The sequence below is a fragment of the Schistocerca gregaria genome, chromosome X (assembly GCF_023897955.1).
Source record: "Schistocerca gregaria isolate iqSchGreg1 chromosome X, iqSchGreg1.2, whole genome shotgun sequence".
NCBI classification, from domain to species: Eukaryota; Metazoa; Arthropoda; class Insecta; order Orthoptera; family Acrididae; genus Schistocerca; species Schistocerca gregaria.
The window spans coordinates 712,753,384-712,825,472 of record NC_064931.1 but is presented as its reverse complement, the minus strand read 5'-3'; positions in this window follow the sequence as shown (position 1 = coordinate 712,825,472).

Here is a 72,089-nt window from a genome sequence, read left to right as displayed (position 1 = left end):
AATTACTTCTGCTTCTCTGTTGAAAACGTGCCTTGCTTCTTGTAAGCATATACTCTAATTCGGTACCAAACGAATTTAAAAACTACACATTCCTGTGCCACACAGATTCTACTCCAAACTGCGCTCCTGTGAGATACTGATTCCTAGTTCTTGACAACGAATTCCAATAACAGCATCCTTGTCTATGCTCACAAAAGGAAATCTCAATCTAACCTAACAAATCAGCACAACGCTGTATGCCGTCAGAAACAAACAATCAAGTGACACAGAAGTCACAACCAAAACATGAAAATACACATATATAATATTTTAATATGAGTACTACGTCTAGGCGCCAGCAACACCAATCCACTCTACCTAGTGCACCACATTAAACATATTAACCAGAAACTTCACTAGGCAACATTATCAATGATCTGATGTCCCAGAAGGTGCCATCAATCCGAGATCCAGGCAGGGGACGCCACAATGTAAGTTATCCTGGCATAGGACGTTCGAATGAAAGTTAATCAGTGGTGCTGACTATATAAAATGTAGTAGTACTTCCTAACAACATTTATTTTTTAAAAGCGAAAACAGACATAAATTATAGTTACTGATTGAATATTGTAAACAACTAACAGTTGGGTTAAGAGAACAGTGGAGAAGGATCCTGGGTGACAGAAGTGAGTCAAGTAGTCTGGTCCTAAAAATGTGGATAACGCAATCTGAATTGATCTGACGCTGAGCAGTCTTTGACTGATAATCCACAAAGTTTCTCAATATAGGTGCAGCTGAGAGCAAGTGGCGATTGAGATCTGTACGCCCAGACAAGGCCGGAGCAGTAGTATGTTACCCTGTTTCCTTCCCGCGCCGGTGTAAATTGCAGTTAGCGAGAAGCGTGCAGCGTGCAGCGGTGGCGAGACATGAGGCGGCACCTGTGAATCGACCGCAGCCACGAAAGAAATGCAAAACTCTCACGGTATAACGACCAGGCAGACGGATCGCAATTCACTGTCTACCAGTGCTAGAAATCATGGTAGTTTTCAGTGTGTGACACACTCGTTTGCTGATCGTACCAAGGACCAATGTGGCTCACTTATACGACAGAGCACACAAGGATACGAAATGCCGAGACTGGTAAATAAAAACGAAGAAGTTTTCCCCTGGCAAACAAATAGCCTGAGGCATTTGAAATCACACTGTCGGTCCAGTAAGAACTTCACCCCAGGCACTCCAGTCTAACTACTTGGAAGTGAATCCAGTCGCAGGACAGATTCCAGGCACCAACCACTCATGCCAGAGCTTCGATCAGAAGATGCTTCCAGACCAAACTCCAGACCCCAGTGCCTCGCACCTCTCCAGATAAAAAAAAAATCTGTTTTCCTGCAAAGTGCACAAACGACGCTACCTTCAACCCGTCTTGAGCCAATCACAGGGCATTAGAGGTGCTAAATCTCCCCTCATACACAACAGCACAAACTAATGTGAAACCGGCGCAAGAGGTAAGAAACCTGCATCTCTGAAAAAAAAAAAGAAACCGCCACTTACTGGCTTTTTTAAGTTTTCGCAGAGGGAGAAGATGTTTTTCTCTGAAATCATGTCGCTTCTCGTGCCAACAAGCAAGCAGATACAATCTTAAATATCTTTGTCTAAATCACCTGTGCCTTGGAACTTGGGAGTCCTATCTATGAAGTGTAACACAGATTCTGTCTCTCAACGTTTATCAGACACCGGAGTTTCTTATACAACCGAGGAGGCCGTTGGAAGTGAGTCACAGGTCTATTCGCAGTATCGGCGATCACGAAAAGTTTAGAATTTTTATTATGTGTGGCCCTACACACACTGCCCTGCTTACGACTCCACTGTGTACATGCATCCCTTCAGTCTGTCGCCCCCCGTGTAGCCTTCCACTGGCGCCGCAGCAGGTAGCTGGAGACCTGTCTTTACTAGGGACTACTCCGTGTGCCCTGTATGGCTGTGCACCTTTCCGGCAAGATTTACTGAGGGATGTGCTCGCAGCCAATTACTTTCAACTTCCAACATGCCGTTTCTGTGAGCTAAGAACCATTAAAATACCTCATACTTTTAGCACCCTACCAGGCGGCATCGTCTGCCCCCGGTAACTAAGTGGTCAGTGCGACAGAATGTCAGTCCTAAGGGCCTGATTCCCAGCTAGGTCTGAGATTTTATCCTCTGAGGGACTGGGTGTTGTGTTGTCCTAATCATCATCATTTCATCCCCATTGACACGCAAGTCGCGGAAGTGGTTTCAGATCGAAAGACTTGCACCCAGTGAACGGTCTACCCGATGGGTGGCTCTAGTCACACTATATTTATTTACCAGGCTCCATCAACACCTACTCAGGCCATTAACTTCATGAAGTCTCGCACAAGGTGCATACGGTTGTAACAAAATCTTTAATAATTTTCTGTATACGAAAAATATGTGAGATAGCAACTTGTCCTCTCTCATATTTTACTAGTTTGTAAAAAAGTTTGACAAAAATTAAAATTTTCTGACACAATAGGCAAGGGTGATCTTAGAACTAGCAGTTCGGAAATAAACTGTACATATTTTAGTCTTTTAGTTTCTTTTTGGAAAATGATTAGATTTTGGAAACTATTTGCGATGTTGTTTGATTAAAGAACTTTTTTTATAAAAATTTTGTTTAATCATAGGGTATGTTAGGTGCAGCACCTTGTATCGCACCCACAAAAGATGGATGACAGTACACAGGTAGCTTCACACAGGAGTCATGGCCCCAGCATGACAGATGTGCTTTTATGATGTAGCAGTTACCAATAGTTACAGCTGTTTCTGATAGGTCTCAACATCTTACAGGCTGTAAATCATTTGAAGCCAAAGCAGTATATTTTGGAAGCAAAACTGTATCATCTGTGAATATTATGGCTTCTATTAATTATTGCTTACAATTTATTATGTTCAGTTTTTAGTGAGATGGAAGGTCTACATTCAAAGTGATAAGATAATTGAATAGTGTCATACACTGTCGAAAATATTTCCTCAACGCCAAGAAGTAGTAGCGCCACATAAATGAAAACTGGTAGCCGTGTTTCTACATCTCAAAGATGATACCTATTCAAATTTCGCGGCAGTCTCATAATGTGGTGCTAGTAGCACCACTGTGAGGATTCAAGTCAGGTTTTCTTTAAATACACCCTCTAAGGATCGTGAGCATTAATTTGAGATTGAACATGTTGAGCTGATATTAGTGAAGAGCGCTATTAAGTCGATAAAGACGCCATTATCAACACCTTCATGATTTTGAAAAATGTCGTGTAATAGGGCCATGAGAGGTTCGATTTTCCATCTGCGACATTGTAGTTAAGGATTTGGGCGGATGTAGCCACTGTACATGACTGCTGGCAGTGGTGATGAAGGGAAGGTCTGATCGCAATAATACTGTGCTCCTGGCGACCATTTGGCACTGCTGAGAGTGAAGACCATCATGTTCGGTGTATGGCTTTGGCATATCACGACTTTCTGCGGCTCGTGGTCTTGCGGTAGCGTTCTCGCTTCCTGCGCACGGGGTCCAAGGTTCGATTTCCGGCGGGGTCAGGGATTTTCTCTGCCTCGAGATGACTGGGTGTTGTGTGTCTTTCATCATCATTTCACCCTCATTCACTCGCAAGTCGCCGTAGTGGCTGCATCTGCAGAAAGAGTTTGAGCCGCTGTTAGCGCCACAGAAACACAACGAACTGTTGCAAATAGGTTACGTCAAGTACAGCTCCGAGCCAGACCCTCTGTAGTGCGCATTATGCTTACCCCAAACCACCGCCATTTGCGACTTCAATGATGTCAAGCGAGAGCTTGACAGAGGGCAGAGTGGAGGTTTGTTGTACTTTCTGATGAAAGCTGGTTCTGCCCCTGTGCCAGTGATGATGATGTTGGTTTGTGGGGCGCTCAACATCGTGGTCATCAGCGCCTATACAAGTTCCACCTTTTCCACTTCCAGCCTCTCCATTAGATAATTATGCTGAGATGATGAGGACAACACAAACACTCAGTCCCCAGGTGGAGAAAATCCCAGATCCGGCAGGGAATCGAACCTGGGACCACGTGATCCAGAGGCAGCAACGCTACCCACTAGACCACGAGTTCCGGACTGGTGCCAGTGATGACGACCTTGTGTTGGTTAGAAAGAGCACGGTTGAGGGCCTGTAACCGAACTGTCTGCATGCTAGACACACTGGACCGATACCTGGAGTTATGGTCTGGAGTGCAATTTCGTGTGAAAACTGGAGGACCCTTGTGGTTATCCCACACATAGTGAGTGTCAATTTGTATGTCAGTCTGGTGATGCGACATGTTGTGCTGTCATTCAAGAACAGCATTCCAGGGAGTGTATTCCAACATGTTAGCTCTCGCCCACATACCGCTGTTGTAACCCAGGATGCTCTATAGTGTGCCGACATGTTGCCTTGCTCTGCTCGGTCACCGGATCTGTTTCCAATATGGGCCATCATTGCATGACAACTCCAGTGTCATCCATAACCAGCATTAACCGTCTATGTATTCACTGACCAAGTGCAACAGGCATGGAACTCCATCTCACAAACTGACATCCAGCACCTGAGCAACACAATGCATGCACATTTGCATGCTTGTACTCCACCAGATATTAATTTACCAGCATTTCACATTATCCCGAGCTTACGTTAACCTGTGCTCTTACAATGTTAATCACTTAAATATGTTACCTAGACAAAAGAGTTCGCGAAATTTTATTACTCTACATTAACCATCATTCAGTGTTGCTATTTTTCGTCATTGTATATTGTCATGGCTACTTACTAAGTACACGGTAGTGTGAGAACTGTGACTGTGCACAAACTGTGAGTCACACTCTCAAGAGAAATTTATAAAATATAACTCGCCAGTTTATGGTATTTGGCAAACCTGAAACATTGTACGCTGATTCAGTTATTTATAGAGGGAGTTATTTTGATGTTTGTGGATTTTATATTTTGTTTCTTTTAATATATCACTATGATAAGCTATTACGTACGATGTGAATGGTTCTTACTAAAAGACGCGTGACTGCACGTATTAATACTGTTATTGTATTGGCTATGATGCTTGTCAGCCAGTCACAGGACAGTACGTTCGCCCTTTTTTTTTTTGTATATGTCAACTCAGTAACAGCTCTGCACAACTCACCCAACATCCTTCCCCTAATGAAAGCTAGTCCTTCAGCATCTGCGAAGTTTGGGAGCTGTGTAGAGTGGCTAGTGACAATCTGAAACTTTATGTCGGCTCCTTACAATAGCCACAATTATGAATGAGTTGTAAAGTTTGTGTTGGACAGATGCTTTACCGTATGTTGCGAATCTGCATTCAGCGAAATGTAAAAACACTGAAAATGTCAGAAAGTTGACATAGCTATCCCATTTCCGGTCACTAACGTATTATGGCACCATATTTTGGGTCAACCTTTCATTGAGGAAGAACGTTTTCGTTGCACAGAAGCATATAATAAAAATAATATGTGTCGTATTCTCTACAACCTGTTGTTGACAACACTTTAAATGGTGGACATGCTGACAAAAGCTTTACATTAGATTAACCCCCACATGAAGTTTGCTTCCAAACGAACAATCGCAGTCCAAAAATGACAGTAACATTCATAATTATAAACCCAGATTGCTAGTAATAGTGTTCCATAGATTTCGTGTTTGTTTTGAATACAGTCAGAGAAAGTCCCTTTAGTCAGCCATAGTGCCAGTAGTGCTAGTGTTTGTTTTGAATACAGCCCCGAGACAGGTAGTGCTATTTTCATTGTTTTCTACAAGAAATGTCTAATAACCACAGTTTAGTCAACTATCAGTCGACTTTAGTGAATTAGAAGTCTTGTTAAAGGTTTATTAACTCTGTACAGTAAATTGATTTCTTAGGATGGATAGGATGTGTGACTGCTGTGTACGGACGCAGGAGAAGCTGGCTACTGTTCGCGAACAGCTGAACATGTTGATGACCGCCGTCAGCTGTCTTCAGGCTGCTGCCTCGGAGTGTAGCGGTAGTGGGGAGTCTGGTGCGTCGCATGGTACACCAGAGGTGTTACATGCTTCACCCACTGTCCCTGCTGTCGAGACATTTCCGCGGGTACCGCCCCCCCCCCCCCCGCCCCCCTCCACCAAAATGGCAATAGGATGAGACCTTGGGGGAACTGCTCCAAGCCTGGCTTTTAATCTCATGGCGCTCAGCAGTCCCCTCTGTTGATCTGTGCAACCACAGCTAGTAATACACTAGCATATGTCGCCTAGCAGCGGCTCACCTTGTTGTTGACTGCCAGCTCTGGCACACCTGCACACTTAAGTGCCGCCGATCATTTGAAACATAGACAGAGAACGAAATGCTTCCAGTCTCTCTTACAAAAGCCTGAATGCATATTTCCCAGAACGAAACGGGTGGCGGCTCTAGTGTGTCGAAGTGTTTAGCGGGTAGAAAAAAGACATTCCATCCTTACAGGAAGGGCTGGTGAACAACAGGCATGCTTAACTGACGTCAATCACCTGAAACACCGACAAAAGAATGATGTGTTTCCTGTCTGTTGTGGTTGGCAGGAGAGCCCACACCGTGTTACTAGAGGAGGCCGAAAGTCACGCGATTTAGCTCACGCAGGCTGGCGTGAGGTCTGGAACAGGACAAGGAAATTAGAATTTAGAAACAACGGACGTAGCTGGTGGAATACTTAACTTTGATCCATTAATGACGAACGTCGGTTTTCACGGCACATGATTTACAATATCAATAGTAACTGATAACGGCGCCTTGCTAGGTCGTAGCAAATGACGTAGCTTAAGGCTATGATAACTAACGTCTCGGCAAATGAGAGCGTATTTATTCAGTGAACCATCGCTAGCAAAGTCGGCTGTACAACTGCGGCGAGTGTTAGGAAGTCTCTCTAGACCTACCGTGTGGCGGCAGTCGGTCTGCAATCACTGATTGTGGCGACACACGGGTCCGACATATACTACCGGACCGCGGCCGATTTAAAGGCTACCACCTACCAAGTGTGGTGTCTGGCGGTGACACCACACTGTCTCCGCCAGCGCGCTCGTGCACACGCACACGCACACGCACGCAAGTGGGTGTTCCAAAGACGTTTTTGATATAGCTACAAAACTAGGTTTGCTGTGCCTTCAGCTATCTACTTTTCCATGTGTTCCAACTACTCACGTCTCGTATATACAGATCACTGTAAACAGGAGGACCATAAGGATAAGATACCATAAATTAGGGCAGATATTTTATATTCCACAATGGTAGCCGTATTTCGCCACGTACTGTATTGAAAGTAGTATGTAAGCCTTGTTGCACACTTGTAATAGCTTCTCCTTTTTCTAATTGCAGTTTATATTCATACTTTATGACAGTTATCTTCGCCATGTACTAGAGGTTTGGTTTTTTGGCTTCATTGTCTTCCATTACCAGTTCACTTTCTTGTACACAAAACAGTAATGGCACTTAGGGGAGCGGCTTCTTTAATGGGAAATTGCTTAAGGCTTTGTAGGGCATTTACTCTTTTTCTAAGGACTTGTGGAATAGCATTGCTTGTGGGTTCCAGGCATAAGTCGGTGATATCTATATCCGACTGTACTGTGGAGAACAATGTCCTAGAGTGAGGAAAATAAGTTTCTCCTGCTTTAATATAGCACTTATATCGTCTTTGTTGGAGTCAGAATCTCTACGTAGTTTATGAGTACATAATTAAAACTGTATGCAGAGAGAGCATACATAACGTATGAGCATTTCTCGATCATGAGTGTCTGGCAGACTTACTTGCACACAAATTCATTTTTGTTAATTATTATTAACCCGACATAAAAACTGCACAACGTTGTTAAACACCACACAGCAGCTGTTCTGTGAGTTATTACTTAGCTTACATCACATGGATGTGATTGACACAGCGTACAGTGGAGTTCATTCTGAATACTGTTTTTAGAGTCTAATACTCTTAAATAGTCTTGCACAGGGTCGAACACACGATCCATTCTGTAGTTGTATATTGTAGCCAGCAGCCTGGTAATATCTTGCTCCTTAGCAAAAAAGATGTAAACATTTCATGTAGTCGCACGTCTGGACAATTAAACAAATCTGGACTTGTGATTTGACACAGTGATTTGTTATATATCTTTTCTCTACATTTGGAGGTCGTGCACATTAAACAGTCAACTCCAACAGTCTTATCTTTGTCCACAATCACATTGATGTTTCCCTGGTAGTCTCCTTTCATGTAAAATTTGTGTTTTGATACTGGATAGTCGCACGTCTGTGTTTTGTTATATGTCCTGGTAAAATCCTAGGTTATGTCCAAATACAAATTCCATAGTCAGTTGCACATAACTGCTGCAATATTCCAGGCAGCTCTTCCATTAAAACACACATTTTAACATCATATAAGTTCACTTTGTACTATCTAGCCACGGTTTTTTTATATTTCTTTGAAGTGGTTTCCTGTGCCATCTTGCCAATTTACCCAATATTCCCCTTGCTGTCACCATGTAGTTCCCGTGTAGGAGAAATGGTAGTTTAGCCTTAACACCATGTCTTGCAGTGGCAAACTTGTAGGGTTTGCTACATAGATAATAGTTAAATGAGCGACACATCTTCTTTTCTGACATTGCAGATCGTCCCCTCTAGCTGATCCTCACAGTCCACTTCACCTGATTTTAACTACCACAATGTTATCACAAGACTGTCCTGTAATAGGAGCACATTTAAATTGTTCTTGTTAAGATGCATGCCATTTTCGATGTAATTTACGTTGCCAGAGCCAGAAACAAGACTGTCCACGTTCTCCAGTAATAACCATAAATCAAAGCGGTCGTCAGTTATGCTCATCGTCTTCCATAATAGCTGAGGGATATTAAGCACATTGGAGGAATCAATATTGACACTTCCATCGAACACTTTTTACTAATTCACATACTAGGACAGATCAGTTGCGGCTGTCAAGTCTCGTTTTGTACTTCTAAGATAACGGCACGTCCAGTCACGCTATCTTTCTGCAATACATTTTCAATTTGGTTCTTCTTGCAATCCAGTTGTAAGCTCCTAGCCCGAGTGCGCTACTTTGTATAGAAGGTATCTGTGCGAGGGAGGGAGACTGCCTCTCGTGAATATCTCCCTAACGTATACGACAGAACGAACACATTAGCAGGAGTGTATAGCACAGCACTTTACTGAGACATGTTTTACGACAGGATAGTACAGCGCAATATCGACACGATATGGCATGGGGCAGTCTTCTACAACATGTACACATCCTGCTAAAAATATAAGATGTATTAGAACATCAGGAGTAATAATCAGAAAAGACGTCACAATCAATTCAATCAGTGCTATTACTACTCACCTCCTGTAGACAAATTGCAGAACGGTCGTGTGTATACATATTCGGTAATTGTAATTGACAAACAGTGTCTGAAATATTTATCAAGCAGGCATAAGTTATTATATTCTGCAACTAAGCCGACCCTGCGGAGTAGATGTATAGTCGCCCTTTGCATTCTCCGATTTACTCTAACTATAATTTACATACTAATTATCTTACAACGAACAGACAGTCATGTGGATGTGAAGCATGGAATACTACGTGTATAACGCATTATTGTATAAGTAACGATCCTTTTGAGCACCTCTGTGCCAAGTGCCATCGCAGCCTTAACTGTTTTGTGTGTTGTTTTCATTCTGATCAGGCGGAGAGCCAATTCCAAGAGGGAACCAAGTTTAGTCCAAGTCCCAGAGGATTGGATACCGAGGGCGTGAGACGAGTAGGTAAGGGGTTGATCGAGCAGCTGTCGTCCAGTAAGGAATTTTTACGAAACTTCCTGCCAGATTAAAACTATGTGCCCGACCGAGACTCGAACTCGGGACCACTGCCCTTCGCGGGCAAGTGCTCTACCATCTGAGCTACCGAAGCATGACTCACGCCCGGTCCTCATACCTTTACTTCTGCCAGTATCTCGTCTCCTACTTTCCAAATTTTACAGAAGCTCTCCTGCGAACCTTGCAGAACTAGCACTCCTGAAATGAAGGAGCACTTGCCCGCGAAAGGCAAAGGTCCCGAGTTCGAGTGTCGATTGGGCATACAGTTTCAATCTGCCAGGAAGTTTCATATCAGCGCACACTCCGCTGCACAGTGAAAATCAAATTCTGGAAGGAATTTTTACGTTTTGTTTCATGTCATGTGTTTTAAGGGGCACTAGACTACATTTAAGTTTTCTAAAAGTAAGGAAGTATGTCATAGGTGCCAACCAAAACAAGTCAAGAGTTAGTTAAAGGTCGGTCCAGGGACAGGGGCTTTCCGAATGGGGGAATAATGTAGCGGCACTACCATTTGGGATAGGAAAAGTCAGTTCTGATGCAATATTTGTGAGCACGCAAGCTACAGCCAAACGTGGGCCTGTTTACAGTGAGTTAGTTCACCAGCGGTTGCGAAATAAAATAGAGGCCACAGGGGTGTAGAACCGCTGGAAAAACTACATGCAGCGGTTTGCATGGCGCAAGTCACAGACAGAAGGGGCCCACTGGCCAACATAAGTGTTATGAGTACGTGACGTAGAGTGGCCTGTTTAGCAAAACAGAGGCGCCGATTCACTAACAAAGCATTCAAGTCTAGCAGGTCTCTTGGATGGTGGGGCGTGTCACACCACTGGCTACGCACAGCAGCAGATGGTGCGCCAACGTTCCAGGCTCGCTACTGCAGGTAGTCGTCTTGGCTCCCAACATGCACCGGAGACATCCACGGTGAGGGCTGCAGATTCAGCTGCTTGATCGCGGGTGCTTGTTGTCGCCACGTTCTTAGCCATTCCGGAGAGGAAGCACAGCACTGGGCCACCTTGCAGCTTCCCGGAGAGCGGTGCTCAGGCAAGTGGGGTCGGAGACCGCTGAGTCAGCTCCTGGTGCATCCTGACATCGTCACAAATCCGCGACAGTACAAGGCCAACACACCACAGGGCGTTGCATGGGTTGCTGACGCAGCCATATCGTGCCAAGCCATTTCTCAGACAGCGAAGTGGTGTCCTCAGCATTGCGGGACCCGGTGATGCAGACCGAGAGGACTGGTGGCACTGTAGTTGGAAACAATAAATCACTTGGAAAGCTCAGACGAGTCTTAATACGGTGACTTATACCTCTTCCCGCTACATTTGGTGATGCTGCTACATTCAGTATCAGAAGTTAGCACTACATTTGATGACAGAAGTTGCCGATACAAATTCACCAATCTCATGCCTGTTTTGTACCTTACTTGCACTTGGATTGTGTGCGTCTTCAGTACTCAAGACTAGTATTTACAATTTACATAATTTTCCTGTTTGTGTTCCTGCTCGCGCATCATGAGATAACAGCTGTTATGGAACTTTAGTCAGTAGTTCCACGCAATATGTGATTGCATTTTACACATGAAGATATTGTTTTTTACTTTTGGTGTCTGGTCGTAATGTCTGTTTTTTGGGTTGTTTTAGGTCCCTTTCCCTTTTTTAACACAGTATCTTTGGTTCCATGACAACCATGGGATGAGGATGACCTTAAATGATAAGTGTTTTTATTTGTAAGTAATGTCCTGCCTTCCTTCCCTTTTTATTTTAATTTATTTTAATTTAAAAATTTTAGCGACATAGTTGTCATCTGATATTTCACATTTGTGGATCCCTCCCTTTTGCTTGTAACAGAATATTTTCAGAGTTGCATTTTACACCAGATGATAGAACTGTAACTATTCTGAAACCAGTTGTGTACTCAACAGTCCTGCATTGGATTAAGCAACTGTCCTACACTGTTCAACATTTTTCAAAATGGACTTTACAGATGCAGCTGTCCCATAAGAAGATATCTTTTCATAATGTATGGATTTCATTTGCTATATGTGGGGTGTATGTTTATAATGTGCAGATGCAGTTAAGGGAATTCTGAAGTGCTGTGTTTCACGATGCAATATGTTTGGATCCGCGGCTGTGCATGTAGATGTTTATTATTTTTTATGATCTGTAGGTGGAGTTTAGGCGAAGTTTTTAGCTGTGTTGCACTACCATTTTCTACAGTATTTCCTGAACCCTTACATGATCTGTAAGAGTAGTTTAGCAGTGTCCAGGTGAGGCTTTTTATAATCGATAGCTGTGTTGGATTACGGCTTTCTGATGTATTTCACGATCTTGATGGTGTGTATTGGATCTTTATATGATCAACAGTTATGCACATAGACGTTTATGATTTTAACTGACCTAGATTGACGATGTTTAGCAGTGTAATTACGTAATTATGACATGTAGTTATAGGATATCTTCGAACAGGGTTTTACTTGCACCATCCTGAAATTTTTCCACTAATTTATATGTGAGGAAGGGGATTTTGCTTTTACCAGTGCGCTTGGTGTCGGTATTAGGAATTTGGCCTCACACTAAATTGAACACACACACAGAGGAAAATTTTATGAAGCATTTTCCAACAGGATAACGCCTGTACACCCCAAAAAAGATGACTTGAGATGTGTAGCAGTGTAGTGAAATAATTAGGATATGTAGTTGTTGAACTGTATGATACTTGCACCTTCCCACCAATTTAGAACAGGGTGACACCAAAATAAAGAAACCAAAGTATGACCTTATGCACCACCATCTCAGCACAGACTAAACGATTTTTGGGGGTGGTAAGGGGAGGGGGGAGACGGGAAGGGGGGGGGGGGGGAAGAGTGGGTTGAACGATCTCAGGAGTGGCTTGGGAGCAATTACTTGATCAGTTTAATGAATTTATTTGATAACATCAGTGTAACATAGCCACATCCACCGCAGGGGACATGAGGAGGGATGGAGCGAGGGTCCGCCATCTTGTATAAATTGAAAAGGGCGTCGTTCTCTCTTTATTCCACTACTCTTGTAATATTACGATTTCAAAATAATTTAGTTTGTAAGGGGGAACAAACTGATGCATTCCCTCGATACTTGGCGTCGTATGTGTACGTGGTAAGCAGGATTTGCTCGGGTTGATTCCAGATACATGTTGCAAAAACGAAAGTGCAAATATCTGGAAAACACCAGAGAAAATGAGACTGAGGACTAGAAGGAAAGACACGTGATATATATAGAGTTGTTGTTTTATCTGTAGGTCTCTTTCAGAAGGATATTGGACATATCTGGGTATTACAATTTGAGAACAACAAAAAGGAAGTAATTCCCATATACAGACAGTTACAAACTTACTGGTCTAGAATAACAAGGTTGGCACAGGCAGTCGGCAGCTGCCTTATAGTAGGAACCATCCTGTCATTTGCCTGAAATAATTTTAGGGTATCATGGAAAATCCAAATCAGGAAGTCAGGATGGAGACTGGAGCGTCCAACCTCTCGAATGCAACGTCACTGTTTGAAACAGTGCTACCTCGTTCGGCTTATCCCTGGTGTGCAATACGTTACAGACACATTGTTTTATAACACCATGCACACTATCACCTGGCGTTAGGACCATTTTGTGGACAGCAACTTCCTATTTACTAGTCCGAAAAATTTAATCAGTTCCTCTCTATAACGTGTGAGACGTTGAGCTCCGAAAGAGGAGAAGGTTCAAATGGCTCTGAGCACTATGGAACTTAACATCTGAGGTCATCAGTCCCCTAGAACTTAGAACTACTTAAACCTAACTAACCTAAGGACATCACACACATCCATGCCGAGGCAGAATTCGAACCTGCAACTGTAGGCTGAAGCGCGTAGAACCGCTCGGCCACCGCGGCCAGCGAAAGAGGAGAAGATGTTAGTGTTATACATTGCATAGCTTTGGGACTAAGAAAAAGAAAAAAAAGGGAAAACTGTAGTCTGAAGGTGATATGTGTAATATTAGATGTTTTATGATCGCTATTTTTAATTGTATCACATTTTCAACCATCTTCTACACTTATAATATGTAAGCAGGGGTTAAATATATTGTATGTTTGTGTTAACACGTACTCCTTAACTGCCTTTTTAAATAGGTTTGGTTTACCAATTTCTTTAGTGTCCTATGTACGTTATTGTACATTAAATGTAATTTCAGTCTCGATCCTGTTCCATGATCATGGACAGAGGTGTTTGTGCAGTAATTATGGATTTTTTTAATTTTCAGATGTTTAATAAATGCTTCCACACAGTACAGTTAAAAATCACGTGTTTTCAACAGATTTTTACAATGAGCTCTACTAATATGATGTTCAAATTTAGTGTATTTGACCCCCAGAAAAAATGCCATACCTAAGAATTGACTCTACATATCAATAATATGCAAGCAAAAGACACTGGCTGTTATATACTGGTGACAGGACTCTAAGGGCATAACATGCCATGACATTCCGCTTGCAAGTATCTTTGTGTCGATACCATTTCAACTGAGAATCAAAATTCATTCCTAGAAATTTTGCATTTGTTACACTGTCCATAGAGGCGCCACATATATTTAATTTAATAGTGTCATTTTACCTCTTTAAACTGAAATTCATAGCATTTTCTTTCTTTATGTTTAATGTCATTTTATTGCTTATCGACCAATTGTAAACTTCATTGAGGGCTTCATTTGCTTCCTCTGCAAGGTGTTCTCTTGTTTCCTCAGTGACTACCGTATTGCTGTTATCACCAAATAGAAATTTTTCACCATAACTTACAGTACGGAGGAAGTCATTGATGTATATCAGGAACAGCATTGGTCCAAAAATATTAGCCTGACAAACTTTTATATAAATGTATTTTTGTTGTGATTAGGGTTATACTAAAACTTTAGACTTTTTTGAGATATGAGTTATCGCAAATTCTTTCTACCATATTTGCTAGCTAGACTGGAACCAGTTATTAGCTACCCTTCTTATTCTCAATGCCTCCAGCTCCTGCAGTAAAATCGTATGGTCAATAGTATCGACAGTCTTAGAAAGATTTAAAAATAAGCTTGAGACACACACATATGTGTGAAGAACATTAAATATCACTTTTATGATCTCTATTACGACTGATTCTGTACTCCCACCATTTTCGTAACCAAACTGTGAGTCACTTAAAAGGTTGTATTTATTCAGATAACTCATTGATATGTCTTTCGTAACTGATTGTATTGTTTTTGGGAGGGGTGACAGCAGAGAAATGGGCTGATAACTTTCTATGTTTTCTGCATTACCTTTCTTTAGCAGATGCACTACAGTTAACTGTTTTAAATTCTTTCGAAGTATCCTTGATGTGAAGGTTACTTTCATTAAGTTTGTTAAGAGAACTTGAATACTTTATGTATTGTTTCAGTACACACGTTTGTACTTCATCTAAGGTTAACGACTTTTCAATTTTTAGCTTTTGTACAGTTTTACTGACTCGTTGCTCTGTTTTTGGTAGCCACATCATTGTGCTTAGTACATAATTATTTACAGGTGATTTATCAGTTTTTGGCAATTTTTGCCGTACGCTTTTGGTAAATTTTGCCATCTGAAAAATGCTCATTCACATAGTTTGCTAGGTGGTGTGGATCAATTATAATTTTATCCCACTACTTTGTCAGTATGATGCTATGCCTTTGTTTGTTCTTCCCTGTTCACTGTTTTGTGATGTCCCAGATCACTTTGCTTTTATTCTGCGCATTTTATAATATTTTTTCATGAAATGACGATTTGTGGTAATCAACACCTTCTTATAAATCTTTTTGTACCTTAGTGAACTCGAAAAATTAAATGAATCGCACACAAGGGGTACAAAATTGAGGGGTTTATGTATGTATGTAAAAGATTACTTATATGATCAAAACATGAAAGAAATATATTTATTTTCGTGCTGTTTACACAAACCAAAACAAAACTATAAATCTAAGGGACGATTTGACTGGGCGCGCTGGCCGGTGTGGCGGAGCGGTTCTGGAACCGCGCGATCGCTACGGTCGCAGGTTCGAATCCTGCCTCGGGCATGGATGTGTGTGATGTCCTTAGGTTAGTCAGGTTTAGGTAGTCCTAAGTTCTAGGGGACTGATGACCTCAGATATTAAGTCCCATAGTGCTCAGAGTCATTTGAACAGTTTTTGACATAGCGCAGACACGACTCACTTACTAACGGGAAGGAGAAGGGAGCGAGTCATCTCACCATTCTTCGTTATCGATCGTCGTCTACTGGTGCCGGCGGCAGGCGCTGCGTCGCGTCGCGTCGGAGCTGTGCTGCGCGGGTTGGCTGCCCTCATTAGCAATCGCGGCGTTGCGGCGGGTCCCAGGTACGATCTCCGTATTGTCTGCTATTCGTCGGTTCTGTGGCCGAAGCTGTGCTGTCACGGCGTCGGAAGGCGGATGTTGGCGATGGGTGGAAGACGTCCATGTCCTCTCGCTTCCGCGGTGTCTCCACAAGTCCCCTTTTCGGTTCTTCTCCATCACTCATCTCAACTCCTTTTCGAAATATGCTTCCTTTTGGCGTTGTCATTGTCAGACGAAATTTTCAATGCAGCCCGATGACAGATCGCCGTTTCATGGCCATGCCTCTCTGTGTGGGGTGGAAATGTTCTATCTGGCGTGGGCTGCCGTGTCGCTCGTGAACGGCATCTTTCTCACTATTTCACATTCTTAAGATGTTTTCCTGCATTCCAAGTCTGTTGGAAGAGCAGCTACATGACATTTCTTTATAACCGCTCTCTCTACGTGAGCCCTGGACAGACTCATGTTTGGGCTCCAACTGCTGGCGTCCGTCATTAACAAGATATGTCCTCACCGTGGAAGAAAATATCTTCTTAAGAGTACTGGTTTCTTTCCCACGCCTCCCTGCGCCAATTCCCCGCGCTTTTTGCACAGTGCTCCCTGTGCCCGTGAGGTGCTGGAATTGTAGGCACATCCCTGCTTCCTAAGGCACGTAAAATGACTGCCACCAGCCCAAAAGAGCCCAGATGCTTTCACGCGTATATTCTTGGCTTTTCGTCTCGTCGGTTCGGCATCTCGCTGTGTGCACAAGTCGGAAGTGTACCTCTTCTCTCTTCAGGGAGTCCTGCCGCTTCCTAACTAACCTAAATACATCACACACATCCATGACCGAGGCAGGAGTCGAACCTGCGTCCGTAGCGGTCGCGCGGTTCCAGACTGTAGCGCCTAGAACCGCTCGGCCACCCCGGCAGGCACTACATAAACACTTTTTATACTCTCACTAATATGGAAATGTGTCAGATTTCTTTAGAAAGTGTCATATTCCGTTTATCTTTCTTATAACAGAAAAGAATATAGTAGGGACTCATAAACTGAAAATGTCTTTACAGGCAAATTCTGTGACTATTTCAGTAACAAATTGCAATTTGCCAATATTGATTTCTAACATCAGTTGAAACAATTTATATGTTCATACTTTAAATCAAGTAATTGAAATATTAAGTCCAAATAACTTCAGAAAATAGTTCATAGTTATAATCGAAGCAAAATTACTTCCGTATGAGTTCAATTTGTGTGCCTTAATCACTACCTATGAAACAGATAATTTAACTAGCAACATTTATACAATTTGGCACTGAACTTTGGCACATTTAATGCAGACACAAATCAGTAGTTATTCATAAACACGATGCTCGGTCTTCTGCACGTTTAGGATGGGACCCTACATTGGTTTCATGATCTGCATAATTTTAAGGTTCAAACGGCTCTGAGCACTATGGGACTTACCATCTGAGGTCATCAGTCCCCTAGTACTTAGAACTACTTAATCCTAACTAACCGAAGGACATCATACACATCCATGCCCGAGGCAGGATTCGAACCTGCGACCGTAGCAGTCGCACGGTTCCGGACTGAAGCGCCTAGAACCGCTCGGCCACCGCGGCCGGCTTTTAAGGTTTACACACACGTTTATATCGCCGGCTGGAGTGGCCGAGCGGTTCTAGGCGCTACAGTCAGGGACCGCGCTACCGCTACGCTTGCAGATTCGAATCCTGCCTCGGGCATGGATGTGTTTGATGTTATAGGGTAGTTAGGTGTAAGTAGTTCTAAGTTCTAGGGGACTGATGTCCTCAGAAGTTAAGTCCCATAGTGCTCATAGCCATTTTTGTTTATATCAATTGAATTATTATTGAAAAGTACTCATACAAACATCTGGTCCATACTGTGACACATATCTGAGTTCCAGGAGGAGGCGGAACAGTGGCGCAATAGTGGTGGCAAGCACGTGGCGGCTATCTGGTCTCACACTCCCGCTGTTGAATGCTCTTTATAAATTCTTCTTAGCGACGTATTATCCTCGTTTTAGAGCAATTTCATAACAACAAGAGCACCATACGACAGCCGAAACCACGTCCGAGGCAATTTCAATATAAATGGGCTTTAAAATGCCTCACTTGGCACCTTCGATATTAACCGTACAATGGCTAGCCACTGACTGCGTAGGGTGCTCCCCTAGTAGCCGCCCAGATCGACCGCCAAATCCACCTTTTAGCGCGTGCCAGACCACTTCCGTAGTGGAGGAGGTTTCCTACACAATTTTTTACTATACAATACAAGATCCCTAAGCATTAAACAGTTTTTAAATAGGCATTTCTCTCTCATAGCATTCATATTTTATAAAGTTTCATTACTTTTAAACATTATTAATTTTTTACAATAAGTACATTACAAACTTCAACTTCCCTCTGACAGTTCAAAGATCTTACGTCGTAAAGAACAACCACTTCATAGTCACATACACGTAATTACACTGTATAAACGACTTACAATCCATATTGGTGTTACACCTTCAATTCTGACAGCCAAATAATCCTAACATGCTTCGATTAACGTTTAATGCACTACTTTGCAAAGGTAAAATGGCTTCTCTTCCAACTGCAAGGTAATAGAATAAAACATGGATTCACCACACTGCATAACACTTAAATACATACAGCACATAAAGAAACATAAACTGAATGACACGAAAATGGCATTTTTTCTTTATTAAAATAATGATATAAGCACATAAGCACAAAAACAAAAGAAGGAAGTGCTGGAACTGTTTCAACACGAATTGTATCCTACAATAGACTGAAGAACACATTTAAATATAGTGCCATATAGTGCCATTTGTAAGCTTACAAAACAGAACAAAAATATTAAACTGACAATAACATCTTCAGTCCAGACAGAGACATACAACCAAAACTCAAACATATTAAAGAGAAAGGCTCAGGCAACATAATTTAATGCAAACGTCAAATGAAGTTAATAACACCATTGAGAAGTTGGGAGCAGTCCTAGGAACAGGAGTAACCTGTTATTCGTTGTGTATTTTGTTCGATACATAATCTTGCATGTGATTTGTGTCCTTAACAGCGTCGAGAATTAACCTACGCCTTGTTTTTCAAAAATTATGCCTAACATGTTACCAAACATCGTCCTGAAATTTGGGGAACGTTTCATCTTTAAACGTGCCGTTCTCATATAAGCCTCGAAACTATTGAGATTATCTTCAGTATTGTGGATGATGATACATGTCACAAACTGCCATGACAGTCACATCGCGGTGTTGTTCTTGGTAGCGGGAAAATGTTTCGTGTCCGACCAGAGCAGGATGTCAGTGCAGTGGCTGGCTCGGGTGCCTCTGCTGCACCCATTTCCACTTAATGAGATGACCGCCACAAGTGAAGCGATGGCGTAAAGTGTCGACTAGAACACAGCGGACGCATTTATCACTGTCACATAAGCCGATTATATGCAACCTTTCATTAGTGGGTATAACATCGCTTACCACTTTATACCATGTGGAAGCCACCTCAGCAGTGTGAACGGTTAAACTTATGTTGTCCCAAACTGCCTTCCAATGAAAACTCGGGTATTTAAGTACAATGGGATTCCGAACTATTAGAGATGTCGATCTTTTTAATAACATGTGCGTCGTTGGTAAATCCTGCGTGAAATAATGTCCGTCAGTATAGCTTACTTCAAGAAAAGACTGCTTGACAAATCGTAGTTTGTAGTGCATTTTACCTACATCAATGGATGGCTGCATATCGGTGGGTTGTAAGGTTCGGAAGAGCCAACTGGTTACTCTGAGAGGTTCCTCGTCCAACAAGTGGGTGATTCGTTTAATATATAAACTCTCGGTTTATGTCAGGCATGTTGAGTCCGCCGGCCTACCTGGAAGACGTCAGCGTGGTGTATTTCACTCTGAACAGATGTCCTTGCCAGATAAATCTATTAGAGAGTTTCGTCACGTGTTTGGCCTGCATCATGGGGAATGGAAATATTTGGGCCGTATAGTTCGCTTTACGGAATATATAGCTGCTGAGGAGTCGTATGAGTTGGAGAATGTCAATGGACCGCCAATTGTTTTCATAGATGCCACCTAGCATTTTATTGGTGACGTGCTTCCAATTTTTTGCATTCATTCTTAGCGGCCATTTATGGATAATCATCCCCAGAGTGGTGTGGGCTTCGATACTCTTCGCCCAAGGTACAATAACTGCGTCGAATCCTGGAATGTTAACAAAGGTACATTTATCGGCGTTGATTTTAGCACCGGACACACGACAGTACTCATCTACCGCGGTCTTGAGGGTTGATACGTCTCCGTCGTTGCGCAGTAACACTCCGACGTCGTCGGCGTAAGCACGAACCACGAAGGACGTCCCGGCAATCGAAAGGCCAGCAAGTTTGTCATGAATAGAGCGTAAGAGCGGCTCGAGTGATAAAACAAATAACATAATGGAGAGAGGGCTCCCCTGCGGCACTCCTCTTTGAACCTCGATGGGTTGAGTAAGCTGTCCATTTACGCTGACTCTAGTTGTAATGCCCGTGACGAAATGTGGCACGACATTAATAACCCGTTGATCAAAACCACGCCGGTGCAGTAGCTGTTGGAGGTACTCGTGGCTGACGCGATCAAATGCCTTGCAAAAGTCGATAAACAGCAATGCGAGATTCACGTTAGTGACTGACGCTATGGCTATTACATCTCTATATTCCGAAAGGGACGTCATAATAGTGCGACCAGGGAAGCATGATTGATGGTTGTGAATCACTTGCTTCATTAATGGAGACAATCTGCTATTCAGTGGTCTGGCAAAGGTTTTGTAATCAAAACTGAGTAAAGTAATCAGTCGGAAATTATCTAAGGTTTTCCGGTGTTTGCTTTTTGGTATCAATACAATTCGACCTACCTTCGTTTCGGCAAGCACGTCACTCCCTCGCATGATTTCATTGAGAACATCTGTAAATGCGTGTCCGATTATGGGCCAGAAACTAACATAAAATTCCCGTGGCAAACCATCAGGGCCAGGGGATTTATTCGATGGCGAGCCAGAAATCAGTTGAAGGACTTCGTCTGGAGCAAAATCGTGTACGACCGCAGAGTTATCCGCAGGCGTGACTACGGTGGGCAGAGCACTCACGATATCGCCGCCAGCATCACCATATGTATCGCATTGCGAGTACAGTTCTGTGAAGTACCGGTAAAATGCAGTAAGAATATCACTCTGTCGGGTCAAACGGAGTCCATCATCTGTGTCCAGCTCCCCGATAAAAGCTCGCTTGCGATGGGCACGATATTTTATGAGGTGATACAGCGATGCAAGTTCGTCCTCATGAAGCGATTTTGCTTTCGATCTGATCGTCAATCTTTCAAACTGCGTTCGTTTTATGCGTATGAGCTTCGCCTTTATTTGTTTGATGGTCGTCAACTGCGTGTGGGTTGGTGACGTGGTCGCATAGAACTCTCGCAGAACTGTCAGGTAAAAATTAATCGTGCGTTTGATATCTTGCGCCCGTTGCCAACTGTAGCATTTTCCATTTGACCACAACATTCCACCAGGCTATCTTGTCCGGATATCTGCAGCATTGCTTGAGACAATCCGCCTATGTCTTGGAGATGACATCCTGTAGCGCGACATCGGCGAGAACGGAAACATTAAGGCTCCACGGAATCCTATGCCATTTAGAGGCTTTTTGGCCAGATTTATCGTGACACAGAGGGCGCAGTGGTCGGAGAAACTAGCCAGAATGACATCGGCGTCGAGAACATGTTGGCAAATGTTCTCAGAGATGTACAAACCGTCTAGACGGCTACATGCGGTGGCAGTCAGGTACACGTACTTTACCAGGGTAGGAAATCTTAGTTCCCACACATCTTTCAGCTGCAGGTGACGCACCAGATCATGTAGTTCCCTACAATAATTAAAGTTTGGCGATTGATCTTTCCTGTGGATCACACAGTTCAAATCACCACTAATTAACAACTGAGTTGGGTTGCGGCGTAACAAGTAGATGATGTCTTGAAACTTCCTGGCAGATTAAAACTGTGTGCCAGACCGAGACTCGAACTCGAACCCGAGTTCGAGTCTCGGTCGGGCACACAGTTTTAATCTGCCAGGAAGTTTCATATCAGCTCACACTCCGCTGCAGAGTGAAAATCTCATTCTGGAAACATCCCCCAGGCTGTGGCTAAGCCATGTCTCCTCAATATCCTTTCTTTCAGGAGTGCTAGTTCTGCAAGGTTCGCAGGAGAGCTTCTGTAAAGTTTGGAAGGTAGGAGACGGATACTGGCAGAAGTAAAGCTGTGAGTAGCGGGCGTGAGTCGTGCTTCGGTAGCTCAGATGGTAGAGCACTTGCCCGCGAAAGACAAAGGTCCCGAGTTCGAGTCTCGGTCGGGCACACAGTTTTAATCTGCCAGGAAGTTTCATATCAGCGCACACTCCGCTGCAGGGTGAAAATCTCATTCTAGATGATGTCTTGTTTAAAGGAGTTAGCTCTTTCTGATTTTATGGTCGTTCCAGGTGGAGCATAGATATTGACGAGGGTGACGTCAAAAATTTGGCAAGCTATGCCTCTACCGGAGTCCAACATTTCGATATTGCTAACTGGGATTCCGTCTCGTGATAGAATGGCCGTACCTGTACCCCCGCCCGCCGCGGTGTTTACGATTATTGCAAATCCCGATACATGAAAACTTAAGATAGACACTTCCTGTAACAGAACAATATCAGCTTGAGTGAGCTGCATTTTAATCCAGCGCTATGGGCAATATCATTCTGTCAAATGCGAGCGGCCCCTCTCAGCTTTGTGCTGCGCGTCGCGACGGCGCACGGAACACAGGCACACACACACATGCAACCGTCATATCCTCTCTGCACATTCACATCAATTGTTCCACAGTACAGACACACTCAAAAATGACTAACCACAGAAACTGCGTATTAATTATTACAACAGGAAGTCTATTTACAAGATACAGCGTGCTGTCAACAGATACCTGCTATTTTCTACACCACTGTACAATACTCTATTGAGTCACGTACGCTCTCAGGCTGCAGGAGTTAAAAATTCCAACCTCGCACTCGCCATCATAAATAGCAAAAGAAACTGTTGTTGTCTGCAGTCTCCCCTGCTGCCGATTGGGAAGTCTGTTTTTCTCGCCACTTGGAAGCATGGAAACATCTGCAGCCCTCCGAAAACCGCCTGACGTTTGCAAAACTTTCGACCGTGTACGAAACAATATCCTCTATTACTGCTGGCAAGTGTGCATTAGTACTTCTGTGGCGCACATCACAGAACTTTTCTGCCAGTCTGCATTTTACACTCCACGTGAGCTTCTCTTTTGCTGTAGGTTCTTCACCTTCAACCTTTTTTATTTCCTCGGGGCATCATCGTCACGAAATTTCACTGTGGTCTCGTTCTGCATATTATCATGTTTCCTTTTGAGCTTATCATCAGTACTCGCAAGGGCGGCTTGGAGTATCACGGTGTCGCACTCATTAACGACCTCTGGTCCTTTAAACCCTAATGGAACATGTGCAAGGGTATCTAACCCACGACCAGTCGCATTATGTCCGTCAGATTCACTTTCATCGGCTGTGTTCGTGGAATTCTCATCACGGCTTGCGGACGGCAAACTGACTACATTTGGAACCCCTGTTCCCTCTAATAATTCGCCGTTTATCTCCCGTGGCCTATCTTTTCTCGTTATACCTTTATTTTACCGAATTAACTTTGCCCTTTGTGCCCTGTGCACCCCATGCGATCGGATTTTCGAACAAACTGACCACGGTTTTAGTGGTCCAATAAATGATCACCGCTCTGCTGGAGAGTATATCATTCCCGATTATAAAATCGAGCGACAACCCACAGATGACAACTGCGTTCACCTAGAAGGTACTTCCTCCGTCGCTGAACGACAACAAGACCTGTTTCTCTACATTCTTTCTTTTCCCCCCAAAGGCGGGAATTACATTTTTTTACGGGTATCTCAGCTAATTTACTAGCACTTTCCACCAGCTTTGGGTAAAAAGACGGTGAAAGTACTGTCACTTCCGACCCAGAATCGAAACATGCTCTCGTCTCAATTCCTTTCACAGTTATTTCAGTGAGGGGACACTGATTGTCCGCTTTTTCTGGCAACTCTGGGTCATCACAGCAGTGATCAATGTCATCTTGTGCTTGTGATTGCCAGTACCGCACGTTACGTATGTAATGTTCCTTCCCTGCAATATCTCATTTTCTCTGATCATTCATTTGTGTAATCTCACGGTCCTCTTCCTGAGGTGGGGTCACGGGTGGTGGCGTTCCTGCCTTATGCTCCGTGGTTTGGACCATGACGTCTGTCTCGCTTCTCCTCTTCTCTCATTCGTTCATTATTGTACCGATTCTGTCTGTCATTGCGGTGTCCGATTTTCTGTCCTAATTGCGTTTCCATTTGCCGTCGTTTGCTTCTCCTGCTCTTCGATTTAGTACAAGGACCATAAAATATCGAGGAACTGTTCTCTCGTCGGTGTCCCGACGAGTGGACGTTGTGCATGAGCAAGAAAATGTGAGCGCATCGCGCTGAACTGTTCCTCATCTAACATTTTGTGATCCAAGTATCCCACCAGAACGACAAAGTGAGCAGCGGAGGTTGCCATGGATTGGCGTGACTGTGGCGCATACTGTCCCCGATATATACTCATCTTTGTACTCGCCTGTACGGCCAGGTTCCAGTACGTAGCCAGAAACGTAGTGCAGAAATCTTTGTAACTACTGTTCTCGCACATTGTAACGACAAACTAGGCAGCCTCCTCCTGAAAGAGTGTCTGGCGTGCAACGAGTAAATCATTCCACAACGCCACTCCTTTCAGAAGCAGATTCGCGTCTAAATTCTTTAGGTATGCCTTCGGGTGAGTGCTGCGCATTCGGCCGAAATTGGGCAGTGGTATATCCACCCCATGCATCGGTAGAGCAGCCTGCAAATTCGTTGGCTTGACATGCTTTACAAGGACATTAACTCGTCGCATTGCAGACACTTGAGGACTGACACTCGTGTTTGTGTTTCCTTGGATGATTTACTTTCCTCATCTAGGCGCACAGAGATATTAGTCATCTTTGCGTTCACTCGCGTTTCTAAGCTGCCAACCATCGTTTCACACTCTTTTTGATCTCGTTTAGGTTGTTTGTGACCTCCGTCCGTGTCTTTGCGGTTTCGGTCTCCAATTCGTGCCTAGTTCAGCAGTTCTGATAGCAAAGTTTTATTTCATTTTCCAATCTTCCAAATCGTGTTTTACTCTCATTCCTTATGGCTGTTAAGTGTGATGCGTGGATTTCTAATGTAACGAGAATTCGATCTAGTGGACCCCGACTTTCCGCATCGCCCATGAACGTGCCCTGTGTGTCCTCCCACGCCCCCGAACTTACCTCAACTGGCTTCACTGTTTCCATATTTATCATTCTCCCAGACTTCAGCTGCATAGAGAAACTAAACTAAAAACATGAAAGCACTCCACAGACCGAACAGAACCAGTACAACGCTGATGACAACGCTGGTAATAGCGAACAGAACAATGGAAACAGTGGAACAAAATATTCACAACAACAGACTACACATTCTAAAACTACATTAAAAAAGACGAGGGAGTTGTGGGAACCAAAACTAACTACCCTAGCTACCGCTATATCTACACTAGTGACCATTAAAATTGCTACACCGAGAAGAAATGCAGATGACAAACGGGTATACATTGGACACGTATATTATACTAGAACTGACATGTGATTACATTTTCACGCAATTTGGGCGCATAGATTCTGAGAAATGAGTACCCAGAACAATCACCTCTGGCCGTAATAACGGCCTTGATACGCCTGGCCATTGAGTCAAACAGAGCTTGGATTGCGTGTACAGGTACAGCTGCCCATGCAGCTTCAACACAATTCCACAGTTCATCAGGAGTAGTGACTGGTTTATTGTGACTAGCCCGTTGCTCGGCCACCATTGACAAGACGTTTTCAATTGGTGAGAGATCTGGAGAATGTGCTGGCCAGGGCAGCAGTCGAACATTTTCTGTATCCAGAAAGGCCCGTACAGGACCTGCAACATGCGGTCGTGCATTATCCTGTTGAAATGTAGGGTTTCGAAGGGATCGAATGAAGGGTAGAGCCACGGGTCTTCACACGGGTCTGATCTGTTGACTAAGTTGTTTTCATCCGTTTCTGTTGCTTCTCTACGCCAGGGATGCGTATTACTATGTCCGCCACATGGCAGTCCGTGCGAGGGTAAAACGACTGTATGTTTGTATAATCCTCCCGTGGGAATAATTTCTTAATCGCAAACTTTAGAGATGAGCTTTCCTTTTGCTTTCTTCTATTGCCAAACCAGACTAGTCAACGAGTGGAAGGATAGAAGCCCTCGACTTGGTTAGCAGATTCTTCTCGGGTTCTCGGCAAGACGTTTTGCAAAGGTATGGCGGTGGAAGTTGTAGTATGCTGCGCGTATTGATCTTTTTTCACCGGCGCTAAAATTTCTACTAATTGTTGCCAGTCATCATTGAAGAATGGTATGATACTATTTTTACAGTACCTGTCCATTGTAAAATAAATAAATAATGTTTAAAATTCTCGGAAATGTGGGACATGTAATGCAACTAAACGAAGTGCTGTTTGTATTGTGCCATGCGCATTCTGCTTCCTTCCACTTGAGTACGACCTTCAGAGACCACTGAACGATTGACGGAAAACATAAAAAATACTCGAAATTATTTTAACGTTTTCCATCTGTACTATGAAGGCATAGTCATTTGCCTTTATTACATCCAGAATCACTTCCAAAATTATGTCTTGTGCACGTGGTGCTCTGCAGTCTGCAGATATTGAAAATATGTGACGTTAGTATATACACAGATTTACGCTGTCCTATGCAGTATAAATTTTAGTATTTCATTTAGTGCTAGACAGTATTACCTATCTTCAGAGGCATGTGTCTTTAGCACAGTCCAATGCTTTTGCTGCTATCATTTGCTACTGTTCGCAAAAACAGACATAATATCTGACAGGATAGCCGCAATCAGTGATTTTACAAAGTTACTTGTAATCCGGGTTGATTGGACAATGTTTATTCATATGACCGGTTTCGGTTCATGTAGAACCATCTTCAGATCTGTAACAATAATAATACTAATTTACTATTTCACGAATGCAAACCTTTTCCATCCTATCTAATGAACATCAAATGTACCAGAACGTACATGATATTTCGGTTACAAGAGTAATCCGTCTAAATACTGCAACTTTCCCATGCTGCGTCACATAAAACTGGCAGATTGCACGTCATTTATATTAATTATAACACTATTACTGACAGGTGGCGTCTGGTACATTTGTTACATTACATATATAAAAATATATTCAGTAGATTTTTGCGATTAACTTTTATCTCCTAAATACTTATTTTATTTTATTCAGTAGAAAAAAGTTAGGAAGACAGAGAGGAAGGAGAAGAGAGAAAGAGTGAAGAGGAAAGAAAGGAAGGTTGATTTTTTAAATATATTTACCACCCGTGGTGTTACCAAGAACATAAAATGAAGGTCCGTAAATCTTTCAGATCAGCTTAGCCCTATACTGTTAGATGCTGTTAAAGAGAGATTTAATTCATTCTAGATTATGCAGTACTGTGAGATTAGTCCTCCTCTATGACAAAAAGAGTAAAATCATGTAGAAATAGGTAATAAAAATAGTTTATGCCTGTTGTATTGGAATCACGGTGTTGCTTGTCCGTAATATTTTCAGGCCATGGAGGAAAACAAGTCTACACCAGCGCCATAGATACAGAAATCGCCCTATGTTTTTAGATCGTATAAAATTGATAATTTTACTGTGTTTTTCAATTTTGATAAGTACAGGTTTTAACCTTGACATCTACAGATTTTAATTAAGTATTTTGGAGATAAAAGTTAATCACAAAAATCTACTGAATACATTATGCACGGTACATATGTAATGTAACAAATGTACCATACGCCACCTGTGGGTAATAGTGTTATAATTAATGTAAATGACGTGCATTCTGCGAACCAATTTTATGTGACGCAGCATGTGAAACTTGCTGTATTTGGACGGGTTAGTCCTTTAACCGAAATATCAGGTACGTTCTGGTATATTTGATGTTGATTAAATAGAATGAAAAAGGATTGCATTCGTGAAATAGTAAATTAGTATCATTATCGTTACAGATCTGAAGATGGTTCTAGATGAACCGAAACCGGTCATATAAATAAACATTTTGCAATCAAGACGGATTATAAGTAACATTTACTATAGTCTTCGAGGGCGAGTGCAGCAGGAAACTGTGTCATCAGGACTGTCACAGTGAAGTGTGAGAGGACCGCTGTTGTTCTATACGTACATAAATGACTTGGCGGGTAGGGTGCGCAGCGATCTTCAGTTGTTTGCTGATTATGTTGTGGCGTAAGATAAGCTGTCGAATTCGAGTGACTGTAGGAGGACGCAAGATGATTTCGGTAGCTGGTGTGATGAATGGTAGCTAGCCCAAAAAGTAGAGGAGGAGGAGGAGATTAGTGTTTAACGTCCCGTCGACAACGAGGTCATTAGAGACGGAGCGCAAGCTCGGGTGAGGGAAGGATGGGGAAGGAAATCGGCCGTGCCCTTTCAAAGGAACCATCCCGGCATTTGCCTGAAGCGATTTAGGGAAATCACGGAAAACCTAAATCAGGATGGCCGGAGATGGGATTGAACCGTCGTCCTCCCGAATGCAAGTCCAGTGTGCTAACCACTGCGCCACCTCGCTCGGTCAAAAAGTAGAAAAAGGCAAGTTAATGCGGGTGAGTAGGGAAAAACAAACCCGTAATGTTCGGATACTGCATTAGTAGTGTCCTGCTTGACACAGTCGCGTCGTTTAAATATCTGGGCGTAACGCTGAAACGAGATATGAAATGGAAAGAGCATGTGAGAACTGTGGTAGGAAAGACAAAATGTCGACTTCTGTTTATTGGGACAATTTTCGGAAACAGTGGTTGGCTTGTAAAGAAGACCGCATGTAGTACGCTGGTGCGACCTATTCCTGATTTCTGATCGAGTGCTTGTGACCCGTACCAGATCGTATTGAAGGAAGACATCGAAGCAGTTCACAGACAGGTTGCTAAATTTGTTACTGGCAGGTTCTAACATCTTGAAAGTGATTGTTTGAGAACACAAAAGGGAATCCCCGGAGGGAAGGAGACATTCTTTTCGAGGAACATTATTGACAAAATGTAGAGAAACATCATTTGGAGCTGATTCCAGAACGATTCTACTGGTGCCATCATACATTGCGCGTAAGTACCACGAAGATAAGATACGAGAAATTAGGGCTCGTACGCAGGCGCATAGATGGCAGTTTTCTCCTCGCTCTCTTTGTGAGTGGAACGGAAGTGAAAACCACGCATAGTGATGCACAGTGCCTTCCGCCAACGCCGTACGGTGGTTAGTGGACCATCTACTGGATGTAGATGTACACTACAGGCCATTAAAATTGGTACACCACGAAGATGACGTGCTACAGACACGAAATTTAACCGACAGGAAGACGTTGCTGTTATATGAAAATGATTAGCTTTTCAGAGCATTCACACAAAGTTGGCGCCGGTGGCGACACCTACAACGTGCTGACATGAGGAAAGTTTCCGACCGATTTCTCATACACAAACAGCAGTTGACCGGCGTTGCCTGGTGAAACGTTGTTGTGATGCCTCGTGTAAGGAGGAGAAGTGTGTACCATCACGTTTCCGACTTTCATAAAGGTCGGATTGTAGAATATCGCGATTGCGGTTTATCGTATCGCGACATTGCTGCTCGCGGTGGCCGAGATCCAATAACTATTAGCAGAATATGGAATCAGTGGGTTCAGGAGGGTAGTACGGAACGCCGTGCTGGATCCCAACGGCCTCGTATCACTAGCAGTCGAGATGACAGGCATTTCATCCGCATGGCTGTAACGGATCGTGCACCCACATCTCTATCCCCAGTCAACAGATGGGGACGTTCGCAAGACGACAACCATCTGCACGAACAGTTCGACGACGTTTGCAGCAGCATCGACTATCAGCTCGGAGACCATGGCTGCGGTTACATTAGACGCTGCATCGCAGACAGGAGCGCCTGCGATGGTGTGCTCAACGACGAACCTGGGTTCACAAATGGCAAAACGTCATTTTTTCGGATGAATCCAGGTTCTAATTAAAGCATCATGATGGTCGCATCCGTGTTTGGCGACATCGCGGTGAACGCACATTGGAAGCGTGTATTCGTCGTCGCCATACTGGCGTATTACCCGGCGTGATAGTATGGGCAGCCATTGATTACACGTCTCAGTCACCTCTTGTTCGCATTGACGGCACTTTGAACAGTGGATGTTACATTTCAGATGTGTTACAACCCTGGGGACGTTTGCAAGACGACAACCATCTGCACGAACAGTTCGACGACGTTTGCAGCAGCATGGACTATCAGCTCGGAGACCATGGCTGCGGTTACATTAGACGCTGCATCGCAGACAGGAGCGCCTGCGATGGTGTGCTCAACGACGAATCTGGGTTCACAAATGGCAAAACGTCATTTTTTCGGATGAATCCAGGTTCTAATTAAAGCATCATGATGGTCGCATTCGTGTTTGGCGACATCGCGGTGAACGCACATTGGAAGCGTGTATTCGTCGTCGCCATACTGGCGTATCACCCGGCGTGATAGTATGGGCAGCCATCGATTACACGTCTCGGTCACCTCTTGTTCGCATTGACGGCACTTTGAACAGTGGATGTTACATTTCAGATGTGTTACAACCCGTGGCTCTACCCTTCATTCGATACCTGCGAAACCCTACTCTTCAGTAGGATAATGCACGACCGCACGTTGCAGGTACTGTATGGGCCTTCCTGGATACAGAAAATGTTCGACTGCTGTCCTGGTCATCACATTCTCCAGCTCTCTCACCAATTGAAAACGTCTGGTCAAAGGAGGCCGAGCAACTGGCTCCTCACAATACGCCAGTCACTACTCTTGATTAACTGTGGTATCGTGTTGAAGCTGCATGGACAGCTGTACCTGTACACGCCATCGAAGCTCTGTTTCACTCAATGCCCAGGCGTATCAAGGCCGTTATTACGGCCAGAGGTGTTTGTTCTGAGTACTGATTTCTTAGGATCTATGCACCCAAATTGGTGAAAATGTAATCACATGTCAGTTCTAGTATAATATATTTGTCCAATGAATACCCGTTTATCATCTGCATTTCTTCTTGGTGCAGCAATTTTAATGGCCAGTAGTGTAGATTGAAGAAATTATTTATTATATGACCGAGGAAACATTCAAATAAATGTTAGTGTTGTGCACTTGGTAAGATCGAGATGCTTTACATAAGAAATTTTACTCCGATGAGCAACGTTATGTAACGGAAAGCTAACATCAATCTCTCTTTCCAACAATTTATCTCGACTGGCCGGATCTGCTGTTATGGTTAACCCTAAATGGCGTGTTAATTTTAAGGGGTGGTCGGATTCCCTTCCTGTCGCCATACGGCTAACATCAGTGTTAGGAGCTAATGGTTTTGGCAGCTTCCACAAAAGCAATATACATAAGACAACACGAAAGATGGGCATGTCCCCGCTACCAGTCCGGCAATAATAAATAAATAGAAAGATGTAAACGCTATTTAGCAGCTAAATAGTGTATTTATTAGAATGACGCCTTTTCAGAAAATTATATGTTTCGGATATGATCAAAATTATGATAGGCTTCAGTGGTTAAAAACTAAGGCCCGCCCGATCAGGCCATAATGGCCCAACGGTACCGATCGGCCGCGGTGTCATCAGACCACAGATGTCAATGGATGCGTATACTGAGGGGCATGTGATGACCACACCGCTCATTCGGCCATGTGTCAAGTTACGAGACCGGAGCCGCTACTTCTCAGTCAAGTAGCTCCTCAGTTTGCCTCACAAGGGCTGAGTGCACTCCGCTTGCCAACAGCTCTCGGCAGACCGGACGGTCACCCACACAAGTGCTCACCCAGCCCGACGGTGATTGTCTTCCGTGATCTGACTGTAGCCGGTGTTACCACTGCGGCAAGGCCGTTGGCTTCTTCAGTGGTTAGCAGCCGGATTTTCACGTCCAGTTGGCACAACACTTCGGCAGTCCACCTGGTCAGGTGAACCGATGCTGCTGCTGAGCCTCGTCGAGCTAATGCTACAAGGGCCAGGCGCTCCAATATTCTTGTAGATCAGCAGAGAGTGCTCAGCGCGAGCACCGGGAAAGAATACGGAGTCGCATGATCAGAATTACATTTAAAATTTCCTTCTAATTTTATTTCATGAGGTAAATGGGGAAAGTGAAAATTCAAATTAGAACAATATATTGCTGGCATACAAAAAGGGAGAATGCCAAATAGTTCAAATGGCTCTGAGCACTATGGGACTCAACTGCTGTGGTTATTAGTCCCCTAGAACTTAGAACTACTTAAACCTAACTAACCTAAGGACATCACATACATCCATGCCCGAGGCAGGATTCGAACCTGCGACCGTAGCAGTCGCACGGTTCCGGACTGCGCGCCTAGAACCGCGAGACCACCGCGGCCGGCCGCCAAATAGTCCTGCAGGTGCTACCGTGCAACGGACAGCAGAAACAAAAGACTGAAATTAGAGTCCTTCGTTGGTATATCACTCCAAGAATACGTTCGGTGTTAAGTGACAAACATTCATTCGTTCATTTATTGAGGGAGTGCAGACAATTATTAGCCGTTATTAATCAGATTGCAGAGTGGGAGTCGCAGGCACAGCGGAGGGGAGCGGGGAAAATACAGTTTACTTTGCACCGGTCGTTAATTTATGCAGGAGCACCCGAGCTCTGAAGAATGCCAGCAGCTCTTTCTGGGAGCAGGCATCAAGCCCGACAGTTCCACTTACGGGAAAGAATCAGACTGCGTAATATAATGGTCTGGAGTCCAGAACAGCACGAGGGGTGTCGCTTTAATCAGCTAATAGCACTGTATACGACGAGTGGGATGCAAACAGGGAAGACAAATAAAACGTTGAGTGAAATTCTACCAGAAAGAAACAGTTTATATCCAGATTGCCAGAAACGCGGCAGCGCCCAAAGATTGTGTTAAGGAATGAAATTGGTGAATTGCTCATCGTTTTATCTGGATGATAATGCAATACTAATCTACTACATTTAGCTGAGTTGTACTACGAAATATATCATTTAACCCTTTCAAAATGGTTCAAATGGCTCTGAGCACTATGGGACTTAACTGCTGTGGTCATTAGTCCCCTAGAATTTAGAACTACTTAAACCTAACTAACCTAAGGACATCACACACATCTATGCCCGAGGCAGGATTACAACCTGCGACCGTAGCAGTCGCACGATTCCGGACTGCGCGCCTAGAACCGCAAGACCACCGCGGCCGGCTAGTAGATCTTAGGTTTCTGGAACAACTATAGGGACCGAGTGACTAGAAAAAAGGCGCAACCCATTCCCGTATTCTAGAAGTATCGTCGAGTAATACATGTACCTATAGGCCTCCGTTGCTCATGTCAATCTGTTGTTGAATTATGGAACATATTCTGTGCTTCCGTATTAGGATATTCCTGAGAACTAAAATCTGTATAAAAACCGAATGGATTCTGTAAACAGTGAACTGGCTAAACACAGGTCATTCTCTTTGTCCATGAAGCCGTAGATAAATGCGCCCAGGTTGATTCCGTTTTGCTTGACTTCCGTAAGACACTCAATTCAGTACCGCACTTTCGTTTAGTGAACAAAAAATTGGACCAGATTTATGACTGGAGACAGGACTTTCTAAGATACTCTTAACGGGATAATCTCGAGAGACGTAAATGTGTGTCATGAAATGCTCCATAAGAGGGTTATAGGGCTGTTACTGCTTACAATACACATAAATGATCTAGTTTTCGAACTCCCGTCGTCACCACGGCTTTCCGACCTTATCGCAAGGTATTCAGCCACGTGATCGATAAATGTATCGCTTTCACAACATACCCCTTCCCGGTGTACGACAAATTAAAATTGAGTTGACGAAACACGTGCCGTCCTTCCTGGTCAATCGTGGCTGTAGGGCGACTATTATGTACGATGGACACGTCAGGTTGGCGTGTCTAAAACAACGACTTGATTAAAACCCGACCGGTGTCATTGTGACTTCTCCTACGATCACAGCCCTTCCCTTCAATGGTGTAGAGGTTGCATGGACGACCGCCCCATCCAAAGTCGACTACATTCGTCAGTCAGACACTTCCGATAGGACAATCATGGTGGAGTCGGAAGTGCACGACCCATCCAATACTTTGGCGCTCCCTGTACAAGAAATCAATGGCCGACCAGACAGGAGGGTATGGGTGAGAAGATGGATACTGATGCACTGATTGTGCTAACTGCAGCCTCTGATCTCGACAACTGAGCAGTCGAGGAGATCCATCCCCAATCGGTACTGAAACATATATCCACAAACAGCGTTCCCGATGAAGCACAAGAGGACTTCCTGCAGTTAACGTCTGAAAAGGACTGTGGAACGTCTGGTCGTGGTGTCTGGGCCAAGAGCCACAGATGAGATATCCCATCAATAGTAGACCGTACCTCATGACTACTGGACAGTCGACTGTGAACAAGACTCATTGCTCTTCTTCTCAAGAACCACACGAGTCATTTCATGGTACCAATGTTGAACGTTTGCCACTGTCGGTGACGACTATGAGACACCCTGAGGTAATGCGCCCACGGTGCTTACAGTGGCCCTGATGGCCAATACGGATGCAGTGGACAGACTTCAGACGTATCGTGTTGCGACTATTAAGATCAACACTGTAATGACGTGCACTAAGTTATCCTTGCTTCAGGACATGCTGAAGGCTGCTGCCACCTCTAAGTAGCCTTTCACCTGGACGTTTACGTCAACGACTTCCCAGGCATGTATAGCTGTGATACATGTTTGCCCCACGCCTCTCCCACAAACAGCAGTGTCGCTATCCTTCTACTGTAAGGAACAGTGACGGACGACACTCACTGTCTTCCCGGGGCTCAAGGAATGGCACTCATAGTGCTGGAAATAAGACTTATTAATATTTGCGCACCTTCTGGCACGGACAGATGTCTCGAACGTTCACTTTCTTTGAAGAAGGGGCGCAACTTCTGTTTAACGTTTAGTGGTGACTTCAGTTGCGTTCTAGAACGCAAAGACCAGCTCCTACGACATAATCCGTGCCCAGAGCTCGGGACGCCAATCTGGGACCTGCAGATGGTGGACGACCATCGACCTCGGTTCACACACACCACAAGTCACTCTTCCAGTAGCACTGACTAGATTATGTTTCACCCAGTCACACGGCTGAGACACAGGATGCGGAGCTGTAGCCTTCTCGGACCACTAGGCTTATATGTGATATCACCAAACGAGTGTGCAGAAGCCACAGCCCGTGGAAGTTAATCGTCGGTCACCAGGGTTACCCGGATTGCCGCCAAGCAACTGGGGAGACTTGGCATTCGTGAGAACTCTGTCTCCATACATATCCTACAATGATCCACTGGGGGTTGAACTGCGCCAAACCAGCCCTACGACGAACGTTCATAAACTATGGCCGAGACCTCGCAAATTGGCACAGAAATATACTTGATTTCTGCTACAATGAACTGTGGGACAGTATGGCGACTCGTCATGCTAAGGCTTAGATCATCGGTCACATGCGAAGCCACCTACAGGGGCCGGTAGTCCGATCGCGGACACTGGGCAGGATAACAAGTGGATACCCACCTATGTTCCACGTACTTCGTGAATGTAAACGACGCCGAAGATCGATAATACACTCAGTTGAAACCGGGAAGGTCATTGCCTCTCCTCACAACATAAAATAGTCACCGCATTCCACGACTATTATTCGCAGCTTTATTCATCTCAGACTCCTGACCCAACGGCATTATCAGACGTTTCTAGACAGTTTACAGCACCATTACCTTAGCAACTGAGACTCATTTCCCGGAATAAACTTTGCAAAAGGAAGTGATAGAAACTATTGGTAAATGCGCAGCAAACATATCTCTGGACCCTGACGGCCTCCCCTTACAATTTTACCGGACACTCATTAGCCACCCTATGGACGGACATCTGTCGCGAACTACAATTTACAGACGAGCTGCAGCCTGCGACCTTTGTGGAAGGGTTGATTACACCAATTCTCAAACCGTCTGGTGGCTCACGGATACAAAATTATCTCCTTCTGGCGTTCCTGAATTGATATTTTCTAGAACAACCTGACACTAAGTTATGTCACACAATCAGACGTCGCTATTAGGTGACAATAACATTCATACAGCGCTCAGTGAATACCGTCCCTTGAGCGCAAGAGCGAGAGCATGCCATCTGAAAGGTGTATTGGCGTCACCTGATTTCAGTCCAGCCTTTGATTGCGTGGACCATAACCATCTGGTAGTGGTTCTCCGACATGTGCGATACCCATAACTAATTATGACTGTCGTGGCGCGACTCCTCTGTGGCGTGAACTCCAAGGTGATCGTCAACGGACGATCTACGCCGACCCACACGATTTCTCGGTAGGTAAGCGAAGGCTTTCCTCTGCCTACATTACTCTTTGTTGTTTTTTTTGTTTGCTTTCTTTATTGTTATATCAACACCTTGTACAAATGGTGGGCCGGATGCGGCAATAGAACGCGTCTCGTCGGCCACAGTCAATACAAATAGAAACAATGAAGACACAGAAAAACAGATCATGACGGTGGACAAAAAACAGTAGACACATGAATAAAAAACACGGAGCCGTTCACAAGTATAGTAAAAAGATAAAAAAACGGTAAGAACTGTACACTAACACTGAAACTTGGATAACACACGTGAATGATGGAGCGTGGTGCGGTGAAAACAGTGAAGCACTAACACGACGGCACACACAGAACCGATGGCAATGATCTCCGGCGCGCGAATGTTCACTTGACGTGTGCGAATCCGAGGATGTGCTAAAAGGGATGAAGGTGGGGGAGGAGGGAGAGTGTAGATGCCACTGGCACTCTTTGTTGTGTCCTCCATCCACTATTATGCGGCCTGTGTCAATAACTAACGGGTAAGACGTTACGAAGTCACACAGTTCCATGTAAAGCTGTAACACTACGGGCATTATTATAACAATAAACAGTATCATTATTGAAAGAATTACTAAATTATGAGCAGGTAAATTGTTCTTATTTGTACATCACAACTTTGAAAATTAGCAGTTAGCACCGCTGATGCAGGGGTAAGCTGGCATTCAAAGAAGCGCTGTGTGAGACAAGCCTAATGTTTATGTTCGTGCCATTTAGCGGCTGCAATGACGCAATCTGACTGTAAAAAGCGTTGGGTAGCAATTCACCGTGGCGTCTTGCCATCTCATGGCGAAAATGGCAAACAATCTATGTTACACATTTACTTAAATATATCAAGAAATAATTATATACATTATGGACCATGGGGCCCTGAAAGTTGAAAGAGAGATATGACTAGCTATACTTACAACTGAAGATACTTTAGCATTTAGAGCCATAAATAACAAGCTGCCATTTCTCATTTCAGTAGCATTTGTTAAAGAAGCTTACACATAGCTCGTCATTATGTGAAATGCAACAATTTTACTTGATCTGTGCTACAACATGTAACAGTTATTTTGTCTGTGCTACAACGTAAAGTGGACTTCAAGTAGGGAAGCCACATTAGCAAAACTTATAAAAACCATGACATAATCGGAACTGCAAGTTGAGTAATAACGTACTGATTATTTATAAAGAAAATGCGAATCTAGTGTGTTTAATTGTGTATTTCTAAATCAGCATCCTTAGAGTTTCAATGTTTTAAACCAAAGATTTTTACAGTGGCAAAAGCTGGTAATTGTATTTGAATACAAAATCTTTCGGCAGCTTACTCTGAGACCTCTCGTGGATGCTGTGTGTAATTGTTACTATTGAGAAGAAGATACCACAAGGTAAAGTGGAACTTCTACTTCCTTTTTTCAGAAATCTATGGTGGCATGTGTACTTAGAAAATCTAAACCAGTCACGAAGTCTGAATTTGTGTTAATTAAAGTCAGGTATAGGTAGTAATTGAGAGCCAATACGTATTTAGTGATTACCTATTGCTAAGTAACTTAAACTTTTTTATATTTTGCACGAAATATTTTTATAATGCGAACGTCAGAAATTTGCCACCACAGTAGATAAATATTTTCAATCCTTATCAGGTTACTCGTTAAAAGATTATTACCTTAATTTTGATGAAAATTGTTGTGCTATTTAGAGTAATTACATATGTGTGAATATAGGCACATTAATATTAGTCATTCTTGCGAATTCAAGTGCTCATGCTGAACTAATATCCTGTACGATCGTCACCTCAAAGGCAGTTAACATTAGAAGTACTTGGTTTCTTCTACTGTTATTTGCTGTTAACATCTGTTTACTACCATTTAAACTAAATCGTGTGTTAGATTGCAAACTATCACATATAAAATAGGATGGTCAGCAATTGCACGGAACTGTCTCCCGTAATTTACGAGTCCGATTGCCACTCACGATTAATAAAGCAGCTATTATATCCTAATTAGGATCAAATAAATTCAACCGCATGCGAACATCGCATGTGGCGACCATTTTAGGAACGTTTCACACGTAAAATCGCGACTGGCAGACATGTGAAAGGGCGTTGCAAAAATTTGTTCAATTTTGTGTGTGAAATTAAGATTCATTTTCAAGATGGCTGACAAGAAGGGTAATGAGGAGAACCCAATATGGTTTCGTGATGTAGACAACATGGACGCAGTTGGTGTGTATGCAAACATCAGTAACTTAGAAGACAGTTTATGTCGGGCTAGGGCTACAGGTCATGTGACAGTGAAGCAGGAAATGATCAACTTTGACCAAGGAAGTTAGGAACAAACAATTACATACCCATACGTGACTGTAAAGCAGGAAATGGTAGGTTTACATCAAAGACTTGCAAAGTACCGTTATGTTCCCAATAGTTGATGATAAAATAACAGGGAGTCAGAAATGTATCCAGGTGGTAATGACAATACACTTTGGAATATACACTCCTGGAAATGGAAAAAGAACACATTGACACCGGTGTGTCAGACCCACCGTACTTGCTCCGGACACTGCGAGAGGGCTGTACAAGCAATGATCAGACGCATGGCACAGCGGACACACCAGGAACCGCTGTGTTGGCCGTCGAATGGCGCTATCTGCGCAGCATTTGTGCACCGCCGCCGTCAGTGTCATCCAGTTTGCCGTGGCATACGGAGCTCCATCGCAGTCTTTAACACTGGTAGCATGCCGCGACAGCGTGGACGTGAACCGTATGTGCAGTTGACGGACTTTGAGCGAGGGCGTATAGTGGGCATGCGGCAGGCCGGGTGGACGTAGCGCCGAATTGCTCAACACGTGGGGCGTGAGGTCTCCACAGTACATCGATGTTGAAGCCAGTGGTCGGCGGAAGGTGCACGTGCCCGTCGACCTGGGACCGGACCGGAGCGACGTACGGATGCACGCCAAGACCGTAGGATCCTACGCAGTGCCGTAGGGGACCGCACCGCCACTTCCCAGCAAATTAGGGACACAGTTGCTCCTGGGGTATCGGCGAGGACCATTCGCAACCGTCTCCATGAAGCTGGGCTACAGTCCCGCACACCGTTAGGCCGTCTTCCGCTCACGCCCCAACATCGTGCAGCCCGCCTCCAGTGGTGTCGCGACAGGCGTGAATGGAGGGACGAATGGAGACTTGTCGGCTTCAGCGATGAGAGTCGCTTTTTTTCAGAAATCTAAACGATCCAGGACGGTGTAGAGTCCTCGCGAGTTCACTTTCTATTATTGCTGTAAATATGCGTTTAAAAACAGCCTGTCTGTGATGTCATCCCAGGCAGCGCATACTCTGGCGTTTCACTGCCGCCGACCATGCGGCTCGTGGGTGAAAAGTGAAGTCGCTGCTGGCTGGCTGGTTAACTTGACGTGCCATCCTTAGGCACGTGCGGGTGCAGTGCTAGCACTTGTTGAACTTTGCCTGCAAGTCCTGACTGATATGAGAGTGGGGGAACGTTACGGATAGGATTGTCATGATACTGGGATTGGTCTAGGATCAGGATGGGTGACTGACGGAGGAATCCACACGTATCCTCGTCTATTAGATCGGAACCAGAAGGTTTGGGTGAGTCGGGTGGAGTAGTTTCGCACCGACCCGAGAGGGACGCCCCCGCCGACCCATCCCCGGCTGAGACCACAAAAATGCGTTCCTTGTTGGAGGGTGTGAAGATGAGAGTCCTTCCTCGAGACGCGAATTATGCCTGACTGGGCCGTAGGGCTGGTGAGGAAGAGGAGGTTTTGGCCTGTCTGGAGTGGTGAAGGGATAGGGATTTTCGTGGTGCGGGTACCTCCGGTCACGAAGGGACGCGGCGACCTTCCGCAACACCGGCTGCAGGCTACGCCCCATAGGAAGCGGCGAGCATGCAGCCGCCGCCGCCGCAGCAAGTGGGATTGTCTCGGTGGGTGTCCCCTCGTCATGTGTGTGCATCTGAACCTCCCCATCGGGAGGGAGAGCAGACAGCTCCATGTCCACCTGTCCCGCTCGGTGGCGGGGGACGCGGCAGGCCCCGTCTGGATGGAGGCGTCCAGCCCCCGCCGACGGTCTCACAGTGGTGACAGCTCATCCTGCAGCTGGCGATGGATGGCCACAAGCTCCTCCTTCAAGGCGGCCCTTTCGGCTGTTATGGAAGCGTTTAAGGCGCCCAATGCTTGGTCCGTGGCGGTTTCGAGGCGTCGCGGGGGCGGGGGGGGGGGGGGGGGGGAAAGGACGGCCGTCGGGGCGCCAGGAACCGCGTCGGCGCGTGAGGCGGCCTTTGTGCGTCGGTAGCTCTTTGCGTAGTCGCAGCTGCGCGAATTTGCGGCAGCCTCTCATGCCGTATTTATATACGGACGCAGCGGTCGCCCAAGAGAGCAAGTGCTGCCATCCGCTCTATGCCAGGGTGGTAGCCTTTAAATGGCTGCTTTCTCGGACATATAATATTTTTCAACACTGTCGTGTATTAATTTAAAATCTTCGTAATTTTTATATGAATCACAGAAAAAGATCTAGCTCGCTTGCATTTAAACTTTGCCGTTTAGAATTTTTAGAACGGAACTGATAGTAGAACATGACATCTGAACTCCAACTTTAAGACACCTTGCATTCATCGTTATTTACAGCAAAGTCTTGGATTTCATCAGGTGCTGTAATCAAGACTTTCTATTATTAATACAAATTAAATAATACGTAATCTACTAAAAATAACGATTTTTGTTCCAAATTTAATTCTCGGCCAATTACTCGAAAACTATTGGATGTAACTTAACGGGGCCACATACTTCAGGTTTTCATATCAAACTGTGGCTTCATAAGAATTTTTGGCTTTCTAGCTTTATTATTATGCGCCACTTATTATTCCTATAAACGTGGATTCCTACTAAAATTTTGTTCCCATCGAACTGAAACTTGTAACAGTTGATTTTGATATACTTCTGCACATTCTGATCAATTCTTGGCTTTCTGCCTTTATTATTTAGCGTGATTTGTTTATTCTTATTAAGGCGATGTATTTGGGGAAAGATATTTTTCTTCAGATTTGACATTTTAAACATTCATATACTGAAGCATATGTTGACAAAATTTGGAAAATCTACTTCAATTTTTAATTTAATCTTTAGATTATGGTGCAATACTTGTAAGCTACGGGCAGACTCGTTATGGTGAAGTGGCGCTAGTAGCAGTGAACTGGGTAAGTCCCGGCACACTCGCTCGCCTCTGCATCTCCCAAATGATACAGCGCTTGTTTCGCCTCACAGTGTAAATAATTTATGTACGCTACCAACAATTATGGAGTACCTGTGTCTAGTGTGGGGTCTTGGGTGTCAGTACAGTAACATAGAATATGGTCTTTAGACTGTAGTCAGTTAATCTGAAAACTATTTGTAATTATGACTTAACTCCGACCCCTAGTTACGGCAATGCAAGTAAACTTCATTGGCCTGTTCATTTGGTTTACTAGGTGGCTGCCTGCTCCATGTCATTCAAAACCAAGTGGCAGACGCACAACATGCAGCTTAGATGTGCAAAAAATTTTCCTGGCACTATGTAGACACATGATAACATCCCAAAATATAATTGACAACATTGTGGCCTTCGACTTACTTCCAAGAGTGGCAGAGAATTATCCTGTTATTATAGGTCTATGTGGTGTCTGTTCTTTGGGATATATCTGAAAGAACAGATCCCATCTGGAATTCACAGCTTTGATACATATCATGAAATTGGAGGTGCAGTGGGAGAGGAAAGGAACTAATGACATCAGCTGCATTGGGACTTTATGCAGAATCAGCGGCGACGAGTGAAAGAAAATATGTGCCACACTGCTTCTCGAACCAGGGATCGCCTGCTGACTAGGCAGATCCTGGGTTCGAGTCCCAGTCCGATACACACTTTACTCGCAGCTGCAGATTCCACGTGAAGTTCCGATGAAACTGGTGTCATTAGTTCCTTCCGTTTCTTCCCTCCCCCTCCCGCTTCAATTTTATAATTATCCTGCTATATTTATTTGATATTTTCTTGTCATTTTGATTAACTATTCTGAAAGGTTGTCACTTAAGAGATCACACAGAGTTAAAAAACTTGTGTTTTTGAGACCAGGAAGCTCGTTCCAAGCTGAAATTACAATCACATTCGTTTTTTACATTGCGAACTATCCGTCTTCGCCATCACTGGGGCAAAGAGAAAGCTCCATGTGACAGTTATCTATTAGCCCAGCAAAGAGTTCACCTTTCAAATAACAATAATAATGGCGTGTGACGAGGGCCTCCCGTCGGGTAGACCGCTCGCTTGGTGCAAGTTTTCCGATTTGACGCCACTTCGGCGACTAGCGAGTCGATGGGGATGAAATGATGATGATTAGGACAACACAACACCCAGTCCCTTGCGATTGACAGTCCGTAGCGCTGACCACTCAGCTACCGGGGGCGGACTTAGATTTCAACGAGAAGACTGTGGCAGCTGACAGCTGAGAAACCACAGATACAAGATTATACTTCTTCTGAGACGAAGTTAAATTCAGGCATATCGACAATCAATAACGAAACTTTTAGTTAACTTCTCTTTCATTAAGGTTTTTTTATTATTCGTAAGGGTATTTTTGATCTGTCGGTTTTTATTACCTTGATTCTATGATGTAGATCCAACAGGAAAGAAACCTTGCAACAGATTTTCATGTTTGTTACTGCTGCTATCTCTGCTCGTGAAGAGAACATTTCTGGTTTCTCATGAAAAAACAGTTGTAGTGCCGTAATTGGCGGACTGAATAATTTGTTAGTAGGATGTCATTATGTGCCTGCCTGCACAGCTACATTTCCGTACTTCCGTGGTAGTCCTGTAATTATACGCCATAATGACCGTCATTATGACATAGTCATGAAGAGTTTTATGCCAAATGTGCGTCATATCTTGCTATTTCGTGAGGTCTTGGGAAGTCTGTGTCATGGGTACTTTGTTTTATTATAGAAGACATTTATTGTATAGTTACTACGATGACTTGTAATATATTTGTATTAGTAAGTGTAAGGTTATATTTAGGTTATTTCTTATTCTATGACTGAACATGACTGTGTAAGCTGTAATGGCATTGTTTAATGTTGCAATTTTGTCACGGAAATACACGCTTTTACACAGTTTACAATGTGACAATGTAAAGACAGTTGTCAAAACGACGCTTCTCGTCCTCTGAAAGTGAACTAATCATAACACAACAGTATTAAATTGTAACTCTCAGAAAATTAAGTAATCCTAAACACAACAATATTTAACTTTAAGTAGAAGTTTCTTTACTAAATTATTCTTATGATTACATTATGATGTTGGCCAAGACTACAGTACATCGCCTGATTCCGGTTCAAAGTTTGGTACTAGTTTTGGGATGACAACCAAGTCTATTGAGGATGGTTAGTTTTGCGACAAGTTGAGCAAAAGATTACTCAAGGTCGCTCGAGTTTATAGTGGATGCAAGCTGGTGAACTAACAAGTTTACACCTCTGCATGCGGTATTTAACTTAGCTGCGATGAGTTGTCGTTTGCATGGCTGCTCTCGCCCATTGAAATTCCTAAAAAATCTAATGAAGCCTTTGCTGAATTTTCCAGCAGAAAACCTCACTGTTTCTCGGTATCCGAGATAACTTAAACTCATCCCTAGTCTGAGCCGCATGCATATTATAATGCCCTTTCAGTTCTCTCAGGAGCAATTAACTTACTGGCTGGTTCGTCTCTTCACAGTTGGAGCTCAACGATGCTACAGCTAATGTCTAGCTGGAGGTCAGCGGCTGCGAACGCAGTGTTCATACAAATTTCTCCTCTGCATCATACAGAGTGTTATGCGCTCCGTTCTGCACTTGATGCCAGTTCAGAGAAGAGTCTCTGAAAATTTCGCTCTCGTCTTTCTCGCAGCCAAACTCTCTTCTCACCTGGGTTGTTTCATTTTCCACATCACGGCTTTTTTGGACCAATAGGAGCATTGTTCTTATTTTTTGGAAACTCTCTCTACCAATCGCAAGCGTCCTACCGTTAAACTGCGTCAAAATCTTGGCAAATCCTTGCCGGTGAGTTTCCATCAATCAGACGTTTTGTGCCTGCTCCAGACATCTAAAAAGTTACATGACTATCACGTGTGTACCACTTGCAGTTCACATGATCGAATGCATCACTGGTTTTGTTTGCATCCTTTTGGAATGCCGAAACGCAGTTTTCTAAAGCTTCTTTCTGTACTACTCCTGGTGTCCCGTTATTCGCCCTGCAGTATGCGTTACCGGTCTGGTCGCTTACCCTCTGGGGGACACCTCCCCATTAAGAGCTTTCTGTAGTGCCTCTCAGGGCGCAGCCTCTGGGTCTGCCTGCATTGGTTCCACACAAAACGTTTCCTCTCGCTGCTTGTTTCACCTTCTGCTCATTGACATGCATTGTATAAGAGTGGTGTGTTAATACCGTCGATCGAGTGTCATACCTTTTGCATTACATACAGGGGAATCTGCTCATTACAGCTGAAATAAGTTAGGTGTCATATTCACCTTCCTGTTAAATGTATAAAACTCTTATGTAAGGTGCGAAATTGGCCTTCGTTTATTCTGCCCCCTACATAAGTGTAAGCTTTGGAATATTAATTGTTATTTTATTGAACACAACAGATAAGCATATGAAAAAAATTGATCATTAGTAATAAAGTCTTACACAGTATCTGACATTATCGAACTAGCACTGGTCTCATTTACTTGTTCCATTTTCTTCGATCTTTTTTATTCTTGTTTTCTGGTCATTGCTCCTCTTGTTTGAAATGTGTGTTATTCACAGATTATGAAATACTTTTGTGTTGTTGTAATGCCAATAACAGGATTCTTGAGGAAAACTGCTTTAAGAGAATAAGTAAAAATATTGTTTTTACTCATAATGTTAATAGTATCTGATGATGGTAAAAGAGGGAATCACCTCTGGTAAATGAGCTTCATATTTCCAGTACACATAAGATGCAAGAAAATTTGTTACAACAGCAACGGATCAAAAGGATGTCCAAATAATCCCCCCAGCTCTTTATTTATGTTGTTTGAGCTACAGTCGGTGAGTCTGAATTTGATTTGTAACTATGGTTTAGATGAAAATAATAATTATAGAAATATGAATAAAACTCATTGGGCTATGCTTAAGTTATTTCGGCTGCAGCCAATGCGGCAGCAGCAGGATTCGCCATGTCTTCTCAAAAGGACCCTCCCAACTGCTAGCCAGCTCAGCACGTCGCTGGTCTGACAGAGAATTGGCAACACTGTAGATTTCGTTTGGCTGCAATGTGATCATCGATTTACTTCGTGATGCGGTTCAGAATCGACCTGCCGACCGGAGTGGACGAGTGGTTCTAGGAGCTATAGTCTGGAACAGCGCGACCGCTACGGTCGCAGGTTCGAATCCTGCCTCGGGCATGAATAATTATCTCTGTTAACGAACGATACAATAGTGAGAGCGTATTCATAGCAATATTGGCTAAGAGGTAATGTGATCCCTTTCTCCAGGAAATGCTGTGTCAGCTCTAGGTTCTAATCTCGCTAGAGACCTAAACGTTTTGCCTACTTTCTACTTCTTCTCTTGCCGAAATATAACCTTCCAGGTCGAAAACCGGAAGGAAATGTCAAGTTTACCACTTTAGGTCACATTCTAATTTCAATGTAGTACCCTCTACATCTAAAGGTGAAAAATTTAAGAAATTTTGTCCATATGAAAACTTACATCTTTTGCTTATTCCGACTCAAATATTAGATTTTTGTGAGAAAAAAATTCGATTGATTATGTGTGAAACTCAATAATTTAGTAACTGGGTTTCTTTTTGGGTGTAATCTCACTATTTTCGTGGTGATCCCGAAATGCTTCTTGGGTAGGACACAGGAACTCATTAGAAACATACATCATTGGGCTTAAATCTCGTTAATACATGAATTTAGGACAGGCGCGTATTACAGACAGTATTTTTTTTAAATTAGCCTTTGCCATCTGAGTATCGTGGTGAATTGTAAGTCATTTGTATTGGAACAGAGCATATTTTATGGTGTTTCTAGTGTATATATGGAATATAACTGGAAAACAATAAGAGAGAAGTTAATGATCAACAATATATCCCCCTACCATATTAACTAAAATAGTCCGACGATGATAAGGAAGTTTCTGGTTTCCACACCTGTAGAAAGCTGATGGTTTGGAGATAAAGATGTCGTCAATCCTAGTTTAAAATACATTTTCCTTTACAAAGAACTTTTCTTCGTGGTTATTCGATAAGGATCGAGAAACATGAACATTTGAGGGCGCTAGATCAGAACAAGAGTGCGATAGGGATGATATTCCAGCCAAGCTACTAGGTTCTTTTGTGAAGTCAGCAGAGTGTAGACGGACGTTCTCATACAGTAGCACCACTTGACAAGGCGACATTAAATTCTACATTTGCGTGGCCATAGCGTCCGTAGTTGCATTACAATTCTTGCGGATTTTTTGGTCTGTCATTGCAACTACAAAAATGTGTAATGTTTTTCACTAGACGCGTTTTGCTTTACTGAGGTAAAGCATCATCTGTGATCTGTAATTAAATTATTTACCTTTTGATTTGCTTTTGGATCGAAAAACAGTTCGTTAAGGATTCTTGGTTTGTATTTACGGTTATTTTCACTTGATTTCTCGCTTACATCGGGAAACGCCGTCTGCTAGCACATCGTTACTTTTCTGTATTAGATACTGATAATTTTGGTCTAATATTTAATTGTTCTGCAGCACTATGCATTTCTTATGTTCTCCGTAACACACTATTATGCACACCACCGTATTGTGTTTGTTTTCGTAGTTCTAAATATGTGTTGTGGTTTGTATTTTGTAGTGAAGCCAACATAACCCTTCCACTAGTTTGTCTTTGACTTAAAACATTTTTAATTGTTTATTATTGTATGTGAGTAGTTCTGTTTAATTACATTTCTGTGTATTTTAAATAGTGACGGAGAAATGTTTTTTGTTTTTCAGTGTAGGTAGGGAGAAACGATGATGAATGGATGTGTGTATATAGCAGTATGATGGAGTGTGATTTTCAGGAGATGGTGTGGGGCAAGTGGTGAAATGAAATTGTGGGTAGAGGGGTTGTGGGAGAGTGTTAAGGGGTGAAGGATGGAAAAGGCTCTTCTCTCTTTCACGTAATTTCATCAGTTGCTTTATATAGAGTCTGGTTTGCAATATTTATTTGGTAATTGAGCAACTGCTAATTTTGTGTTAACGCTTTTTGTATGTGGAAATTTCCTTGGAAAGGGAGGAGGTGTCTGTCTTTACTTACGATTTTCGTGACTGTTTCAGTATTGCTAGGTCTATGGTGTTCTTGTTTTAGATGGTCTACAAATGTTGAATCGTTCGTACTGTATTTTAATGCTCTTATGTGTTCTTTATGTCTTGCGTCAAATGTCCTGCCAGTCATTTCAATGTGTAGCTTTCCACAATCTCTGCAACTGACCTGGTAGATACCAGATTGTTGGTATCTGTCTGGTTTTCATATCAGTTTCGGTATGTGCTTCTGTACTGAGTTGATGGTTTCGTAAACAATGTTTATGCCTTTTTTTCTTGAATATGTTATCTCCCTTATTGTGAGCTTTCTGCATATTTCAAACGTGTATTTATTATTGTCTTTCCTTATGATTATGTCCAATAAGTTGGGAGAGTCTTCTTGTTATCCAATTGTGAACTTTATGTTTTTGTGTACAGTATTTACGTCTTTGTGTAGTTGCTGTATTCTGTTTTTGGGTTCATGTACCATGTATATTATGTTATCCATGTCTGTACCAGTAGATGACGTTGTAGCTTTTCTTTGTTATTATTTCTTCAAATATTAATTTTTCAATATGATTCATGAAATTTTTGCCGATGTTCCTAAAATAGGTGAACCCATGGGTAAATCTTCTTCTTTTATGTAATATCCTGTTTGGATTGAAAATAATTTTGTTGTGTTATTAACTGTAGAAATTTTATTGTTTCATCTGTGTGTTCATTATGTAGCTGGTTGTGTGTTTTCAGATTTTCTGCGTTGATTTTTATAGTTTCATTAACAGGGATACAACTATACATACTTTGTAAATCAAAGGAGATATGCTGTGCTAGTGATTTTAGTGTCTACTGTTGTTCTACCAGTTGAGAGGTATTTATGAATGTTCTATCATTTTCTAGTTTATAATACTGGGTGAGCTGTGACTGCATTTGTTTCGCTAGTAGGTATATAGGAGCTGCTCTAAGATTTACTATTGGCCGAACTGGATAAATTTCTTTTTAGATCTTTGGTTGACATCTCATGTTTGAGGCTTGAGGGTTTTTTCCCCAAGTCTCTGTTTCTCTGTCTCTCTCTGTAAATGTGTACTCTACGTTTTTTAGCGTGATTTCCACAAGTGTTTGAAATCTGTTAGTTAGGTTTGATTTTAACTTTTTTAAGTTTCTTTACTGATGTGTTTCTCTGTTTTTTCTACGTATTCCTTTCTTTACTTTCGTCAGATTTTAATACAATAATGTTTTCTGCTTGCATTTGTTTCTTTGGATTTCTAAGCTTTCTTTCACACCAATTATTTTTCACTTAATTGCTTTCTTTTTAAATCTGTGTTGCTATGTTTTCAATTTCCTCTTTGATTAACTCGTTAGTTAGCCCTCTATTAACGTACTATTTTCATTTCTTTCTTATATAATGAGAATATGTTCAGATTCTACAATCAGATGTTCTATCTGTTGTCCGCGGCTCGTGGTCTTGAAGTAGCGTTCTCGCCTCCCGCCCATGGGGTCCCGGGTTCGATTCCCGGCGGGCCAGGGATTTTCTCTGCCTCGAGATGACTGGGTGTTGTGTGTCTTTCATCATCATTTCATTCTCATTCACTCGCAAGTGGCCTTAGTAGCGTTAAAGAACTTGTGGAGCGGCGGCCGAACCGCCCCCCCCCCCCCCCCCCTAGGGGTCTACCGTCCACCAATGCCATAGGCTCATTATTATTATTATGTGCTGTTCGTTTTCTGGTGAATCAACATTGTGTTTTATACCTTTTTCTAAGAGCTGCTTTCCGTTTTCATCTACTGTTGTATCTGTAAGACTGACTGCCCTCGGATAGAAATGCAGTGAGTGAATGTGTTTGTTGTTTGGTGTTTTGTGTTGTGTAATTTGAGATGTATACACTCCTGGAAATTGAAATAAGAACACCGTGAAGTCATTGTCCCAGGAAGGGGAAACTTCATTGACACATTCCTGGGGTCAGATACATCACATGATCTCACTGACAGAACCACAGGCACATAGCCACAGGCAACAGAGCATGCACAATGTCGGCACTAGTACAGTGTATATCCATCTTTCGCAGCAATGCAGGCTGCTATTCTCCCATGGAGACGATCGTAGAGATGCTGGATGTAGTCCTGTGGAACGGCTTGCCATGCCATTTCCACCTGGCGCCTCAGTTGGACCAGCGTTCGTGCTGGACGTGCAGACCGCGTGAGACGACGCTTCATCCAGTCCCAAACATGCTCAATGGGGGACAGATCCGGAGATCTTGCTGGCCAGGGTAGTTGACTTACACCTTCTAGAGCACGTTGGGTGGCACGGGATACATGCGGACGTGCATTGTCCTGTTGGAACAGCAAGTTCCCTTGCCGGTCTAGGAATGGTAGAACGATGGGTTCGATGACGGTTTGGATGTACCGTGCACTATTCAGTGTCCCCTCGACGATCACCAGAGGTGTACGGCCAGTGTAGGAGATCGCTCCCCACACCATGATGCCGGGTGTTGGCCGTGTGTGCCTCGGTCGTATGCAGTCCTGATTGTGGCGCTCGCCTGCACGGTGCCAAACACGCATACGACCATCATTGGCACCAAGGCAGAAGTGACTCTCATCGCTGAAGACGACACGTCTCCATTCGTCCCTCCATTCACGCCTGTCGCGGCACCACTGGAGGCGGGCTGCACGATGTTGGGGCGTGAGCGGAAGACGGCCTAACGGTGTGCGGGACCGTAGCCCAGCTTCATGGAGACGGTTGCTAATGGTCCTCGCCGATACCCCAGGAGCAACAGTGTCCCTAAATTGCTGGGAAGTGGCGGTGTGGTCCCCTACGGCACTGCGTAGGATCCTACGGTCTTGGCGTGCATCCTTGCGTCGCTGCGGTCCGGTCCCAGGTCGACAGGCACGTGAACCTTCCGCCGACCACTGGCGACAACATCGATGTACTGTGGAGACCTCACGCCCCACGTGTTGAGCAATTCGGCGGTACGTCCACCCGGCCTCCCGCATGCCCACTATACGCCCTCGCTCAAAGTCCGTCAACTGCACATACGGTTCACGTCCACGCTGTCGCGGCATGCTATCAGTGTTAAAGACTGCGATGGAGCTCCGTATGCCACGGCAAACTGGCTGACACTGACGGCGGCGGTGCACAAATGCTGCGCAGCTAGCGCCGTTCGACGGCCAACACCGCGGTTCCTGGTGTGTCCGCTGTGCCGTGCGTGTGATCATTGCTTGTACAGCCCTCTCGCAGTGTCCGGAGCAAGTTTGGTGGGTCTGACACATCGGTGTCAATGTGTTCTTTTTTTCCATTTCCAGGAGTGTATTTTTCCTTATATGCTTTAGTCTATGCTTTATCTATGGTTCTGCATGTGCAGCTTTCGACTTTTACCACAATGTCCGGCCGCTGTGACCGAGCGGTTCTAGGCGCTTTAGACTGGAACCGCGCGACTACTACGGTCGCAGGAAGGAATCCTGCCTCGGGCATGGATGTGTGTGATGTCTTTAGATTAGTTAGGTTTAAGTAGTTCTGAGTCCTAGGGGACTGATCACCTCAGATGTTAAATCCCATAGTGCTCAGAGCCATTTGAACCATTTACCACAATGGATGCAAAAATAGCCAGATTATTTAATTTTTGTGCTAGCTGAAGGTGAATTTTGTACAATTCTTGGTTTAATGTCTGCTTCTTTGTATATAGAGATTTAATTTCGTGTTTCAGCCTTCGCAATGAAGTGAAACGAGTCTGGCGAAAAAACTAACTCATTTTTGTAGTTTCAACTGTGGTGAAACGAGCGCTGTATCGTTTGAGAGAGTCAGAGGCCAGCAGTTGTACCAGACTTACCCCAGTTCACTGCTAATAGTGCCACGTCACCATAACGCGTCTTTGCCTAGCACACCAGTTTTGCACCAAAATTAAGAATGAAAATAAAATTTGAAGGTGCTTTTTCTAACTTTTTCAACACATGCTTTAGGGTAATAACGTTTATACTGTCAAGTATCAGATTGATTAGGTCAATATTTTACCTAAATACATTTTAAGAAAAAAAATTGTGTCTCTAAATAATAAAGCTAGTAATCAATAAATGGGTCATAATATGCAGATGTATGTCAAAACAAACTGGTGCAATTCTCAACTTGATTAAAGCAAAATTTTGATTAGAGCCCACATTTTTAAGAATAAAAGGACCCTAAATATTAGACTTAGAAATATGGAAATTTGTATGACACTTCAGTTCAACATAAAAATAACAAATACGTGACCCCATTAAGCTATCTGTAACAGTTTTCGAGTAACTTACTGGAAACTAAATTTGAAACAAAAACGTCGTTATTTGTAGTAGATTAAGCATGTGTTATATTAACGCCACAAAGTTTTGGTTACAACACGTGAGGAATTCTATTAAATTATATAGCTGAAACAAGTTTTAAGACCTTGATATTAATAACAACCAATACAATGACTCTTAAAGTTGTAATTCAGAGGTCATGTCCTACTGTCAGTTCCGTTCTAAAACGTCTCGAGCGCAAAGTTTTAATGCAGGTGAGCTAAAACTTTTACTGTCATTTTAACCGACTTACCTACATGTATGCACAAATTATGAAAATCTTATATTGATTCATAACATTGTTTTTAAATATTATGTGTTTGAGAAAGCGGCCGTTTAGAGACTGCTACTGTGGTCATAGGGCGGGCGACAGCGGGTGTTAATGTGGCCACCCGCTGCTCCACATATATACGAGTATATACTGCCCGGGAGGCAAGACAAGGCTTCACTTTGCACCCAACCACCGTAAGATCCAAGTCAGTCAAACGCCGAGTGCGCGCTGCCTCGGATGACATCAGAGACAGGTTGTTACCATACCTTTATTTTCAGTAATAATAGATAGTGAACTCGCGAGGACTGTACACCGTCTTGGACAGCTTAGATTTTGCAAAAGTAACTGTTAGTGTTCCACCCGTGATGCTGACAAACCTGCGTGGCAAGTGGTAACAATTAATCTGCACGTTATAGCGAGCATTTGTTTTAATTACCAGCAGTCAGGGCGAAAGACAATTTTGTAGGAACTTACCCTAGAGGTCGCCTCTAAACTGCTCATAGTGATGATTAGGACAGAGAGGTGAACATAGTGAATATTATAATTGTGTGTGTGTGAAACTTTACCAAATAAATGTGTCAATTAGAATTCAAAATCTTCATTTACAATCGTAGTCTGAGAACAGAAACATTTCTTTCTGTGGTCTGTGGACTTGCAGACTGGGAACTATGGTCAGTATGTTCTCCATCGCTTTCTGGCTGACCACAGAAACAGTTTCCAGTCTCTCGTAAAAGACGGTGAACAATATTTACAACAATTCCTATTTCATCCTATGCGTAATGATTGTTATTATGAAAATCAAAGCGCTACCCCATACAATAACAGAACAAAAATACCCTCAAGAGTACCAACATCGTTTGCCACTTGCTTGATCATATGTTAGGAAGCAGTACTTAACAAAAAAATATGTTCCTCATATTTTTTAAAGGTCCAAAAATTATTTTCTGTTTATGGAGTTAGTACACAGTAGTTCCGATCCCCACTTAACCACACTAATTTAGGTTTTCCATAATTTATTTAGATCGTTTTTTCTGTCATTTGTGGTTTGTCTGTCTGATAAGGAAGACTTCGTATTGTTAGGAACAGATGGAGATATTGTGTTTAAATTTATGTTACATAGATCTCTACGTTTCCCTGGCGGTGTAAAACATTTAAGCTACTAAATCAACGCAGTCAGAAGATACCGCCACCTATGTCACACAATTTGATACTCGGAAAATCGCTCATCATATCCTATAACTGAGCAACCGTTATACATAGACAAAATGGTGGTCTGGTGACAAGCGTGTGCCTGGAAACAGAAAGGTGGATGAATCGATTCTCTATCGCACGACCGGTTTTCATGTTTTCGATTTAACGTAACCCTCACCTTTCCCCACTGTGAGGAGTCACCGGAAGCAACATAAGGGTCGGACCCCGTTAAACTTTTACGTGCTCTTTCCACGGGTGAAAAACTGTGGTAGGTTAGAGAAACCTAAATTGCCGAAGTTGCTTCCAAAAGAAAGGATTAAATCTGGTCACTGAGCCACATGAAACTATTATTGTTATTATTATTCTTGTTATTACCTACAAACATAATGAAGTTTGTACGAAACCCTGAGAGTGCGAATCTTACTCCCTCGTTTCGAGCTTTTTTAGGTAAACGTTGCCTTGGTGGATTACGTGCATCAATACTCTTCACACAATATGCCGCCTATGTGTAACTCTTATTACATTCGACGCCACACTGGGCGAACTGCGCGTCGGATGGGGATGATATGATGATGATGAAGACAACACAATACCTAGTCCCTGAGAAAATCCCCGACCCATCCAAGAATCGAACCCGGGCCCAAAGTACGGCAATCCGTCACGCAGACAACTCAGCTATCGGGACGGAAAGCAAGACAAAAGGTCACTACGCCCTTACCTTCGTTATTATATGAGAGTAAATTCGATTAAAAAAAAAAAAAAAAGAGATGAGAGTGTTCTCGCTCTCTGGCGTTACCGTTTACAGTGCTCGATATTTATGAGTATATCATAGATACCTACACTATGTTATCAAAAGTATCTGGACGCCACCAAAAAAATATATTTTTCGTATTAGGTGTATTTTTCTGCCACTTACTGCCAGGTACTCCATATCATTGCCTCAGTAGTCGTTAGACATCGTGATAGAGCAGAATCTGGGGCTCCACGGAAATCACGGGCCTCGAACGTGATTAGGTGTCACTTGTGTGATACGTCTGTGCGCGAGATTTACACACTCTCAAACACAACTAGGTCCACTCTTTCCGAGTGATAGTGAAGTGGAAACGTGAAGGGACACGTACAGTACAAAATCGTACAGACCTAGTGCTTTGACTGACAGAGACAGCCGACAGTTGATGAGGATCGTAATGTGTAATAGGCAGACATCTATCCAGAGCATCACACACGAATTCCAAACTGAATCAGGATCCACTGCAAGTACTATGACAGTTAGGAAGGAGGTGAGAAAACTTGGATTTCATGGTCGAGTGGCAGCCCATAAGCCACACATCACGCCGGTAAATGCCAAACGACGCCTCGCTTGGTGTAAGGACTGTAAACATTGGACGATTGAACAGTGGAAAAACGTTGTGCGGGATAACTTATCACGGTACACAATGTGGCGATCCGATGGCAGGGTGTGGTTATGGCGAATGGGCGGTGCACGCCATCTGCCAGCGTGTGTGGTGCCAACAGTAAAATTCTGAGGGGGTGGTGTTACGGTGTGGGGCTTGCACCTCTTGTTGTTTTGCGTGGCACTATCACATCACAGACCTACATTGATGTCTTAATCTCGTTCTTGCTTCCCACTGTTGAAGAGTAATTCGGGGATGGCGACTGCATCTTTCGACATGATATAACACCTGTTCATAATGCACGGCCTGTGGTGGTGTGGTTACACGACAATAACATCCCTGTAATGGACTGGCCTGCACAGAGTCCTGACCTGAATCCTAGAGAACACCTTTGGGATGTTTTGGAACACCGAGTTCGTGCCAGGCCTCACCGATCGACATCAGTACCTCTCAGTGCCGCACTCCTTGAGGAATGGGCTGCCATTCCCAAGAAACCTACCAGCACCTGGTGGAACGTATGCCTGCGAGAGTGGAAGCTGTCATCAAGGCTAAGGGTGGACCAACACCACACTGAATTCCAGCATTACCGATGGAGGGCGCCACGAAGTTGTAAGTCATTTTCAGCCATGTGTTCGGATACTTTCGAACTGATAGTGGACATCAGCTCAGAATGACAAGCGAGAATCAACACTTCAAGCGTAAATTTCTGTATTTTACAGTGTTGCCAGTTCATGTAGCTTGTTGTTACGTTATTTTGTTTTAGTGATTGCGAAATGAAGTCGAAAGCACGCATTGGATTTCTAAGGCTGCTAATAAATATCGATGTTTACAAACAAGGAAAATAATGTTTCGAATAGGTTATCATCAATCTCAGGGGAACCAGAATTCTTTTTACAGTGTAGAGCACCCTTCTTTACGACACAATAATGCTCCAACTTTCGTTGTATATTGCTGATCTATTGGAATGATTATAGCTACGTATGCCTAAGGTGTGGGTCCGTTTCACACATCAGGCAACTCTCTTGAAGATGCACGAACAGGACATCTTCACATCTGGTAACGCAATCTGAACAACGTAGAGTTGCACCGTGGTTCCAAACGCACATTAAACATGACGTCCCTTCGCTAACTTCTTTAGGAAAGTTCGTGACGGAGGCTTCTCAAACAACTGGGAGATCATTTGGAGCCTTTCGTGGACGTCATGTTCCGAAACAAAGATGGAATTTGCATGGATACCAATGGACCATGTCACCGGGCCACAGTTTGGTTTGAAGAGCATTGTGGACATTTCGAGCGAATGTTTTCGCCACCCAGAGCGTCCGACAGAATTCCCATCGGTCATTTCTGCTCAAATAAACCGGTTTTTGATGTCTATACGTGATTATGAATCAACGGCGATAAGTGCTCAGTTGGGATCACGGTAAGGCAAAATTTCGTCTTCTCGCCATTTCTGTTTCAGTCACCTATCTATTGGTGTAGAATTACTAGTTCTAACATTTTACTGTACATAGTTAATAGTGAGATTAGTTGCAGGGTACGAATTCTCGTGCAACGCAAAAGTTTATGCGGTATCATTAGAAGTTCAGACCAGCACATATTTCGCAACTTGTGATTGAAACCATATTATGATCTTTCGTGGTTAGATAACGGGAACGGTAGTTGCTGGATTGGAGTCCTGGGTCCCACTCCATTACAAAAATGCTCTTAATGTAATTTCTATTTGAAAATGCCTTTTTGAAATGTCATTTATTGTAATTAATTTGAGTTTAGAAGTGTAATGACGCGTTTTCGGATGTCTTCATTATTGTGATATCAGTTCTCATCCGTAATGTTAGCCACAGAGAGCAGTTATCTCTTGTGGCTTCTTGCGGTACCCATTTTGTATAGTGAAACGCTGTACCGAAAGGAGAGCAGAGGACGTGCAAGACAGCTATGTTATGTAGGCTGCACGTAAAACAGATGAAACTCAATAGAGTTCGTTCGGATACTTTTCAGAATGATAGTACATCGCATCTACCAATACCCGTCCCAGTCGGGCAGTTCCTTCGTTCTGCGTCGTTTTTTCTGTTTTTTCAAACTTTCAGCTGAGAAAAGATCATCTCATGATGAGAAAATGGAATTATATTGGTTTGAAGTTAGTAATATGAGATTTTAGGGAAGCTTTAATTATAAATAAGTTGTCGTTTTGGTTTGTAGCGTTATTTATTCATTGGTGTTTGATTGGTTTGAAGAGCAGTGTCGTTTAATATGTTTGTAATTTCAGTGGTTTTAAACTTATGGTAAACCTATAACTCACTGCAGTCAATTCTGTTTATTTTGAAGGAGAATTAGCTTGCTTTTCTGATGCCACTAAACTGTTTCACATTCAGAGTATTATTTTGGTTTCATTTTGGTTGGAGAAACTTTGTCACTATGTAGAACAGTTGCAGTAGCTTGGGCTGCTCTGACCTTGAGTGGAACGAATAGTTCCTACCGAAACGAAAAGTCTGCATCTGGCACACATCCGTTGCGAACACCACTATTCACTTGTCTGTGTTAGGTTTCGGTCTATGATTTGGTTTTGACTGTCTGTAGTCTGGATAGCAGAGGGGAAGGGTTTATATCCGACCGGTCCTTGGTACTCATACAAATATAAAAGGCAGATGACTCATTGGGTGATTTTTGATTGTTGCTAGCGTCAGGTCAACTGGCTGGCAGGAGAGTTTGAAAACAGAGCTAACGATCAACGCAGCGTCGTTGTAATGACCATGGGAGGCACTTAAGAGGTCAGGAAAGGTATTGTGATCAGTGTCTTGTAGTATACAAACAGTGCGGCGACGTATATCATCAAATCGATAAGTTATTACAAAAAGAAGAGAGGTGTATAGAGAATTTTAACGTCAATTTACTGGGATCTATTTTGTTGCTTATGTTTTTATTTGCTGATATGTACTGACTTATGGTATACAGAGGTAGACATAGGTTTCAATACGTTTAGGATAAATTTTGGGGTAGAAAATATTGCTGCATAAGTTAGCTGATAAATTACTTAACTTTACTGCGTATCAGTAATGTGGAACAGCAAGGACGAGTACTGAGATGGTAAATCCCTATAAGCATGACTACATACTTTTAATTCATCTATATCTATATGATTACTCTGAAGTGGAACAGTAAGGACGAGTACTGAGACGACAAATCCCTATAAGCATGACTAGATACTTTTAATTCATCTATATCTATATGATTACTCTGAAGTGGAACAGCAAGGACGAGTACTAAGACGGCAAATCCCTATAAGCATGACTAGATACTTTTAATTCATCTATATCTATATGATTACTCTGAAGTGGAACAGCAAGGACGAGTACTGAGACGGCAAATCCCTATAAGAATGACTAGATACTTTTAATTCATCTGTATCTATATGATTACTCTGAAGTGGAACAGCAAGGACGAGTACTGAGACGGAAAATCCCTATAAGCATGACTAGATACTTTTAATTCATCTATATCTATATGATTACTCTGAAGTGGAACAGCAAGGACGAGTACTGAGACGGCAAATCTCTATAAGCATGACTAGATACTTTTAATTCATCTATATCTATATGATTACTCTGAAGTGGAACAGCAAGGACGAGTACTAAGACGGCAAATCCCTATAAGCATGACTAGATACTTTTAATTCATCTATATCTATATGATTACTCTGAAGTGGAACAGCAAGGACGAGTACTGAGACGGCAAATCCCTATAAGAATGACTAGATACTTTTAATTCATCTGTATCTATATGATTACTCTGAAGTGGAACAGCAAGGACGAGTACTGAGACGGAAAATCCCTATAAGCATTACTAGATACTTTTAATTCATCTATATCTATATGATTACTCTGAAGTGGAACAGCAAGGACGAGTACTGAGACGGTAAATCTGTATAAACATGACTAGATACTTTTAATTCAACTATCTCTATATGATTCCTCTGAAGTGGAACAGCAAGGACGAGTACTGAGACGGCAAATCCCTATAAGCATGACTAGATACTTTTAATTCATTTATATCTATATGATTACTCTGAAGTGGAACAGCAAGGACGAGTACTGAGACGGCAAATCCCTATAAGCATCACTAGCTACTTTTAATTCATCTATATCTATATGATTACTCTGAAGTGGAACAGCAAGGACGAGTACTGAGACGGCAAATCCCTATAAGCATGACTAGATACTTTTAATTCATCTATATCTATATGATTACTCTGAAGTGGAACAGCAAGGACGAGTACTGAGACGGCAAATCCCTATCAGCATGAGTAGATACTTTTAATTCATCTATATCTATATGATTACTCTGAAGTGGAACAGCAAGGACGAGTACTGAGACGGCAAATCCCTAAAAGCATGACTAGATACTTTTAATTCATCTATATCTATATGATTACTCTGAAGTGGAACAGCAAGGACGAGTACTGAGACGGCAAATCCCTATAAGCATGACTAGTTACTTTTAATTCATCTATATCTATATGATTACTCTGAAGTGGAACAGCAAGGACGAGTACTGAGACGGTAAATCCCTATAAGCATGACTAGATACTTTTAATTCATCTATATCTATATGATTACTCTGAAGTGGAACAGCAAGGACTTGTACTGAGACGGTAAATCTGTATAAACATGACTAGATACTTTTAATTCATCTATATCTATATGATAACTCTGAAAAGGACAGCAAGGACGAGTACTGAGACGGTAAATCCCTATAAGCATGACTAGATACTTTTAATTCATCTATATCTATATGATTACTCTGAAGTGGAACAGCAAGGACGAGTACTGAGACGGTAAATCCCTATAAGCATGACTAGATACTTTTAATTCATCTATATCTATATGATAACTCTGAAGTGGACAGCAAGGACGAGTACTGAGACGGTAAATCCCTATAAGCATGACTAGATACTTTTAATTAATCTATATCTATATGATTACTCTGAAGTGGAACAGCAAGGACGAGTACTGAGACGGTAAATCCCTATAAGCATGACTAGATACTTTTAATTCATCTATATCTATATGATTACTCTGAAGTGGAACAGCAAGGACGAGTACTGAGACGGCAAATCCCTATCAGCATGACTAGATACTTTTAATTCATCTATATCTGTATGATTACTCTGAAGCGGAACAGCAAGGACGAGAACTGAGACGGCAAATCCCTAACAACATGACTAGATACTTTTAATTCATCTATATCTATATGATTACTCTGAAGTGGAACAGCAAGGACGAGTACTGAGACGGCAAATCCCTATAAGCATGACTAGTTACTTTTAATTCATCTATATCTATATGATTACTCTGAAGTGGAACAGCAAGGACGAGTACTGAGATGGCAAATCCCTATAAGCATGACTAGATACTTTTAATTCATCTATATCTATATGATTACTCTGAAGTGGAACAGCAAGGACAAGTACTAGGACGGCAAATCCCTATAAGCATGACTAGATACTTTTAATTCATCTATATCTATATGATTACTCTGAACTGGGACAGCAACGACAAGTACTGATACGGTAAATCCCTATAAGCATTACTAGATACTTTTAATTCATCTATATCTATATGATTACTCTGAAGTGGAACAGCAAGGACGAGTACTGAGACGGTAAATCTGTATAAACATGACTAGATACTTTTAATTCATCTATATCTATATGATTACTCTGAAGTGGAATAGCAAGGACGAGTACTGAGACGGCAATTCCCTATAAGCATGACTAGATACTCTTAATTCATCTATATCTATATGATTACTCTGAAGTGGAACAGCAAGGACGAGTACTGAGACGGTAAATCCCTATAAGCATGACTAGATACTTTTAATTCATCTATATCCGTATGATTACTCTGAAGTGGAACAGCAAGGACGAGTACTGAGACGGTAAATACCTCTAAGCATGACTAGATACTTTTAGTTCATCTATATCTATATGATTACTCTGAAGTGGAACAGCAAGGACGAGTACTAGGACGGCAAATCCCTATAAGCATGACTAGATACTTTTAATTCATCTATATCTATATGATTACTCTGAAGTGGAACAGCAAGGACGAGTACTGAGACGGCAAATCTCTATAAGCAAGACTAGATACTTTTAATTCATCTATATCTATATGATTACTCTGAAGTGGAACAGCAAGGACGAGTACTGAGACGGCAAATCCCTATAAGCATGACTAGATACTTTTAATTCATCTATATCTATATGATTACTCTGAAGTGGAACAGCAAGGACGAGTACTGAGACGGCAAATCCCTATAAGCATGACTAGATACTTTTAATTCATCTATATCTATATGATTACTCTGAAGTGGAACAGCAAGGACGAGTACTGAGACGGCAAATCGCTATAAGCATGACTAGATACTTTTAATTCATCTATATCTATATGATTACTCTGAAGTGGAACAGCAAGGACGAGTACTGGGACGGCAAAATCCCTATAAGCATGACTAGATACTTTTAATTCATCTATATCTATATGATTACTCTGAAGTGGAACAGCAAGGACGAGTACTGAGACTGCAAATCCCTATCAGCATGACTAGATACTTTTAATTCATCTATATCTATATGATTACTCTGAAGTGGAACAGCAAGGACGAGTACTAAGACGGCAATTCCCTATAAGCATGACTAGATACTTTTAATTCATCTATATCTATATGGTTACTGTGAAGTGGAACAGCAAGGACGAGTACTGAGACGGTAAATCCCTATAAGCATGACTAGATAGTTTTAATTCATCTATATCTATATGTTTACTCTGAAGTGGAACAGCAAGGACGAGTACTGAGACGGCAAATCCCTATAAGCATTACTAGATACTTTTAATTCATCTATATCTATAAGATTACTCTGAAGTGGAACAGCAAGGACGAGTACTAGGACGGCAAATTCCTATAAGCATTACTAGATATTTTTAATTCATCTATATCTATATGATTACTCTGAAGTGGAACAGCAAGGACGAGTACTAGGACGGCAAATCCCTATAAGCATGACTAGATACTTTTAATTCATCTATATCTATATGATTACTCTGAAGTGGAACAGCAAGGACGAGTACTAGGACGGCAAATCCCTATAAGCATGACTAGATACTTTTAATTCATCTATATCTATATGATTACTCTGAAGTGGAACAGCAAGGACGAGTACTGACACGGCATATCCCTATAAGAATGACTAGATACTCTTAATTCATCTATATCTATATGATTACTCTGAAGTGGAACAGCAAGGACGAGTACTGAGACGGCAAATCCCTATAAGCATGACTAGATACTTTTAATTCATCTATATCTATATGATTACTCTGAAGTGGAACAGCAAGGACGAGTACGGAGACGGCAAATCCCTATAAGCATGACTAGATACTTTTAATTCATCTATATCTATATGATTACTCCGAAGTGGATCAGCAAGGACGAGTACATAGACGGCAAATCCCTATAAGCATGACTAGATACTTTTAATTCATCTATATCTATATGATTACTCTGAAGTGGAACAGCAAGGACGAGTACTAGGACGGCAAATCCCTATAAGCATGACTAGATACTTTTAATTCATCTATATCTATGTGATTACTCTGAAGTGGAACAGCAAGGACGAGTACTGAGACGGCAAATCCCTATCAGCATGACTAGATACTTTTAATTCATCTATATCTATATGATTACTCTGAAGTGGAACAGCAAGGACGAGTACTGAGACGGCAAATCTCTATAAGCATGACTAGATACTTTTACTTCATCTATATCTATATGATTACTCTGAAGTGGAACAGCAAGGACGAGTACTGAGACAGCAAATCGCTATAAGCATGAATAGATACTTTTAATTCATCTATATCTATATGATTACTCTGACGTGGAACAGCAAGGACGAGTACTGAGACAGCAAAATCCCTATAAGCATGACTAGATATTTTTAATTCATCTATATCTATATGATTACTCTGAAGTGGAACAGCAAGGACGAGTACTGAGACGGCAAATCCCTATCAGCATGACTAGAAACTTTTAATTCATCTATATCTATATGATTACTCTGAAGTGGAACAGCAAGGACGAGTACTGAGACGGCAAATCCCTATAAGCATGACTAGATACTTTTAATTCATCTATATCTATATGATTACTCTGAAGTGGAACAGCAAGGACGAGTATTGAGACGGTAAATCCCTATAAGCATGACTAGATACTTTTAATTCATCTATATCTATATGATTACTCTGAAGTGGAACAGCAAGGACGAGTACTGAGACGGCAAATCCCTATAAGCATGACTAGATACTTTTAATTCATCTATATCTATATGATTACTCTGAAGTGGAACAGCAAGGACGAGTACTGAGACGGTAAATCCCTATAAGCATTACTAGATACTTTTAATTCATCTATATCTATATGATTACTCTGAAGTGGAACAGCAAGGACGAGCACTGAGACGGTAAATCTGTATAAACATGACTAGATACTTTTAATTCATCTATATCTATATGATTACTCTGAAGTGGAACAGCAAGGACGAGTACTGAGACGGCAATTCCCTATAAGCATGACTAGATACTTTTAATTCATCTATATCTATATGATTACTCTTAAGTGGAACAGCAAGGACGAGTACTGAGACGGCAAATCCCTATAAGCATGACTAGATACTTTTAATTCATCTATATCTATATGATTACTCTGAAGTGGAACAGCAAGGACGAGTACTGAGACGGTAAATCCCTCTAAGCAAGACTAGATACTTTTAGTTCATCTATATCTATATGATTACTCTGAAGTGGAACAGCAAGGACGAGTACTAGGACGGCAAATCCCTATAAGCATGACTACATACTTTTAATTCTTCTATATCTATATGATTACTCTGAAGTGGAACAGCAAGGACGAGTACTGAGACGGCAAATCCCTATAAGCATGACTAGATACTTTTAATTCATCTATATCTATATGATTACTCTGAAGTGTAACAGCAAGGACAAGTACTAGGACGGCAAATCCCTATAAGCATGACTAGATACTTTTAATTCATCTATATCTATATGATTACTCTGAAGTGGAACAGCAAGGACGAGTACTGATACGGTAAATCCCTATAAGCATTACTAGATACTTTTAATTCATCTATATCTATATGATTACTCTGAAGTGGAACAGCAAGGACGAGTACTGAGACGGTAAATCTGTATAAACATGACTAGATACTTTTAGTTCATCTATATCTATATGATTACTCTGAAGTGGAATAGCAAGGACGAGTACTGAGACGGCAATTCCCTATAAGCATGACTAGATACTTTTAATTCATCTATATCTATATGATTACTCTGAAGTGGAACAGCAAGGACGAGTACTGAGACGGTAAATCCCTATAAGCATGACTAGATACTTTTAATTCATCTATATCTGTATGATTACTCTGAAGTGGAACAGCAAGGACGAGTACTGAGACGGTAAATACCTCTAAGCATGACTAGATACTTTTAGTTCATCTATATCTATATGATTACTCTGAAGTGGAACAGCAAGGACGAGTACGGAGACGGCAAATCCCTATAAGCATGACTAGATACTTTTAATTCATCTATATCTATATGATTACTCTGAAGTGGAATAGCAAGGACGAGTACTGAGACGGCAATTCCCTATAAGCATGACTAGATACTTTTAATTCATCTATATCTATATGATTACTCTGAAGTGGAACAGAAAGGACGAGTACTGAGACGGTAAATCCCTATAAGCATGACTAGATACTTTTAATTCATCCATATCTGTATGATTACTCTGAAGTGGAACAGCAAGGACGAGTACTGAGACGGTAAATACCTCTAAGCATGACTAGATACTTTTAGTTCATCTATATCTATATGATTACTCTGAAGTGGAACAGCAAGGATGAGTACTAGGACGGCAAATCCCTATAAGCATGACTAGATACTTTTAATTCATCTATATCTCATGATTACTCTGAAGTGGAACAGCAAGGACGAGTACTGAGACGGCAAATCCCTATAAGCATGACTAGATACTTTTAATTCATCTATATCTATATGATTACTCTGAAGTGGAACAGCAAGGACGAGTACTGAGACGGCAAATCCCTATAAGCATGACTAGATACTTTTAATTCATCTATATCTATATGATTACTCTGAAGTGGAACAGCAAGGACGAGTACTGAGACGGCAAATCCCTATAAGCATGACTAGATACTTTTAATTCATCTATATCTATATGATTACTCTGAAGTGGAACAGCAAGGACGAGTACTGAGACGGCAAATCGCTATAAGCATGACTAGATACTTTTAATTCATCTATATCTATATGATTACTCTGAAGTGGAACAGCAAGGACGAGTACTGGGACGGCAAAATCCCTATAAGCAAGACTAGATACTTTTAATTCATCTATATCTATATGATTACTCTGAAGTGGAACAGCAAGGACGAGTACTGAGACTGCAAATCCCTATCAGCATGACTAGATACTTTTAATTCATCTATATCTATATGATTACTCTGAAGTGGAACAGCAAGGACGAGTACTAAGACGGTAAATCCCTATAAGCATGACTAGATACTTTTAATTCATCTATATCTATATGGTTACTGTGAAGTGGAACAGCAAGGACGAGTACTGAGACGGTAAATCCCTATAAGCATGACTAGATACTTTTAATTCATCTATATCTATATGATTACTCTGAAGTGGAACAGCAAGGACGAGTACTGAGACGGCAAATCCCTATAAGCATGACTAGATACTTTTAATTCATCTATATCTGTAAGATTACTCTGAAGTGGAACAGCAAGGACGAGTACTAGGACGGCAAATTCCTATAAGCATTACTAGATACTTTTAATTCATCTATATCTATATGATTACTCTGAAGTGGAACAGCAAGGACGAGTACTAGGACGGCAAATCCCTATAAGCATGACTAGATACTTTTAATTCATCTATATCTATATGATTACTCTGAAGTGGAACAGCAAGGACGAGTACTAGGACGGCAAATCCCTGTAAGCATGACTAGATACTTTTAATTCATCTATATCTATATGATTACTCTGAAGTGGAACAGCAAGGACGAGTACTGACACGGCATATCCCTATAAGAATGACTAGATACTCTTAATTCATCTATATCTATATGATTACTCTGAAGTGGAACAGCAAGGACGAGTACTGAGACGCAAATCCCTATAAGCATGACTAGATACTTTTAATTCATCTATATCTATATGATTACTCTGAAGTGGAACAGCAAGGACGAGTACGGAGACGGCAAATCCCTATAAGCATGACTAGATACTTTTAATTCATCTATATCTATATGATTACTCCGAAGTGGAACAGCAAGGACGAGTACAGAGACGGCAAATCCCTATAAGCATGACTAGATACTTTTAATTCATCTATATCTATATGATTACTCTGAAGTGGAACAGCAAGAACGAGTACTGAGACGGTAAATCCCTATAAGCATGACTAGATACTTTTAATTCGTCTATATCTATATGATTACTCTGAAGTGGAACTGCAAGGACGAGTACTGAGGCGGCAAATCCCTATATGCATGACTAGATACTTTTAATTCATCTATATCTATATGATTACTCTGAAGTGGAACAGCAAGGACGAGTACTGAGACGGCAAACCCTATAAGCATGACTAGATACTTTTAATTCATCTATATCTATATGATTACTCTGAAGTGGAACAGCAAGGACGAGTACTAAGACGGCCAATCCCTATAAGCATGACTAGTTACTTTTAATTCATTTATATCTATATGATTACTCTGAAGTGGAACAGCAAGGACGAGTACTGAGACGGTAAATCCCTATAAGCATGACTAGATACTTTTAATTCATCTATATCTATATGATTACTCTGGAGTGGAACAGCAAGGACGAGTACTGAGACGGTAAAACTGTATAAACACGACTAGATACTTTTAATTCATCTATATCTATATGATTACTCTGAAGTGGAATAGCAAGGACGAGTACTGAGACGGCAAATCCCTATAAGCATGACTAGATACTTTTAATTCATCTATATCTATATGATTACTCTGAAGTGGAACAGCAAGGACGAGTACTAGGACGGCAAATCCCTATAAGCATGACTAGATACTTTTAATTCATCTATATCTATATGATTACTCTGAAGTGGAACAGCAAGGACGAGTACTAGGACGGCAAATCGCTATAAGCATGACTAGATACTTTTAATTCATCTATATCTATATGATTACTCTGAAGTGGACAGCAAGGACGAGTACTGATACGGTAAATCCCTATAAGCATGACTAGATACTTTTAATTCATCTATATCTATATGATTACTCTGGAGTGGAACAGCAAGGACGAGTACTGAGACGGTAAATCTGTATAAACATGACTAGATACTTTTTATTCATCTATATCTATATGATTACTCTGAAGTGGAACAGCAAGGACGAGTACTGAGACGGCAAATCCCTATAAGAATGACTAGATACTTTAAATTCATCTATATCTATATGATTACTCTGAAGTGGAACAGCAAGGACGAGTACTAAGACGGCAAATCGCTATAAGCATGACTAGATACTTTTAATTCATCTATATCTATATGATTACTCTGAAGTGGAACAGCAAGGACGAGTACTAGGACGGCAAATCGCTATAAGCATGACTAGATACTTTTAATTCATCTATATCTCTATGATTACTCTGAAGTGGAACAGCAAGGACAAGTACTAGGACGGCAAATCCCTATAAGCATGACTAGATACTTTTAATTCATCTATATCTATATGATTACTTTGAAGTGGAACAGCAAGGACGAGTACTGAGACGGTAAATCCCTATAAGCATGGCTAGATACTTTTAATTCATCTATATCTATATGATTACTCTGAAGTGGAACAGCAAGGACGAGTACTGAGACGGCAAATCCCTATAAGCATGACTAGATACTTTTAATTCATCTATATCTATATGATTACTCTGAAGTGGAACAGCAAGGACGAGTACTGAGACGGCAAATCTCTATAAGCATGACTAGATACTTTTACTTCATCTATATCTATATGATTACTCTGAAGTGGAACAGCAAGGACGAGTACTGAGACAGCAAATCGCTATAAGCATGAATAGATACTTTTAATTCATCTATATCTATATGATTACTCTGACGTGGAACAGCAAGGACGAGTACTGAGACGGCAAAATCCCTATAAGCATGACTAGATATTTTTAATTCATCTATATCTATATGATTACTCTGAAGTGGAACAGCAAGGACGAGTACTGAGACGGCAAATCCCTATCAGCATGACTAGAAACTTTTAATTCATCTATATCTATATGATTACTCTGAAGTGGAACAGCAAGGACGAGTACAGAGACGGCAAATCCCTATAAGCATGACTAGATACTTTTAATTCATCTATATCTATATGATTACTCTGAAGTGGAACAGCAAGGACGAGTATTGAGACGGTAAATCCCTATAAGCATGACTAGATACTTTTAATTCATCTATATCTATATGATTACTCTGAAGTGGAACAGCAAGGACGAGTACTGAGACGGCAAATCCCTATAAGCATGACTAGATACTTTTAATTCATCTATATCTATATGATTACTCTGAAGTGGAACAGCAAGGACGAGTACTAGACGGTAAATCCCTATAAGCATTACTAGATACTTTTAATTCATCTATATCTATATGATTACTCTGAAGTGGAACAGCAAGGACGAGCACTGAGACGGTAAATCTGTATAAACATGACTAGATACTTTTAATTCATCTATATCTATATGATTACTCTGAAGTGGAACAGCAAGGACGAGTACTCAGACGGCAATTCCCTATAAGCATGACTAGATACTTTTAATTCATCTATATCTATATGATTACTCTTAAGTGGAACAGCAAGGACGAGTACTGAGACGGCAAATCCCTATAAGCATGACTAGATACTTTTAATTCATCTATATCTATATGATTACTCTGAAGTGGAACAGCAAGGACGAGTAGTGAGACGGTAAATCCCTCTAAGCATGACTAGATACTTTTAGTTCATCTATATCTATATGATTACTCTGAAGTGGAACAGCAAGGACGAGTACTAGGACGGCAAATCCCTATAAGCATGACTACATACTTTTAATTCTTCTATATCTATATGATTACTCAGAAGTGGAACAGCAAGGACGAGTACTGAGACGGCAAATCCCTATAAGCATGACTAGATACTTTTAATTCATCTATATCTATATGATTACTCTGAAGTGTAACAGCAAGGACAAGTACTAGGACGGCAAATCCCTATAAGCATCACTAGATACTTTTAATTCATCTATATCTATATGATTACTCTGAAGTGGAACAGCAAGGACGAGTACTGATACGGTAAATCCCTATAAGCATTACTAGATACTTTTAATTCATCTATATCTATACGATTACTCTGAAGTGGAACAGCAAGGACGAGTACTGAGACGGTAAATCTGTATAAACATGACTAGATACTTTTAGTTCATCTATATCTATATGATTACTCTGAAGGGAATAGCAAGGATGAGTACTGAGACGGCAATTCCCTATAAGCATGACTAGATACTTTTAATTCATCTATATCTATATGATTACTCTGAAGTGGAACAGCAAGGACGAGTACTGAGACGGTAAATCCCTATAAGCATGACTAGATACTTTTAATTCATCTATATCTGTATGATTACTCTGAAGTGGAACAGCAAGGACGAGTACTGAGACGGTAAATACCTCTAAGCATGACTAGATACTTTTAGTTCATCTATATCTATATGATTACTCTGAAGTGGAACAGCAAGGACGAGTACTAGGACGGCAAATCCCTATAAGCATGACTAGATACTTTTAATTCATCTATATCTATATGATTACTCTGAAGTGGAATAGCAAGGACTAGTACTGAGACGGCAATTCCCTATAAGCATGACTAGATACTTTTAATTCATCTATATCTATATGATTACTCTGAAGTGGAACAGAAAGGACGAGTACTGAGACGGTAAATCCCTATAAGCATGACTAGATACTTTTAATTCATCCATATCTGTATGATTACTCTGAAGTGGAACAGCAAGGACGAGTACTGAGACGGTAAATACCTCTAAGCATGACTAGATACTTTTAGTTCATCTATATCTATATGATTACTCTGAAGTGGAACAGCAAGGACGAGTACTAGGACGGCAAATCCCTATAAGCATGACTAGATACTTTTAATTCATCTATATCTATATGATTACTCTGAAGTGGAACAGCAAGGACGAGTACTGAGACGGCAAATCCCTATAAGCATGACTAGATACTTTTAATTCATCTATATCTATATGATTACTCTGAAGTGGAACAGCAAGGACGAGTACTGAGACGGCAAATCCCTATAAGCATGACTAGATACTTTTAATTCATCTATATCTATATGATTACTCTGAAGTGGAACAGCAAGGACGAGTACTGTGACGGCAAATCCCTATAAGCATGACTAGATACTTTTAATTCATCTATATCTATATGATTACTCTGAAGTGGAACAGCAAGGACGAGTACTGAGACGGCAAATCGCTATAAGCATGACTAGATACTTTTAATTCATCTATATCTATATGATTACTCTGAAGTGGAACAGCAAGGACGAGTACTGGGACGGCAAAATCCCTATAAGCAAGACTAGATACTTTTAATTCATCTATATCTATATGATTACTCTGAAGTGGAACAGCAAGGACGAGTACTGAGACTGCAAATCCCTATCAGCATGACTAGATACTTTTAATTCATCTATATCTATATGATTACTCTGAAGTGGAACAGCAAGGACGAGTACTAAGACGGCAAATCCCTATAAGCATGACTAGATACTTTTAATTCATCTATATCTATATGGTTACTGTGAAGTGGAACAGCAAGGACGAGTACTGAGACGGTAAATCCCTATAAGCATGACTAGATACTTTTAATTCATCTATATCTATATGATTACTCTGAAGTGGAACAGCAAGGACGAGTACTGAGACGGTAAATCCCTCTAAGCATGACTAGATACTTTTAGTTCAACTATATCTATATGATTACTCTGAAGTGGAACAGCAAGGACGAGTACTAGGACGGCAAAGCCCTATAAGCATGACTAGATACTTTTAATTCATCTATATCTATATGATTACTCTGAAGTGGAACAGCAAGGACGAGTACGGAGACGGCAAATCCCTATAAGCATGACTAGATACTTTTAATTCATCTATATCTATATGATTACTCCGAAGTGGAACAGCAAGGACGAGTACAGAGACGGCAAATCCCTATAAGCATGACTAGATACTTTTAATTCATCTATATCTATATGATTACTCTGAAGTGGAACAGCAAGGACGAGTACTGAGACGGTAAATCCCTATAAGCATGACTAGATACTTTTAATTCGTCTATATCTATATGATTACTCTGAAGTGGAACTGCAAGGACGAGTACTGAGGCGGCAAATCCCTATATGCATGACTAGATACTTTTAATTCATCTATATCTATATGATTACTCTGAAGTGGAACAGCAAGGACGAGTACTGAGACGGCAAACCCTATAAGCATGACTAGATACTTTTAATTCATCTATATCTATATGATTACTCTGAAGTGGAACAGCAAGGACGAGTACTAAGACGGCCAATCCCTATAAGCATGACTAGTTACTTTTAATTCATT